A 65127-nucleotide genomic window follows, 5' to 3' on the forward strand; every position below is an offset into this window, starting at 1 on the left:
TACTCAAACATTATTACTTCTACAGCCAGTCAACCTTGAGAAATGTATGATTAGCAAATATACAAAATACTCATCAAACTTTGATTGTTTACCGTTCAGATTTTTTAATGTTTCTTATTTTTTATTATTGAACAGGACCCCCAGAATATCCTGCTGGCCTCTAATGACCCGGACCCCCAGAACCCCCCTGATGACTTCAAGGGAGCAGAGGAGTGTCTCCACGGGGAAGACATAACGTTGGCCTCCTCCCCTAAGGTCAGTCATCTTAGTAACTAGTGTAACAGCCTATCACACAGGCCACAACGCGGTGTCATTTACAGTAACAAAGGTCTCTGTCATTCCCAAGTGTAACCTACAGAGTGCTGCCTTCTGGCTGAGTCCTTTCAGTCTAACAGTACATGAAACACAAAGCAACGATTTTACGCATGGGTGATAATATGTTGCCAAAAATGTTGTTACTTAGAACCATACCAATTTATACTTTTTTTACTCAAGGGAAGCAAATGGATGATATTCATCCATCACCATCATAGCCAAAAAGCAAAGCTATATTATATTGTATATCGTACATAAATATGGTAGATAATTGTTAACTTGTAACGTTTATTTGCATCGCAAGATAAGTGCCTTCCTATTTGGATTAATATAGGCTCCTCGGGGCTTCCGCAGTTCGAGTTTGACTTCCTGTGGTGACCAGCAGATGTATGCCGTGATATGCATAGACATCTTATAGAAATATAATATAAGATGTCTATGGTGATATGTGCCATACCTATAAAGTTATTAATGGTCACTACGCCTCGAGTATTCTTCCTTTACAACCCGGCCGGCCGCCTGTATTGGGCAGAAGTTACCACAATAATATTTTTGGGTTTGAGGGAGGGTAATAGTAAGGGTTTGAGGGATTCCCAAATTTAAATAGCCAGAGCCAGAGCTGCTGCCTTCTGACTCATATTGAGGAAGCTCAACCAGGTCTTTTTCATGACAGACATAGCACAAAAACCCTTATATCAACAGTTTCACTCTGTGGTTTGTGTTGCCCCAGCAGAAGGGAATCAACCTATTAAACATATGAAGACAAAGCAAATGAACAAAAATACTTTCCTGTATTAAATCGAAAATAGGCTCCTACATTTCACAGCAGTTGTGAAATGAGAACTTACTCTAGCTATTACTCCTATTACTTAGATGCACTGTTGTAAATCATAGCTGGTCATTTTCAAGGAACACTGACTTTATTTTCTATGCTCAATACTTAAGTGAGGTTCAACAGGGGATTGCAAAGGTTCCAATTGCCCTTAGAAAAGGTTCAGTGAGTATTGTAGATTGGTACTTGAATAAACGCAATTATTCTCACATCCAACACACATGTCTTGCCTCTTTCTGCTCACAGTACCGTGTAAAACAGAGGTCTCCAACAGAATATTGGAGGATGACGATCCAGTCGTCAAATTAGACAACTATTCTGGCTTTGAGGCTAATAACCCATACTGAGGCAGCTGTAGTTAGGCATGTTTATCTCCAACCCTAACCCTAACCCTAACATATTGCAGTTGTTCTGCAGACTTGAAACCGGAGCCCTATCAATCATTTGAAAACTTTATGAATGCGACGCCATTAACGACAGTAACGGCAACATGCAGTCTGGGAAAAGTGAGGTTTGAACCCAACCAAGGTTTATTTGAGAAACAATTAGAATGACTAAGTGCAGCACAAAAAGCTATAGACGAGGGGATAGTGGAAGACGCTTGGGCTGAATGGTTTACGGAATCAGAATTTGATCGGTTGGAATCGATGGTAAGGAAGGTCGAGGCAAAATAGTTTTGTTTTTTACCTTGACTTTTTGACCAACAGGACACAAAGAGTGAGAGTGAATGGCTCTGACAAGTTCTGCTCATCAACGGGCTCCCCCCAAGGATGCGTGCTCTCCTTGGGGGGGAGACTTTATATCCTGTATATACAAATATCTGTCAGAGGAGGTGGGACAATAGGACCATAATTAAATATGCAGATGACTCACTTATTGTTATCCTGCTCAAAGTAACCGAAACTGGTCATGGCCAAGTCATCAACGACTTTGTTGAATGTTGCGAGGCGTATACCTTTCAACTTAATATAACAAAGACAAAGTACATGCTCATTGATTTTAGAAAGGAAAAATGGACACAGGAAAATACATTAATCCAAGGTCAAACTGTTCATTGTGTGAAATCATGTAAATACCTGGGGACAATTATAGATTCAAAACCAACCTTTGAAAGTAACTCCGAAGCTGTGTGTAAAAAGGGGCACCAGCACCTTTTCTGTATAAGGAAACTGAGCCGCTTCCACATAGACAAATCGATCATGACCCTTTTTTACCATGCTTTTATTGAATCCGTTTTATAATTTGCACTTAAGTTAAGTGGTTCAGCCGACTAATTGGTGAACCACAGCTCAACTTGGAGACCTTGTATGCAAGACAGCTACAGCGTATAACTGATTCAATTTTTTAAATGACCGTTCCCATCCATGCACACTGAGTTTCACCTTCTGCCCAGCTCTGGCCGCATGTTCACTGTGCCTAGGTGTAGAACAAAACAACACAAAAGTAGTTTTGTCACGCAGCCTCTACACTGAGGAATAAGTCACAGCTATATTTTGCACAGATTATTTATTATTACTTATTGCTGTTTTTATAGACTCATTGCTGTACTATTTATTCAGATTTTACCTCATATTAACAACATAAAGTTATTATGTCGTTTTTTACTGTTGTTTTAGTTCACTTCATATTTCATCTGAACCTGTAGAACTTGTGTAATTTTGCCGTTTTGTTCCACTGTCCTTAGTTGGATGACGTTTGATGTTCCGCCGGGGACGTTTTTTGATCCCGGCCCGCCACTGCCTTTAAGCCAAGAAAACATTAACACTCTGAGGGCAGATGTACCCCATTTACAAACACTAACAATCCTACTATCATTCACGTGAATGGGAAAAACGAGGTCATATGAACTGAAACAACCCCGTTTACCCCTCGTGTGAGAGTCTGGAGCAGCCGCCAGGGAAATTCATTTTGGCTCATTCAAGGTTTGAATTTGCATTTTAAAGACCTACCAACAGCTTCTAAATTCTGATTGCCTATCCTACCGAGACATGACTAAGCCCAGACAGTCCCCTAAACTCACTGAAGGGATACACGTTGTATGGCAATCGTCGTTTGAATTGTTACGTTACGCGCCAACAAATCAACCACACAGATGCTCAAGCCACAAGCGCAAGGAGACGTTGGAATTTATTAAAGGGGATATACTATGAAAACAACAGTTATCCTGGGATTAGGGTGTTGTTTTTGGTCTCTGGAGCTCCCACACGCATACAAACTTTGAAATAAGTCTGTACATGATTTGTGAGATATGCATTTCTGAAAGCAGGTACCACGCAGTGGCGTCACTAGGCTGTTTCATTCGGGGCTAAAGCCCCGGATATTATTTAATTACACCATGCTGTGGTTCAGTCTGACAGCTCATTGGTCAATGGGCAGCAGCTCATTTGCATTAAAACTACAGACACCAGAAACAGCGCATTCTGAAGCGACGTTATATGTCCATGACTGAAACAGAGGGGAATAGCGGTAGGCGAGATTTTTATTCCTAAAAGTTATTTCGAGCAAACATCTTAAAAAACATGTTTCCTGGAACTCATATACTGTACTATGTTTACTTGTTGGGAAAACACCATAATTTGTCGCAATTAACATAATGATAAAAATATAATTCACAAAGCCACAGTTTCCCAAAGTAGAATTTATAATTGTCAATAGCCCTCACATCAATTTGATGTCAGCAGTTGCAATTAGGAAACCCATTTCAATGAGGCATATTTTAATTGCCCCCCTTAATCCCTTTTTCCACTGGTTAATTTAAGTTATGTTATACGTTGCACTTCTGCATCTCAATGATTAGAATATTGTGGAGATATTAATAATTTCAATAATTCAATTTTTTCAAAACTTCAAACTCATATATAATAAAGATTCATTCCAACAAAAGTGAAATATTTCAAGCCTTAATTTGTATTAACCTTGATGGTAATGGCAATAACCATCGCAATAACCATCGTAATTACGTAATTTATGCATTTTGATGTAAACGACAACTTTTTTGAAAACGATGTGTGCACAATGTTATTTTTGAAAACGGAGGGAGGGAAATATTCGTTTCTATAAATACCCTGATACGTATAAACGTGGCCTGAGTCTTCAATATTTAACTTTTTCTCATTCTAATTTTCTGAGCTACTGAATGTGTGTGTGTGTGTGTGTGTGTGTGTGTGTGTGTGTGTGTGTGTGTGTGTGTGTGTGTGTGTGTGTGTGTGTGTGTGTGTGTGTGTGTGTGTGTGTGTGTGTGTGTGTTATACAAACTGCTTCTGTTTTTGTTTGTAGTGCTTATAACACTTTTTGTGTCAAAGATTGGAGCTCTGGAAAGTAGTTACTGATTCCTATGTGATAGTATATCAGCAACATTTTTCCCAGGAGCTTGCTTGTGCATTATGCATTGTACTATACTCTAACTGTATGCATAAAATCTATATTATAAACAAGCTTGCATTGATTCCTCTCAAGTGGGTCTACCTTGATTTTTGCACATTGAAGATTTTGTATTGAAGCATGTGTCAGCCAATCTTTTACGCCATCGCCCCGAGTGACATCTCCCCGGTGCATGGCTGGGAAAAGGTGGTCTTTGGGGTCGGCGGTGCGTGGGTGTGTGTGGGATCTGAATACCTTTGGGGCCTAGTTAGATTATAATCTGCCTGAAAACAATATCTAACAGACATTATGTGGGAAAACAACCGTATTAGGAATGCAAAAGTTTGTTTTGTATCAGTAATGTTTTCTTTTCCTCATTTGCTTCACTGAATCCTCTCTTTAATTAGAGCAGCATTCAGCCTCCTCCTGAAAAACCCTCATTTTGGAAACAACTAGGCCTAAACCAACCAACCAACTGCATCGTCTGTCCGATCAAAGAATACAATTATAGTTTAGAGGTCCATATCTATATATATAATTATGACATCCACTATTATTATAAATAATAAAGGTGGAGTCATTTACAGACTTGTAAGACCTAAGGGCAGACATTGCGTGGGGGTTTAGACCTCCGACCTTAACGTGGCAGTATGGTTCCAATCTTTTCTGGTGCTCCCTGCTGTATGATCGCCTATCAGTGTACGTGCGATTGATTGGACAGCTTTAGCAGACAGCTGATAGGGGAACATAACTAGACCGTTCCGCCAGAGGTCTCGGAGTCAGAGCCTATTTTCTTCCTTTTTGTTGCATCGGAGGCGGACCATGTGCTACGATTAGCCTTTTCCGCAGTAGACTGCTCCTGATGCAAACATGGAGCATATGAAGACAGACTAGAGGTGCAACATTTATAGGGACACAAGTTAGAACATGATGGGAATTCTTATAGGTAACTTGCTTTAGTTTTTAACTCGTCTCTCCTTTTACAATTTGTTTGCATAGATCGTTTAAAAAACACAGGTGTCTTACAGGCCCATTCAATATTTATATGTAAATGAAACGATTCATTGTTTACGTGGCAATCTTCTCTAAATAGAATGTGTCATATCTATGGCATTGATTCCTTTGCCGTAGGCTATGTGTTATTTAAAGCCGTCAAAATTATGGCTACGGCTTAGAAGTTTGCTAAATCTTTACTGAAATCGCACATATCACTGCGATATAACTAAGCAATAGCCTACGTAATGCCGCGGGTTCAACTGAGTCCGTTGTGTTTGTCTCCGTCGCATGCGAACAAGAGCTGCTCTGATTAGCAGGAGATACCAGATATCTTTCATCACTCATTCTCTCTCTTCAGTGAGGCACACCAAACACTCCCAAATATCATGAATATCTCTGGGGTCAAATATTAAGCTTTGGCATTTCCATGTCGAATGTAATGGAACTGTTTTTACACTTTGCAATGGTCAGATTAGACACCAAATTGCTATTTAAATAGCGTAATGTGCTTGTTTCTTTATGTTTAAATAAAAGGAATAGCACAAATGGCGACACCAAGAGGTGTTCTGCGGGACTTTGACGTCAAACACGCTAACGTTTGCTCACTTTGGGAGGTAGAAATGTTGTTCCAAAGTGCTTTCAAGGTTAGGCTTTTTTCTGTAGTGAGGCACCTCTTGGCCTCAATGATTGAGTAGCTCATGGGCATGCGCAATTTTTGCCCTTATGGCATGACATTGTAATCACTGTGTGATTTATTTATATTTATTGTATTTATTTTATTTGGTATTATCTTATGGATGCAGGATTGTTGGATACTTTATACTTTTTATTTTATTATTGCATACGTTAGATTCCATGGGCTGTTGTAACAAGTTAATTTCCCATGCATGGGATGAAATAAAGTTCTTATCTTATCTTATCGTATAAGGTTGTCACATAATTTAATTGATGTGAAAGTATGGACAATAATATATATAATGTATTTGCAAATCATTTTATTTTAATGTTCACATTTCAGTGGATGACATCCATGTATTGTAATATTGTCCAACAAATGATAACATTGTGAAGTCACTTAAATACAAAATAAATATATGTATAAATAGATAAACAATAAATAAATTCCCTGATAATCATTTAAATTACGTATAAATAAATAAATAAATTCATAAATAAATGCCCTGATAATCATTTAAATGATATATTATCAAAAGGTTACTTCAATTGACCTGCAATGAAGTCTTAAATACAAAATATCGTGTTAGAACATAGCCGATATATATTTATGTTCAATCTTGAAGACTATTGGAGCTCTAGCATTGGTTATTTAGACTCCTGAGGAATAAGAGTAATTTCCGAAATGATTCTGATGGGTTGAATTCTTTCACATCCATTGGACAGGTGCGGTTCTACATATATAAAAAAAGAAAGAAAAAAAAAAAGGATAAATTAGAATAAATACTTTGCTGAATTGTTGTCTGTTGTGCTTCAAAGAGCTAATACAAGTCTCAGTTTTCAACATAATCCCATGCAGTGATCTGGTTGTATTGCTACTAGAAGGAGTCATTGGAAGTCTGAAGGAACTCACCGTTTGGGGTCGTGAAAGGAGCTTGGTGTTTGTCCTTAGTTTAGTGAGCTCTGTGCTGTTGGACTCCAACTGGTGCCAAGTTGTGTTCAGTGCCTCTGCAAATACATCCCGACACTCACACTGTGGGGAAAAATAAAAGTATTTGTTCACTATAAATAAATACAATTTAAATTCAATATGCAAGATGAATAAGGACTGATTAGAAAGAAAATCCTAAAAGTCATGTTAATCAGGTAACTTACTGCGTGTCTAATCATTTTGTATGATGGCAAACTAATATTTCCAGTCTGGAAGAAAATAAAGTAACATTAGATATACAGTTAATTTGAATAAGCTGAAATTGCACATAATACTGACTGGAAAAAAGGCAAGCAGTTACAACAAACACAACGTCTTGTTGGTATCAACATGCCTGATATGGAGTTTGAGAGAAAGGACCGTGAAAACATTTACCGTTGTGTCAGTATATGTGTGTGAGTGATAAGTCTATAGGAAGTCAAAAGTTAATGGGTATAAAATTGTACTTACAAAGGACCAGTTTCCGAGTTCTGTTGGGAGTTTCAGCATGGACTTACGGAGCTCCTCTCTTATTTCATGTTCCTCCCCTCTGCAGCTCTGCATGAGGACAACAATGACAAGCATGAACTTGAACATACTGATGCGTGCTTCCTTTTCTATATTTGGTTCTCTGCTTTTCTCGCGGCAGTCCTGAGCGTTCATTCAGTGGTGAAAGATGCGAGACTATTTGTAACCATGAGAAAGGAGGAAGTTAATGATGTCACAGACATATCGGAAAAAAAAAAACCACTGGTTTGTCATTAAGAGATTTGTACATCCCGCGCATTCTTTTAGATGGCCAGACATTATTAGAAGGTAAAAATGTTATTTACAGTAGCGTGCCTATAGTCACTGAATAGGCGTGTTTGGAATGTTACATAAATGAGCCATGAAGATTCCTCCATTATAAATAAGAAGAAATAAAGAACAAAATTGTTTCAGACGTAGGACACTACTACTTAATGCTACTTATTAGTCGTGACCTCCATTTTTAATCAGTATATCAGATTCTGTACGTGCTTCACACACTGACATGCTATGACTCGCCTTAACTACTGGCCAATAATGTTGGTATAACTTCTATCGATAAACTGTTTCAAAACATTTCACAACTGCAGATTATTTTAAGGACATGAATCTCCTATGTTGTCTGGGATCAGCTTTGGGATTTTTCATGTACTCTCATTATCATTGCCCCCAACACCCACCCCCCCCCTCCCCAGCCCCTACACACACACACTTTGACTGTGGATGACATCATGATGTCATAGTTTCATTAATGAAGCAATGTCAGTTTCAATGAAACTCAAGAAGTTAATCTGTCTTCTGCTTTTTTTTTTTTTTTGAGATGTCTTCGAGAGATTTGCATTTGTAGGGGTTTCCGTAATTTTGCTAGAAATAGAATTTGGTTAGTTTTGACTTTTGCTTCACTGCTTCCCTGGAGAGTCTGGATTTTTTTTTTCAGAACTGCTGATTTGAATCTCGAGGAACAAGTTCATTCATTCTTAGATATCGTGCCCTCAAAATGTGAGCCATCATGGAATTCCCAAGACGTCCTTGTTATGTTTCTGCTCTTAACCAGTGGGGGCTTGGTTCTGAAGGCTTCTTGCAGGAGGCTCTGCAAGAACAGTTGAAACAAAAAACGTAACAAATAAAAAACTTAATGTTCAAATACAGAATAAGTACTGCTATTGCTACAGATTAATATTGGGTAGTCAAAGGAGCAAGAATAAAGAAATAATACAAACAAACCATAAATACAACCTAACAGCCAGCTGGTGCTACCCCTGGAACCCCATGTTCTCTCATTGGTCAAAGAGGGGCGGCCATGTTTTGAAAAACATAACCGCAGTGACATATACTGTGTATTGGGTCTATCATATTTTTTTAGAATGAAGAACATCTCTGGTACGGAGGTACTACCTGTAACTGCAAATTTCTATATGTGTTCAAATAGGTGTTGCAATATTTGAAAAATTGAACCGTTGGTTGACCCATCCGCTGTATAGTTGATCTCTTCTACTACACTAAAATGGAGGGCTTCTCTGTTATGGAGGCACCGCTTGGAGTTTCAATTTGTGTTTATGATCAAGTAGGGGCTGCCATATTTTGAGATATCTAACCGAAGCCCCTCGTACTATGCATTGGAGATTTTCTAGATTACCAAAGTGAGGAAAATCTTATCCAAGCCTCATGGGACGGTTGAGAGGACGGCTTCCAACAAAGTAATATCAGTCTTCTAGCCATTAGGGTCAGGGAGGCCAAAAAGTCAGCGTGCTGTGTTCGGTATTACACCAAAGAGAGCTGTTGATGCAGCTGGAGAAAAGAGCACCGGGAGCAGTCCCGATAAGGAATCAAAGATATTGGACCAGTAGTTGTGAAGAGAAGGGCAAGACCAAAGCATATTAATTATTGAGGCAGGACCTTGTTGACGCCTGTCACAAACGGGTCGATGTCAGGAGACATTTTAGAAAATCAGACTTTTATCCAGTGAGCGTGGTGTACAATTTTACACTGGATTAGGCTATGCTTGGCACATACAGATGAAGAGTGGACCCAGAGAAGAATATTATCCCATTGATCATCTTTTCTTTTCATATCTTTGCCTAAATCCGGCTCCCATGATGTTCTGACAGCCAACAATGAGGAACTCTAAAGTCTTTCTCTCATTTCCATATTAGACGGTACCTTTGGCATGTTAGGGTGGTAGTAACAAAGCATCAGTGGAGGTGTCTGCAGGCTGAGAGGGAAATCGGGAGTTTGTGTCCCGGGCCGTAGAATGCTACAAACCTGCATACTGTATATAAATTGGCTGAACTCATTTTAAGGTTAGTCTGAGTATGTGTATTTCACTTGACTAATTGCGTGCCCAAACACTGCTAGAACCAAAAAACCAACTCATAAAACATTGTACAGATATTGTTGTGAGGTATGCGAATAATTTGGCTCGACTGGCCTTGAAAGAGTGAGTTAATCATTGGAAATTTAGACTAATTGAATGTCCGTCGGAGGGGAGCATCACTTTTATATATCTGCTTCGTGCGATTTTGGTGACGCCACTTTTTTTACCATTTTTAGCGAACCTTAGCTGCAAATTAGAAATACGTTTTTACTTGTTCCATTATCACTTTGTTCTTCACGTCACTATTTTGCTTCTATGTGAAACTGAAGCAAATGATAATGGCCGCGATATGCTGCAAGATGCTTAAAAGTTGTCACTGATATGACAGGTCATATCATTGTCTGCCTTTAATAGGGAATGAGACATCTGGGACACGAGACCTACCAGTGTTACCGCCACGTTCAAGCCTATTATGGACATTTGGATATATTAGTGTTTGCATTTGGTTTGAGTCTCTGTGGTTTGTATTTGTCATCTTTAAAATGTAGTCATCGAAATGTTTGTGTGTGTGCGAGGGGGGGAGGTGGATGTGGTTACCTTAGTTATTTTCCACAATGGAGGTGTCAATTACCTCCAGTCTTTTTCAGATGTCATCAGTCGATTGATAAGAACTTTGAATAAGGTGCACCGCAAGTGATGAGGACACGGAGCACTGGTTCCTGTCGTCACAGTGGAATCGGCTACCTATTATTACGTTTAATAATCAGTTTGTTCCTGTAGTGGAAATAAGGTGTTAATTAAACACCAATGGTGAACGGAGGGACGCAACATTAAGCCATCAATTCCACTCAAAACACTATCAGCTTTTTGTGGTTTGGAGTAAATTTGTCAATTTTCCTGTGCTTGTCTTTTCATTGAGATGAGATGGATGAAGCGTAGGTGAATGCACAAGTCTTCGAGCGGATCCCCTGAGGTTGATCCTGGAGTTGGATGGGAGTTGATATGAAGTGGATGTTGACGCTTTCCTATCACTCGATTTGATTCTGATTTGGGGTCAAACAAGTCCGATGTCCCGAAGGGTGTGCATGCCAAAGGGCTGCTTCTGCTTTTCTGCAAAGTCAGACCTAATCATTTGTCAACTTATTTGTGGGTGACTTCTCGGCATCTCCGCTGAGAGGTGTGAAGATAAGGGGTAGGTGTGAATTAAAACTGAGTTTCTGTCAATCGATCCATCAGCAAGTAAGTAGCAAGTAAAATGTATTTATAAGGCAATTTATAAACAGTTCACTGGCCAAAGTACCGTACATGGTGCAAAAAGGCATATAAAAGAACACATACCACATAGACAGTACATGAAAAACATAAAAATAAACAACATATCACAAAAGGGGAGGAAAGGCCAGGGTTTTGAGCCTAGATATAAAAATGGTGACGGAAGGAGAGTCTCTAATTGAAGGCGGCAGCTCGTTCCAAAGGCGGGGGGCAGCCACAGCAAAAGCCCTGTCGCCCCTCTGTTTTAATCTAGTGCGTGGAACGTGCATGAGTCCCATGCTACATGATCTATGGGACCTGGGAGCTGAGTGGCGGAGTTTAAAAACCATAATTAGGGTTTTAAAATGAATTCTGTGCTGGACGGGCGACCAGTGGAGGGATGCTGGGGGTTATATGATCCCACACGGATCCAGTCAGCAGCCTTGCTGCGGAGTTCTGGACCAGCTGTAGGCGAGAGAGGAGTGATTGAGGGAGTCCTAGGTAAAGGGAGTGGCAGTAATCCAGCCGTGATGTAATGAAGGTGTGTATTACTTTTTCCAGATTGTGAAATGATAAATGGAGTTTCATCTCAGCAAAGACTGAGCTGGTAAAAAACTGCCCGAATTCAGCGGCAATTTGCTTGTCGAAGCAGAAATTCGAGTCAAAGATGACACCCAGGTTTCTGGTGTGGGGTTCGACGTAGGGGGAGAGAATACATGGGTCGGCGGCCGCGCGTGGGGCTTTAGAACAAAGGTCATCTGACTCGTCCCCGGGGAAGTTGACCTGAGGCTTGCTGCTCCGTACCTGTCTAGCCCCCCGGGCTGACCGCCCCCTGTCCTCGTCCCTCCCCTAGGCGTCACAGTTGGGCATCTAGTATTCCGATTTCCCAGGCCACATGCCCCCATGATATATCCTTCCAGCCACCCCGTCCTGAATCCTCCCCTTGTTGGGGGGTCTACTTTCACAGTCTGGCCCTGCCCTTCCTTCAGCTGCAGGTTTTCAAGTTGTTGGCTTTTAACGTACCAGTTTGTGGAACATTGGTTTTCATTCCTTGATCAAATCCAAACCCTACTTTCCTCTGAGTTAGTTCAGTTCAGTACTTTTCCAGGCCGTCTCAGTACTTTCCCAGACCCTCTGATGTTTGGGTCCTCTCCCTTTGTGTTCATCCTGCTACCCCGGCGCCGGAAACAAAATCTCCAGGATGTTGAGCCACAAACAAAATGTGGTCCTACGTATTGCCCTCAGTAAGTGCAAGAAGAGGAGTACATTATAGTATAAATGTATATAATTTTATTTTTTCTCATTTCTACCAATAAATAGATTAAGGGATCATAAATGCTTGAGGATGATACACATATTAATTTATAAAAAATGTGTTAAGTCATTTAAAACGTCTTAAATAAGTAGTCGAAAGTTAGGGGGGCGTCGCGGTTTCAGGGGCGATGATTTACAAGAACTCAAGAGACTCAATCAAGTGTGTCTGTGTGCGCATCTGGAACTCAAAGGGGGGGATGTGCAAACTGCACTGAAATAGTTTTGAGGTTGTTAGACAAACACGGAAGCTGGGTGTGTGTGACTTTCTGCCCTCCAACACTATGTGTCACTAATCGAGGAGACCCCCTATCCTTCCGCTTCTAGAGGCAATACCTACCCCTCACGCCTCTGGGGACAAAACGGAACACACGCAGGTTTCCCAGAAGAAACCTTCGACCCTCTTTATTAGGATTTACTCACTCATTCAACATACAAGCCTTCATTTCGTAGACAAGATAACTCTCACCAAATGCACATATCTGCATGCCATGCCATGTGATCATTAGGCAAATTTCCTTTGCATGCTAAAGATGACTCATTTCAAAACTCTATGCTAGATCACTTAGTCATATCGGAAACATTAAAACTCAAAGATAAGGTCATCAGGGCTCATTGATAGGGGATATTATAACCACTATAGCTATTTATAAATAACCATAATGTTGAAATTACCATAATCCATTACGAGGAAGCATTGCTTAATATGATTTATAGTTGCCTTATATGGTACAAATAATTTTTTTAAAAATATATAAAAATCATTGACTCATGCCCTGAGTCAATATTGCAAAATTGAAATGAAATTGATCCAAAATCGATTACATCGATTTTTTTACCCAGCCCTACTTAAAAATGACCACACCCCCCAACCAATAAACCAACCAACAAGATTTAAGAAAGAAAATAACAAGCTTTTATTTATGTTTGTAAACAGTACAGAAAAAACATTGTGACCCACTGTAGCAGTGAGTGGAAGCAGTGTTAATTTAACAAATGACTCACAAATTGTACACATGCACACTAAAGAATAATTGCAACAACTTTATAGCCACATATAGAGCTATCACTTCATTTAAACAGTCATTCACTAGCATAAGTATTTTAAAAATCAATTTTTAACGCTTATAAAACCCACAGTACCATGGAAGCTTGCTGTAACTATAGTAATTATAATCAAACAAATTAGGCATTAGGGACGAAAGAAAGTCTGTGATTTGCATTGTAAAGTCAAATCATTTGCCTTGGTTATATGTCATCAGGACTTTGCCTTACGTGGATGTAGAAGAGTGTAGTGAGTTTTCCCCCAATGCCGTGGGAGCTCAATTATGTTACTTTGCCATTAACGCATGGTGACGAACTCCTCCGAGGAGGTGGGGTGGATGGCGATTGTCCTGTCGAAGTCGGCCTTGGTGGCGCCCATCTTCACGGCCACAGCGAAGCCCTGCAGCATCTCGTCACAGCCCAGGCCCTGCATGTGCAGCCCCACCACCTAGCGAACACAGCAGAACCACACGTGCATTCTCAGTGAGCTGCACTCACTGAGAATTGTCCGATTCCTAGAATACATATACGTTAAAGAGCCATATATTAAACTGGCTCTTTAATAGATGCAGAAACAGGCATGATGTTCTCCCTTGGTCGAAGTTTAGAACAGCAATACACTGGTCCGGTGACAATCAATTCAGGTCAGATGCAAGTTAGTGATCTAGTCAATATCAGTTTTACATTGATCTTTTCAAAATACTTACTACTATTTGCGGAGCCATTCCAAGCTAAAACAAAGCCTTAGTGCAAGCCTATTGCCTGTGATTGGTGACGCAATCTAAAAACGTACCCCAAGGTTGCCCCACATCAGAAATAAAGCAAAACAATGAAACTGACCAATGGCATTTAATATGAGCGCTATGGTAAGGTGCCGGGCTAATGTAGACTGGGTATCCCCGCCCATTCTGCCGGCGATTTGAGTTCGCCGTGCGGAAGGGTCGGGAGAAGAGCAATACATTTCTTTCTGCTTCTGATTTAGTTTTGCGGGAGCCAATCACCAAGCTGGCTTTTCCCCCTGGCGTGCTATTGGCTGGTTTAACAAAAGGACGACAGGGAAGCGACGGCGAGCAGCCAATTGCGTACCGAGTCATTTGAACTACTACATACCCAGGCTTTCTTGGGAAAACCTGGCTCGACAGAGCCGCAACTCGCAATCAGAGTTAAATGGTACCACGAAGCTCACTTTAGATTCAATTAGTTGAACCAGGTTTTCCGCTTTAGGTTCAGTGCGCTTTCACTTGAAAGGGGCGTTTTTTGCGTCATTTTTCTCACCTTTACGATAGATCAAGCAGTCTATATGCGTATAAGTGAAAAGATTCTGCATATTGTCTATAAAATAATAACTATGCCAAATGCAGAATTGTTCGCCATTAATCCAAATAGAATGATGATGATTTAAAAATGCATAAGCAACGTCCATCCTGCCTTATTCTATCATTTAGGGAATTCACTTTAAACACATCCGATGTAAGAAATGCATCGCATGTTTTCAACCGCTGAGTGGTAGCGGCTGTAGCGTAGTGGATTAGCATAAGACCCGAACGCCAGCGACCGGGGTTCAAATTCGCCGGTCTATCATCATGCATTTTACCCCCATAGAAGTGGTGCCAGCACGGCCTTGAAAATATGGGTTCAAGTTTGAAATAAGCACAAAAATATAATTCCATAAGCTTTAGTGACAATGACCACAGACCAATAGCCAATGGCTATGACTCACAAAGAAAAACAGGAATGCTATTGGGTGTAAGCCAGGAAATGATGTCGCATAAACACACACAAACTCTTGCGCCGCTCACCTTTTCCTCGGGGCCCACACACACCAGCTTCATGACGCACTGGGACTTTCTGCTGGTCATGGAGTGGTACATCGGCGTGAAGGACGTTGTGTAAGTCTTCACGTTGTCCTTCCCTCGGCTCGTGACCGCCTCCTCTGTGAAACAAAACACACACACAGACACAAAAGGTCATTTGGGAGACACTTGTAAATCTCAACACATCTAATATAAGTAACACATCATCACTTATTGCACATATAGAGATGCTTGATATATTGCCCGTTCCGCTATACCATATACAAAGCGCATTTGCTCAAGGACCAGTCAGTATAACTGAGTAACAGGTGGCATTGACGTTTTAGATGTCCCCAAAATGAATGTTTGTTGTAGCGCCAACTGCTACGGAGGCTGCCCTTACCTGTCCCTTCACATCACAAGGGTGGCCTGTATTGTGTAAGGTGCCAATAGGACCTTCCAAGATGATGTCATCATCTGTGACAGCATAGAGTAGCGAAGTGTCAGGTAATGTGGTTCCTTAATAGATTTACGAATGGTATATAGTTATTTAGTCTGTAACTATAGGTCATAGCCTACAAGTAAAGGTTATAAGAAAAGTGTGCGTGTGTGTGTGTGTGTGTGTGTGTGTGTGTGTGTGTGTGTGTGTGTGTGTGTGTGTGTGTGTGTGTGTGTGTGTGTGTGTGTGTGTGTGTGTGTGTGTGTGTGTGGATACATCTATACAAGCAAGATTCCGAGCTGCCCTACTTCTTAACATTAGTAAAGGGTGAAATTAGATTTCACACTGATTGTTCAGATTTTTTTATAGAAAAGTCACCTGACATTTACTATAGGATTATACTAAGCGTATCAAAATACAATTTTGTTACAAAACGACACTTGCACGGCGCCGAGGTCGATTCCTGACTGCTCTAGACTGCGAATAAATCTGTTTAATCCATCAGAATCGGGACTCTTTTTCATTGGCCCCATATGTAACCTTCATTCATCTCGATAGCAGTCAACGCAACAAGCCAGTGTTTATTTACACTCTGATACGTCAAAAAATCTTACTTTTCATCACACGACTGTGTGTGTGCGGTTCAACCGCAAAGGTTTCGATTTTTCCCGATACTAGCTTTCTCTGAAAGAGTGATTTCCTATTTATAGAACAGGGAAGCGAGTTAAAAACGTCTCCAAAACATGGATGTATCAAAGAATACACACCCACTTCATAACCACGTCAAACCCAGTCACTATTTTAGACTCTGGTTAAAAAGTGTGTGAAGCAAGATTATAAACTAATCCTCTAAACACGTAGAATATTATTGTGAATGGACGGAGCTTAAACTCATCTTCATTGACCATATTAGGCACGTCCAAAGAGGGTGGAGCTTCCCCGACACATGTAGTATGTATACATAATATATACACCGCGGTGTGTGCGAATGCGTGGAGCTCTGTCCTGGCCAGAGGTTGATTTTGCTGTCCACGCCACAAAGGGGTACGCTTCTGGGACACATAGTATAATGCCAAGGTACATTTTATGTATAACATTGCTTATTATAAGGTTTCAACGGTACTACAATTTCATAGCTATGGTGATTACATGCCCCCCACCCCGCGCCTTCCTAGAACTGTAAGCCAAATTAATCATTCTAAAACTCTCAGGACTGTTTGTCCCTACTGGGCCACTGTATAAACATGCCGGTGCAACATAGTGGGCTCTATGGAAGAGGACCCATCCCTGTTTAGATATAAAGGGCTCATCCTCACACAAAGGAAACTCATCGATTTTTTGTTTCATGGGATTATACACTGATTTAAAGCCCGCTAACTAACATTACATTCCCCATCAGCTGCAAACCAAAACCAGGCGGCTCACCCTCGGTCAGGCCCACGGTCCCTATCGGCGGATGGGCGAACACGACGGTGGGAATGGTAGAGTAATCAACCTTGGAGTCAGCTTTGCCGTCAAACAGTCTGTGAGCCAGCTTCCTGCCGGCAGCGATTGCCACTGTCCATAAAAAATAAATAAATCAGATGACGTCAGAACATCAACCAACCAACCAAATCAAAGCACACGCCCACATGAAGACCACTGAACACACATTAGCCAGTGGCCGACCCAACAGATTTTGAAATCACTGAACTCGATCCGTAACCAAAGAATTTGATATGATCGGATAATAAACAAAAAAAGCCAGAATTCCCTAAGACAAAGAAGGCTTGTTTCAATTTGTTTTGTAAAATCCGGATCTTACCGGGTGTCAGCAGGGCCTTGCCACAGACGTCTCCCAGGCCGTAGATCCCAGGGCGGCTGGTGTTCTGGAACTCATCCACCACAATATGGCCCATCTTGTCCGTCTCAATTCCCTGTCAAATTTTTTAACAGACACACGTCACCGAGTTAGCCAAAATACTGATTCTCTCTTTAGGAGGTGAAGAAGCAGCATAATCAAAGGGTAAAAAATCATAAAGGAAAAAAAGGGGGGGGGGGAGCATAATAAGTGCATTATGTTCTGCATCAATAAATCACATTAAATCCTTGATGAATTTTTTTTAATTGTATTAATCTTGATCCAAGTAGATCTCTGGCATATGCCAATTCCAAAGTAGGTCATTTTAACAGTTTAGCTTTCAGGCTTAACACCTTTGGCCTATAATTTGATATCTACTGAGTTATACATTTTCAATCTTTCACATGGTTTAGACAAGGTTTCAACAAGAAAATTCCTTGTATTTTCACAATTATAAACAGATTTCTGAAATGCCTATCATGCAATATCGACTAAGATCATTTGAATTACTTCTACCGGTAATTATTTGTCCTAATTTGTATTGAAAATACGATCTAACAATTTACACAAGTACTACTATCTTATTATGCTTTTCTAGTCCATTGCCGAAAGGAGATGGTCGGTTTTGCATAAAGTGCACAATTCACATACAAGTAGCGGTAGTATAAATTGGTCGGTTTCATCAATTATAAAGTACGGGCATTGAGGGGAAACAGACTGGTTACCATCTGGCTAGTGTGGAGGCCAGTCGTGTTGGGTTCCCTGCCGATGGCCCATAAGAGGCAGTCGACCTCTTCAATGGTGCTGATCTCCTCCTCCCCGCTCTTCTTCTCAGGGTCCTTGGTGGTGAGCGTGACTTCAAGGCCGCCGGCCGATCTCCTCACCGACTTGACCTGCGTGTTCTTCCACAAGTCTATTCCAGAGTTTTCTATTTCTTTCGTGCAATTTGCACTTATCAAGCTGTCAAAGGTCCTTAACACCTGTGTGCACAGACGTGGAATGAGGAGAGAAAAGATGTGCGATTCGAGTAAAATAAGTATAAGTATTATTCAAATAAATAAATAATTTAAACATTTCAGCTCTCAGAATAAAAAAAGTTGTCACAAATTATGCATCCAGCCTAAATTTTCCATCCAATGTGACGTACCTCAACACCTTTTTGATGGACAAGGCTATGGGCAAACTTACCAGCAGCAATGTGAGCACTGCAACGCACACATTAGAGTCTCGTACACAACCTAGCTGAAGAGTATCCAAGATGTACACATTAGATAGGTTAATAACACGTTTCTTACCTCAGTCTGTCTAATTATGAGGGAGGTTTTAGACCCCAGGGTGGATAAAATCCCTGCCATCTCGACAGCAATGTATCCTGCGCCAACAACCACACTGCGTCTATAAGGGAAACATTTGATAGAACCAGGGAACAAAATCACGTGAAAGACTTTTGCGTCACACATGTAGACTTACCTTGGCAGCGTCTCTAACTGAAAAAAGCCATCGCTTGTGATGCCCAGACTTGCACCTGTTATATAAAAATAACAAAAACCATCTCAGCTACTTTAAAGTCACTCCATCTACTCTTGATTATGTTATTATCCGACATATTCCACATTCACACCACGATCAACTACTGCAAGCACAACTTCATTACCTGGAATTTGATCGTCGCTCAGTTCGGTAGGGCGCCCTCCGGTGGCGATAAGGATGTGTGACGCCGTGTACTTTTTACCGTTCACCTCGACGGTAGGCAAAGCATCATCTGTGAAGCTGGCATGGCCTTCAATCGTCTCTATTTCAGCCTTCAAGAGACAGGTGGTGATAAATCGTTACTTTGTGATCAAATGTTACTGACATGGGGAGTTGCACAGTATATTCTATTATGTCTCGCAGTGCTAGCCAAGACGTTTATGACATCACCCATCATGTGGTTATTGCGATTTAGGCACATGTGATTGAACCAACCTTATCAAGGTTATTGCGGTAAATGTCGTTCAGCCGACTGATATAAGCATCCCTTTTGGTCTTGAGGGTTCTGTAAAGAGAACAACAAATATATTTGTATCTTTATTATGGTAATTTTATTGCGTCTTACAGGGACACCCTACATATTGAAGTGTCCTCACTCAGTCATCACTAGAAGTTTTCTGCATCCATCCTGTGAAAGAAAATGTTTGTCACCATTTGCTGCTTAAAACCTGTACTTCCTTCTTCTCATAGAGGAAGTTGCTTCCTTGTTGAATAATTCACCAGTGTTTCCCTCAGTTACGCCACAGCACCGCACCTATTCTCCCGATCAACCATGACATGGCAAAGAACAACACACCCCGGATCAACTGCCTGATGAGATAGGGAACTCTGTACTCCAAAGAAGCCAAAAGAGGCCAGCGGGAGAGTGAAAAGCAACAACTGCATGCAAATCAGCTGTCCAACAGCCAGTACAAATGTGACGGCTCGAGGTTAAACTTACCCCCAGTTGAAATTTGAATGTCCGACTTCAAACCCGTAATCGGAGTGATCGTGGAGGTACTCTGCGTGGACGGCGGCGTTCCACATAACCTGTGGAACGAGATCATGTTAAGCGAGGCAAAACCATCAGCAAGCACTTGCCGCTGTAACACCAGTTTGTAGGCATAAGCCCTTCCTTCTCCTGAATACCATACTTCTCAATCCCATGTCGCTTTGGATAAAAGCTTCTGCTAAATTCTTAACTAGTTCAAATAGTTAAGTGTTGTAAAGTAATCCTTTAAGACTGATCGTACTGTCAATAAACAAGAGCCGTTATGTAGTACATGTATTAAGGTAGGCCTTCACATACGCCCCCTCTCTTGAGGTCAATACCAGGACAAAGTTTTCATGAAAACACTGAATAAGGATTGATTAAATACATTACCTTTTTTGGGACACAGCCAACATTGACCTTGAGAGGGGAAACAAATACCATTGGGATCAAAATACAACAATCCTGATCAAAGAAAGAAAGTGATAGTTTCATAAAAGGTTCTTTCTTGTCTCAGTATTTGTTGTCAAATTGTTATTAACTTATTTTTTTTAAGGCGATCCGCACAGATCACGCTGCATACAAAACATACATTTGCCCTGGTTCCTTGCCAGATTGTTTAAACAGAAACACACCTTACTGGGTGCCGGCGGTTGGGTATGAGGCAGGAATGCAGCAGCTAAAACAACCGAGACAGTGCAATGACAACTTATCCATGATAACTGTTGTTACTCACGCAGGTACCTCCGAGTTTGTGGCTCTCTATCACCGCGGTGGACGCTCCTAGTTCGGCGGCTCTCCGTGCGCCTGCCAGACCCCCAGAACCACCGCCGATCACGATCAAGTCGAACCGGGTCACCGAATCCGAAGCCATTCTTCGCGAGTTAACTGTATGTCTTCGTACAGATCAACGAAACTTTCAGTGGATTAAGGAACGGTCTTGCGTTCTGGCAATCTTGAGTTCGTTTTAACCAGGAAGCCAGCGCGCATTGTTTATACGGGTGGGAGGGTCAAATGAAAGCCAGTGTTGTGTCATTATGAAAAACAACACACGTGTGCAAATCCTAGAATCACGTTTGCCAAAAGTCATGGCGAACCTTACACGGGCTACAGTATGAGGATATCTCACAATAAAATCTTAAGCAAACCCGATTTGCATCATGGAGGGAATGCATTGTATATTGCAGTGACGTATATATTGCTATGGAAATGTAGTCACATGTAGAACTCAAATCTGGTAAGAAGTATAAGACACACTCAAGGTCATACTGTATCTGATTCTGCAGGCGTTAGTATGCAAACATGCATCCTACAGCGCACATCATATTGAGCATTAATGCAAGGTGCAATCAATGCAGGATTGTGTTGCATTGCCCAAAGTTGGAAAACCGGCTCACCTTTGTAACGCCAGAGACAGTGAAACTATGCCAGAGAGTCGTCTGTTTAGTCTAATAAATATCATAATTATATTTTCTTTACATTTCAGTTACATATGCTGCAAATTACGTGTTCATTACGGCGCGTGTTCTCACACACCAAGTCCACGGTGTGTGGCGTTCGGCAGAAGCTCTGACTACTTCCTGTGTCAAAGCAAGGAAAATGCCATTACTGCACTGTTGACGGAAATTCAAACATCAATTCCTAAACTAATACATACCCTGCCCTTCGTCGACCAAATATAATCAAATAGATACATATATAAAAAAATGGGCGTATGTACCTTATTATTTCTGTGTTAGTATAACGGGACGAGGGTTGTTAACGGGAGTTTGGCCAGGGGAGAGCGTTACGCTGGTGGCGTAATTTACGACGTTTACTTACGTTTTCTCCAACGAAACACTTCTGAGAATGGCTACACTTTACGCAAATTGTCACACACACACACACACCGTGAACAGTCAGCAGTAGAGCTCTATCCTGAATACATTTGGTTCCAATCTGAGGATTTTTGGAGGTTTATAAAAGATGGATTTATATCGATGAAGCTCCCGGTGTTTCGCACACCGGATTTCAGGTTGGTGTTAACATATAACGTAACACATTAGAGATAACGTTATGTCGGTTTTGATATTCATAACACTCGGTCGTAGCAAGGGCCTTCCTCTTTGTGGTGCTATTCTAGGTGTGTGGATGTTTCCTAGAGTATCCATTATATAGAGTTAATTACACGGTATTCTAACGCTTATTGTTATCGGATTCAATCCCGTACGTTGGTTAATTGTAAGACGTGTAAATCACATCGAAACAAAATCTTTGATTCTCGTTTGTGGTGAGAGGGGAGGGGCTTCAACAACCCCATTTTTTTTCCTGCAATGTTGTGTCGTCTCGATATCTGTATTTTAAACATATTATGGATAATAAAACTGTGTTATTGGTGTATGTTCACAGGGATCGGACGGGACCAGCAACACCACCCTGGAATATCTGCCTGTATATGGAGATGGATGTTTTGCATTGTAATTAATGAACCCTGTGTTATGGAGCAACCTGCAGACTGAACATAAACAGCTTATCATGAATCACGTCAAGTATCCGAAAGGGCCGGAATCTCTTTTGCATCGGCAGGACTCATTAGGTTTGAATGGTCTCTTGACTTCACCTAAAGTTTTGTATTGTGAGAAATGCGGATTTGCCTCTACACAGACTGAAGATTTTGAGAATCACATGCGGGAGCATGGTACTCCCTTTTACTGCTTTTACTGCAATCACGTCTCCTACAGTAAGAAGGAGCTGGAGATTCATTTGCTACAGCACAAGTTCCCGTTCAGATGCCAGTTCTGTGGACAAGGGTATATGAGGAGGGCGCACCTATTGAAACATATTGAGCGCTTGCACAGTAAAGATGCTGGCCCAGAGTTAAACCATGCTCAGACGACCTTACCAGAGACACTTTCTCTCTCGACTGCGTTTGCGCCTGGAGTTCATAGAACTAGCGTGCCCACTGTAAAGGTTAGAATACCAGTCCCTGTTGCGAGAAATGACCACGGCATCAAAGGCAGACAGCACAGCAGAAGGGTAGACTTGAACGTTATCCACGCCCCCAAACTGAGCTCAGAGCTAATGTCCCCAGGGAAAAACTTTGTTCAGCATAATATGGCTCTGACGGTCCCACTTCCAGAAGAAGTCTCCATCCCTGCCGGCTGCGTGGTGGAGCTGATTGAGGTGAAGACCGTCAACGGTACAAAGGAATTGAAGCTGAGACTTGTGTCTCAACAAGAACATAAATCTGTGCTGGACGACACAGTGTTACCACATTCCGCATCAGTGAACCCCTTGTCATCCGCTGTGAACCATCAACACCTCCTAAAGTTGGGTAATGCGGAGAAAAGCAGCGTTAACCGTAGAATATACACGGCAAAGGACGTTCATGTAGAACGACCGGCCACCTATCAGACTATTGCAGCCCAAACCGCCCTGAACACATTCCAGAGAGGCATGTCTGGAACAAAAAGAACACTGAAAGAGTCGCTGATCCGCAATGTGGATATCCCCTACGCTTTACCAACCAAGGTGCCCAGAATCACTGTTTATCCAACAAGGCAGGACGTGGATGCACCCATAACACAGACAGTCACACTGAAACCTCGCACAGAATACCCTACACCGGTCATCACTGGCAGGGTGGCCAAGGAGATCAGCAGCGCTGCCATTCAGGCAAGCAAGGGAACACTGTCGTCCTGTAAACCGACACACCGGGAAAACAACCCAGTTGTGGAATGTACCGCATTCCCCCCTGAGTTACAGGTGGCTGTGAAAGAGGAGCCCAACGATCTCGGTAACAAGACAACAGCTACTCCCGAGATAAAGGAAGAACCACTGAAGCGGAATGACCAAACAAGACGAAGCACAACGTCTCCTTCCATTTCCTCGAGCGTTTCCACTACTGCCCTAGCCAGCACAACCACGCAAATCTTCCCGGAGTGCAAAAGGGAAAATGTGGCCGTGGATTCGACTATACTGATGACCATGCTGAAGAGACCTGGAAGCATTCTGCTTGATCCTGAGTCCACCAAACAAACCAAGATGGAGGATCATTTATCTCCCCATAAGTCCTCCATTTGGTCAGCATCGGGGCCAGGTTGTAATAGGCGTTTTGAGGCCTTTCCCGTTATCTCATCCGTTTTTTCTTTAAGTCAACAGCAGGACGAGGTACAGAGTTCAATACGACCCTTGGTCAAGGAATTGCGTGGAATAGTTATGAGGAAGGAGAGCCCGTCAGTGCAGGTGTCTGCAGATCGCACTGAAATAAGAGGGGCAATTACTGAACCCAAAGAGGAGGTGGAGTCAACTATTCACTGTGTGCCAGAGGACAAAAAGGATAATGCTGGTACCGGAAAAGGATTACTAACCGAAGGGTCCTGTGATGTCACAAGTCCACCTTCGAAACATTGTTCTCAACAGACTCAAACACAAGCTAAGACATATTATGTCAAGGAAGAAACCTCCAGCACTAAAGGGAAAGACGGTAACCAAAATAATCAAATTCCCACCACCCAACGTGAGCCCTTGACTGCTCAACAGCAAGCCTGCATCAACAACACACCTAATATTTATCCTGTTGCTGGAGACAGTCAAGGTCACTTGCCACAATCTGCCTTCAGGAGGGAGGACAGCTCCTCAAAATTCCTCACCGTCTCTTTAGAAAGGATGCAGATGGACTTCTGGACAAAAAAGATCCCTAAGCTTTCAAAAACGAGGATTCCCTCTCCCGTGCGGGGGCTGTGCCACAAAGCTTTTCTTTACCCAGCCCCGTTGAGACTGGGCCAGCCGGTGATACGTCCGGGACCGAACCAACCGGTCGTAGTGCTGAACCACCCCAAACCCATAGTCCCCAAAAGGACTGAGGTGGACCACCTTTCAGAACCACTCGTCTCCACCGAGGTGCTTCCCAAGTGCCAGATCCTGAAGATGCGGTTGAGCAAAGTGATGGGAGAGAAGTACGAGGTCATTGGGTGCACTGTAGGGTTTTTTCCCTGAGGTTGTTTTTGCATAAAGCAATATGAATAACATACTGAAAGTTGAGCTACATTCAAATAATCCCAATTGTACAATAGCATCTGTGAAAGGAAAGTTGTATATTTACCAGTTGAACATTGTTTCTTTGGGCGTGGGAATATGGTATGTACATACATGTGTGTGTATATAGTGCAATGCTGTCTCCCTACCTTTGGTGATGGAATGTGGACCATCTATTGTGGTAGCTGTTTCAGTGACCCAAGTGTGGCTTGCTTTGGAACCACACTAATAATAGATTGTAGTAATTACTGATCTACCTGATTGTATTTGTAATTACTAATTACTGTCCGACTGTCCGTGTAGGCTTTTAGGTTGAAATGCGGTATTGATTCTCTGCCAATGCATGTGCGGCATAAGCTTAGTGCAATATGTCTTAAAATGTACAGTTTGTCTTGCGCTTGGTGTTGCTAGTCTACCCATCCATTATGCTGAGGCAACATTTACTGTTCACATTTCAAGAACACGGACAAGCAAACTGCTTGAACTGCTGTTCATACAAAATACAAAAACATTAAAATACTAGCTCTCTCCCTGACCAAACTATACTCTTTATGAGTATAGTCTACCGAGGAAAATCAACTCGTCAAAATATTGTTCGCTGTGATGATGCACAATACTCTTTTATAGAAGAAAAGGTGTATTTAATTTTTCCAACTTAATCTATTTATGCTTACGTATTTTCTTATCTCTAATGTAACTAATGGTATACCGTGATGAAAATATTTTCTAGTTTGATTTAGACGTTTAACATTATGCATATATATATATTTGAACTGCAGTATTATATCTTGCATTTTGTTTTTAAACATTTTTCTCAATATAAAGTGCTGCAGTGCAGACATCAGTCTGAGTTTAACATACTTTTATTGTTTTTCTTTAACAGCATTTCTTTGTTTGTTCCTTCTCAATGATAAATGGACAGATCAGAAAATTGTGTAACACTGTTGAACCACTACAACAACACAAGAAATGTAAAATACTTTTAAATTAATTGTCAATATTCATTTGACAGTCTTTCTTATCTGTTTTGCCATCATCTGCATTTTATTAACAAAATCTTTTTATTATTAACTTTTTTATTAATAAAACATATATTGTGAATTAAGTCGTCTGCTGTTCCTCAACACATACACCAGCCATGTAAACTGCGGGAACAGAACCTTAAGGGAATCAATTTTAAGCATTTAACCACCTTAATCATGTATATATTTTTGTGTCTTGACTAATTCCCCCACATAAAACTAAGTCAATTAAACTAATATCCGATGACTATGATACACCCATGCATGGCTTAAATTGTATTCAGCATCTCATGTAAATCATGCTTTTATTATATTACTACAAACGTTATTGTAGTTTCTCCATCTGGTTTTACTGTGGGGGAACCACAGGTTTCTAGTTGTTTCTGTAAATAATCACAAGCTCAGGAATCAAAAATGAGGCTGTGTCTACTCAGAGACATCAAACATTTAGATACACAAACCGGCCATTCCACCATGGGTTGGAATGCCCCGAAGCAGGCTTTGAAGTGTTAGCTGTACTGGAATGAACAGGAATGTAAGTATTGACAGGACAAACAGTTGCACTGATAAAATTGTGTGTATCATCACACCTGTGCGAGAGAGAATGCTACACAACTACTACACAAGAAGACAAGAACATGAACCTCTTTGTAGCTGGAGTGTGTTGGTGCTGGGGCCTGTTAACAGAGAGATAACAGCCACAACTGAATATCACCATGTAATTAAATGGTCACATACACATCGGAGTGCAAGTTTAACAGCACTCAAAGGAATATGATTCAATTAGAGAGAGGAATCCTCTCTCTCTAATGGGGAGACATAAATTTCCAAGGAGAATGTATACAAATTCCTTTTCAATTGACATAAAAAAGGTTTATATAGTTTGTATATGTAACACTGTTGTTTTTTATTGGTCGTCATGAAAAAAAACACAAGGGGTAACACTCAGAGTTCCCGTTGTCCGGTAATTACCAGGCTTTAACCGGAAAAAATGAAGAGGACCGAAAAATACTAAATGTCTCCGGTCTTCAGAATGACCGATTGCAAATAAAACATAAGGGGTAACACTGGTCTTTTTTACTGGTCGTCATGAATAAAAACATAAGGGTTAACACTGTTTTTTTTTATTGGTCGTCATGAAAAAAAACATAAGGGGTAACACTGTTGTCTTTGTCAAATAAAATATAAGGGTAACAGAGTGCACTCCGCTGCACCACTGAGGCGATGACATTGCACAATAATCAATCATCAATAAAGAGGATACACATGACATTTTAATATGTTTGTATTTCTATTATTTCCCTTATGTTTTTTTTCTTGACGACCAATAAAAAACGACAGTGTTACCCCTTATGTTTTTTTTCATGACGACCAATAAAAAACGACAGAGTTACCCCTCATGTTTTTTCCATGTTGACCAATAAAATACAGTGGTACCCATGTCTACGTTTTTGCGGGGTACCGAACCTGAGCTGTTTAGAGTGATAACCACCGAACTTATCAATGCACCAGGAGGACACTGAATAAAGGCAACACAATGGTTATACTTCACTTTATAATTCGCATGAAATAGAGATAAGAGTCTACCAACAGAGGACATCAACCGGACTTGAACCCCGGTCTCCAGGGGTTTAGGCAGCGTGCACTCCGCTGCACCACTGAGGCGATAACATTGCAAAATAATCAATCATAAATAAAGAGGATATATATGACATTTTAATGTATGTTTGTATTTCTATTATTTCCCTCATGTTTTTTTTCTTGACGACCAATAAAAAACAAGTGTTACCCCTTATGGTTTTTTTTATGACGACCAATAAAAAACGACAGTGTTACCCCTTATGTTTTTTTTCTTGACGATCGATAAAAAACGACAGTGTTACCCCTTATGTTTTTTTTAATGACGACCAATAAAAAACGACAGTGTTACCCCTTATGTTTTTTTTCATGACGACCGATAAAAAACGACAGTGTTACCCCTTATGTTTTTTTTCATGACGACCTATAAAAAACGACAGTGTTACCCCTTATGTTTTTTTTCATGACGACAAATAAAAAACAACAGTGTTACCCCTTATGTTTTTTTTCATGACGACAAATAAAAAACAACAGTGTTACCCCTTATGTTTTTTTTCATGACGACCAATAAAAAACGACAGTGTTACCCCCTTATGTTTTTTTTCATGACGGCCGATAAAAAAAGACAGTTACCCCTCATGTTTTTTCCATGTTGACCAATAAAATACAGTGGTACCCTAGTCTACGTTTTTGCGGGGTACCGAACCTGAGCTGTTTAGAGTGAAAACCACCGAACTTATCAATGCACCAGGAAGACACACACAATAGTCAACACAATGGTTATACTTGACTTTATAATTCGCATGAAATAGAGATAAGAGTCTACCAACAGAGGACATCAACCGGACTTGAACCCCGGTCTCCAGGGGTTTAGGCAGCGTGCACTCCATTGCACCACTGAGGCGATGACATTGCAAAATAATCAATCATAAATAAAGAGGATATATATGACATTTTAATGTATGTTTGTATTTCTATTATTTCCCTTATGTTTTTTTTCTTGACGACCAATAAAAAACAACAGTGTTACCCCTTATGTTTTTTTTCATGACAACCAATAAAAAACGACAGCGTTACCCCTTGTTTTTTTTCATGACGACCAATAAAAAACAACAGTGTTACCCCTTATGTTTTTTTTCATGACGACTGATAAAAAACGACAGTTTTACCCCTTATGTTTTTTTTCGTGACCACCGATAAAAAACAACAGTGTTACCCCTTATGTTTTTTTTCATGACGATCGATAAAAAACAACAGTGTTACCCCTTATGTTTTTTTTCATGACGACCAATAAAAAACGACAGTGTTACCCCTTATGTTTTTTTTCATGACGGCCGATAAAAAACGACAGTGTTACCCCTTATGTTTTTTTTCATGACGGCCGATAAAAAACGACAGTTACCCCTCATGTTTTTTCCATGTTGACCAATAAAATACAGTGGTACCCTTGTCTACGTTTTTGCATTTCTATTATTTCCCTGATGTTTTTTTTCTTGACGACCAATAAAAAACAACAGTGTTACCCCTTATGGGTTTTTTTATGACGACCAATAAAAAACGACAGTGTTACCCCTTATGTTTTTTTGCATGACGATCGATAAAAAACGACAGTGTTACCCCTTATGTTTTTTTTCATGACGACCAATAAAAAACGACAGTGTTACCCCTTATGTTTTTTTTCATGACGACCGATAAAAAACGACAGTGTTACCCCTTATGTTTTTTTTCATGACGACCTATAAAAAACGACAGTGTTACCCCTTATGTTTTTTTTCATGACGACAAATAAAAACAACAGTGTTACCCCTTATGTTTTTTTTCATGACGACCGATAAAAAACAACAGTGTTACCCCTTATGTTTTTTTTCATGACGACCAATAAAAAACGACAGTGTTACCCCTTATGTTTTTTTTCGTGACCACCGATAAAAACGACAGTGTTACCCCTTATGTTTTTTTCATGACGACCGATAAAAAACGACAGTGTTACCCCTTATGTTTTTTTTCATGACGACTGATAAAAAACGACAGTGTTACCCCTTATGTTTTTTTTCGTGACCACCGATAAAAAACAACAGTGTTACCCCTTATGTTTTTTTTCATGACGATCGATAAAAAACAACAGTGTTACCCCTTATGTTTTTTTTCATGACGACCAATAAAAAACGACAGTGTTACCCCTTATGTTTTTTTTTATGACGACCAATAAAAACGACAGTGTTACCCCTTATGTTTTTTTGCATGACGATCGATAAAAAACGACAGTGTTACCCCTTATGTTTTTTTTCATGACGACCAATAAAAAACGACAGTGTTACCCCTTATGTTTTTTTTCATGACGACCGATAAAAAACGACAGTGTTACCCCTTATGTTTTTTTTCATGACGACCTATAAAAAACGACAGTGTTACCCCTTATGTTTTTTTTCATGACGACAAATAAAAACAACAGTGTTACCCCTTATGTTTTTTTTCATGACGACCGATAAAAAACAACAGTGTTACCCCTTATGTTTTTTTTCATGACGACCAATAAAAAACGACAGTGTTACCCCTTATGTTTTTTTTCGTGACCACCGATAAAAAACGACAGTGTTACCCCTTATGTTTTTTTTCATGACGATCGATAAAAAACGACAGTGTTACCCCTTATGTTTTTTTTCATGACGACCAATAAAAAACGACAGTGTTACCCCTTATGTTTTTTTTCATGACGACCGATAAAAAACGACAGTGTTACCCCTTATGTTTTTTTTCATGACGACCTATAAAAAACGACAGTGTTACCCCTTATGTTTTTTTTCATGACGACAAATAAAAACAACAGTGTTACCCCTTATGTTTTTTTTCATGACGACCGATAAAAAACAACAGTGTTACCCCTTATGTTTTTTTTCATGACGACCAATAAAAAACGACAGTGTTACCCCTTATGTTTTTTTTCGTGACCACCGATAAAAAACGACAGTGTTACCCCTTATGTTTTTTTTCATGACGACAAATAAAAACAACAGTGTTACCCCTTATGTTTTTTTTCATGACGACCGATAAAAAACAACAGTGTTACCCCTTATGTTTTTTTTCATGACGACCAATAAAAAACGACAGTGTTACCCCTTATGTTTTTTTTCATGACGGCCGATAAAAAAAGACAGTTACCCCTCATGTTTTTTCCATGTTGACCAATAAAATACAGTGGTACCCTAGTCTACGTTTTTGCGGGGTACCGAACCTGAGCTGTTTAGAGTGAAAACCACCGAACTTATCAATGCACCAGGAAGACACACACAATAGTCAACACAATGGTTATACTTGACTTTATAATTCGCATGAAATAGAGATAAGAGTCTACCAACAGAGGACATCAACCGGACTTGAACCCCGGTCTCCAGGGGTTTAGGCAGCGTGCACTCCATTGCACCACTGAGGCGATGACATTGCAAAATAATCAATCATAAATAAAGAGGATATATATGACATTTTAATGTATGTTTGTATTTCTATTATTTCCCTTATGTTTTTTTTCTTGACGACCAATAAAAAACAACAGTGTTACCCCTTATGTTTTTTTTCATGACAACCAATAAAAAACTACAGCGTTACCCCTTGTTTTTTTTCATGACGACCAATAAAAAACAACAGTGTTACCCCTTATGTTTTTTTTCATGACGATCGTTAAAAAACGACATTGTTACCCCTTATTTTTTTTTCATGACGACCGATAAAAAACGACAGTGTTACCCCTTATGTTTTTTTCATGACGACCGATAAAAAACGACAGTGTTACCCCTTATGTTTTTTTTCATGACGACTGATAAAAAACGACAGTTTTACCCCTTATGTTTTTTTTCGTGACCACCGATAAAAAACAACAGTGTTACCCCTTATGTTTTTTTTCATGACGATCGATAAAAAACAACAGTGTTACCCCTTATGTTTTTTTTCATGACGACCAATAAAAAACGACAGTGTTACCCCTTATGTTTTTTTCATGACGGCCGATAAAAAACGACAGTGTTACCCCTTATGTTTTTTTTCATGACGGCCGATAAAAAACGACAGTTACCCCTCATGTTTTTTCCATGTTGACCAATAAAATACAGTGGTACCCTTGTCTACGTTTTTGCATTTCTATTATTTCCCTGATGTTTTTTTCTTGACGACCAATAAAAAACAACAGTGTTACCCCTTATGGGTTTTTTTATGACGACCAATAAAAAACGACAGTGTTACCCCTTATGTTTTTTTGCATGACGATCGATAAAAAACGACAGTGTTACCCCTTATGTTTTTTTTCATGACGACCAATAAAAAACGACAGTGTTACCCCTTATGTTTTTTTTCATGACGACCGATAAAAAACGACAGTGTTACCCCTTATGTTTTTTTTCATGACGACCTATAAAAAACGACAGTGTTACCCCTTATGTTTTTTTTCATGACGACAAATAAAAACAACAGTGTTACCCCTTATGTTTTTTTTCATGACGACCGATAAAAAACAACAGTGTTACCCCTTATGTTTTTTTTCATGACGACCAATAAAAACGACAGTGTTACCCCTTATGTTTTTTTTCGTGACCACCGATAAAAAACGACAGTGTTACCCCTTATGTTTTTTTCATGACGACCGATAAAAAACGACAGTGTTACCCCTTATGTTTTTTTTCATGACGACTGATAAAAAACGACAGTGTTACCCCTTATGTTTTTTTTCGTGACCACCGATAAAAAACAACAGTGTTACCCCTTATGTTTTTTTTCATGACGATCGATAAAAAACCAACAGTGTTACCCCTTATGTTTTTTTTCATGACGACCAATAAAAAACGACAGTGTTACCCCTTATGTTTTTTTTATGACGACCAATAAAAAACGACAGTGTTACCCCTTATGTTTTTTTGCATGACGATCGATAAAAAACGACAGTGTTACCCCTTATGTTTTTTTTCATGACGACCAATAAAAAACGACAGTGTTACCCCTTATGTTTTTTTTCATGACGACCGATAAAAAACGACAGTGTTACCCCTTATGTTTTTTTTCATGACGACCTATAAAAAACGACAGTGTTACCCCTTATGTTTTTTTTCATGACGACAAATAAAAACAACAGTGTTACCCCTTATGTTTTTTTTCATGACGACCGATAAAAAACAACAGTGTTACCCCTTATGTTTTTTTTCATGACGACCAATAAAAAACGACAGTGTTACCCCTTATGTTTTTTTTCGTGACCACCGATAAAAAACGACAGTGTTACCCCTTATGTTTTTTTCATGACGACCGATAAAAAACGACAGTGTTACCCCTTATGTTTTTTTTCATGACGACTGATAAAAAACGACAGTGTTACCCCTTATGTTTTTTTTCGTGACCACCGATAAAAAACAACAGTGTTACCCCTTATGTTTTTTTCATGACGATCGATAAAAAACAACAGTGTTACCCCTTATGTTTTTTTTCATGACGACCAATAAAAAACGACAGTGTTACCCCTTATGTTTTTTTTCATGACGACCGATAAAAACGACAGTGTTACCCCTTATGTTTTTTTTCATGACGGCCGATAATAAACGAGTTACCCCTCATGTTTTTTCCATGTTGACCAATAAAATACAGTGGTACCCTTGTCTACGTTTTTGCATTTCTATTATTTCCCTGATGTTTTTTTTCTTGACGACCAATAAAAAACAACAGTGTTACCCCTTATGGTTTTTTTTATGACGACCAATAAAAAACGACAGTGTTACCCCTTGTTTTTTTTCATGACGATCGATAAAAAACGACAGTGTTACCCCTTATGTTTTTTTTCATGACGACCAATAAAAAACGACAGTGTTACCCCTTATGTTTTTTTTCATGACGACCGATAAAAAACGACAGTGTTACCCCTTATGTTTTTTTTCATGACGACCTATAAAAAACGACAGTGTTACCCCTTATGTTTTTTTTCATGACGACAAATAAAAACAACAGTGTTACCCTTATGTTTTTTTTCATGACGACTGATAAAAAACGACAGTGTTACCCCTTATGTTTTTTTTCGTGACCACCGATAAAAAACAACAGTGTTACCCCTTATGTTTTTTTTTCATGACGATCGATAAAAAACAACAGTGTTACCCCTTATGTTTTTTTTCATGACGACCAATAAAAAACGACAGTGTTACCCCTTATGTTTTTTTTCATGACGACCGATAAAAAACGACAGTGTTACCCCTTATGTTTTTTTTCATGACGGCCGATAAAAAACGACAGTTACCCCTCATGTTTTTTCCATGTTGACCAATAAAATACAGTGGTACCCTTGTCTACGTTTTTGCATTTCTATTATTTCCCTGATGTTTTTTTTCTTGACGACCAATAAAAAACAACAGTGTTACCCCTTATGGTTTTTTTTATGACGACCAATAAAAAACAACAGTGTTACCCCTTATGTTTTTTTTCATGACGATCGATAAAAAACGACAGTGTTACCCCTTATGTTTTTTTTCATGACGACCAATAAAAAACGACAGTGTTACCCCTTATGTTTTTTTTCATGACGACCGATAAAAAACGACAGTGTTACCCCTTATGTTTTTTTTCATGACGACCTATAAAAAACGACAGTGTTACCCCTTATGTTTTTTTTCATGACGACAAATAAAAACAACAGTGTTACCCCTTATGTTTTTTTCATGACGACCGATAAAAAACAACAGTGTTACCCCTTATGTTTTTTTTCATGACGACCAATAAAAAACGACAGTGTTACCCCTTATGTTTTTTTTCGTGACCACCGATAAAAAACGACAGTGTTACCCCTTATGTTTTTTTTCATGACGACAAATAAAAACAACAGTGTTACCCCTTATGTTTTTTTTCATGACGACCGATAAAAAACAACAGTGTTACCCCTTATGTTTTTTTTCATGACGACCAATAAAAAACGACAGTGTTACCCCTTATGTTTTTTTCATGACGGCCGATAAAAAAAGACAGTTACCCCTCATGTTTTTTCCATGTTGACCAATAAAATACAGTGGTACCCTAGTCTACGTTTTTGCGGGGTACCGAACCTGAGCTGTTTAGAGTGAAAACCACCGAACTTATCAATGCACCAGGAAGACACACACAATAGTCAACACAATGGTTATACTTGACTTTATAATTCGCATGAAATAGAGATAAGAGTCTACCAACAGAGGACATCAACCGGACTTGAACCCCGGTCTCCAGGGGTTTAGGCAGCGTGCACTCCATTGCACCACTGAGGCGATGACATTGCAAAATAATCAATCATAAATAAAGAGGATATATATGACATTTTAATGTATGTTTGTATTTCTATTATTTCCCTTATGTTTTTTTTCTTGACGACCAATAAAAAACAACAGTGTTACCCCTTATGTTTTTTTTCATGACAACCAATAAAAAACTACAGCGTTACCCCTTGTTTTTTTTCATGACGACCAATAAAAAACAACAGTGTTACCCCTTATGTTTTTTTTCATGACGATCGTTAAAAAACGACATTGTTACCCCTTATTTTTTTTTCATGACGACCGATAAAAAACGACAGTGTTACCCCTTATGTTTTTTTCATGACGACCGATAAAAAACGACAGTGTTACCCCTTATGTTTTTTTTCATGACGACTGATAAAAAACGACAGTTTTACCCCTTATGTTTTTTTTCGTGACCACCGATAAAAAACAACAGTGTTACCCCTTATGTTTTTTTTCATGACGATCGATAAAAAACAACAGTGTTACCCCTTATGTTTTTTTTCATGACGACCAATAAAAAACGACAGTGTTACCCCTTATGTTTTTTTTCATGACGGCCGATAAAAAACGACAGTGTTACCCCTTATGTTTTTTTTCATGACGGCCGATAAAAAACGACAGTTACCCCTCATGTTTTTTCCATGTTGACCAATAAAATACAGTGGTACCCTTGTCTACGTTTTTGCATTTCTATTATTTCCCTGATGTTTTTTTCTTGACGACCAATAAAAAACAACAGTGTTACCCCTTATGGGTTTTTTTATGACGACCAATAAAAAACGACAGTGTTACCCCTTATGTTTTTTTGCATGACGATCGATAAAAAACGACAGTGTTACCCCTTATGTTTTTTTTCATGACGACCAATAAAAAACGACAGTGTTACCCCTTATGTTTTTTTTCATGACGACCGATAAAAAACGACAGTGTTACCCCTTATGTTTTTTTTCATGACGACCTATAAAAAACGACAGTGTTACCCCTTATGTTTTTTTCATGACGACAAATAAAAACAACAGTGTTACCCCTTATGTTTTTTTTCATGACGACCGATAAAAAACAACAGTGTTACCCCTTATGTTTTTTTTCATGACGACCAATAAAAAACGACAGTGTTACCCCTTATGTTTTTTTTCGTGACCACCGATAAAAAACGACAGTGTTACCCCTTATGTTTTTTTCATGACGACCGATAAAAAACGACAGTGTTACCCCTTATGTTTTTTTTCATGACGACTGATAAAAAACGACAGTGTTACCCCTTATGTTTTTTTTCGTGACCACCGATAAAAAACAACAGTGTTACCCCTTATGTTTTTTTTCATGACGATCGATAAAAAACAACAGTGTTACCCCTTATGTTTTTTTTCATGACGACCAATAAAAAACGACAGTGTTACCCCTTATGTTTTTTTTTATGACGACCAATAAAAAACGACAGTGTTACCCCTTATGTTTTTTTGCATGACGATCGATAAAAAACGACAGTGTTACCCCTTATGTTTTTTTTCATGACGACCAATAAAAAACGACAGTGTTACCCCTTATGTTTTTTTTCATGACGACCGATAAAAAACGACAGTGTTACCCCTTATGTTTTTTTCATGACGACCTATAAAAAACGACAGTGTTACCCCTTATGTTTTTTTTCATGACGACAAATAAAAACAACAGTGTTACCCCTTATGTTTTTTTTCATGACGACCGATAAAAAACAACAGTGTTACCCCTTATGTTTTTTTTCATGACGACCAATAAAAAACGACAGTGTTACCCCTTATGTTTTTTTTCGTGACCACCGATAAAAAACGACAGTGTTACCCCTTATGTTTTTTCATGACGACCGATAAAAAACGACAGTGTTACCCCTTATGTTTTTTTTCATGACGACTGATAAAAAACGACAGTGTTACCCCTTATGTTTTTTTTCGTGACCACCGATAAAAAACAACAGTGTTACCCCTTATGTTTTTTTTCATGACGATCGATAAAAAACAACAGTGTTACCCCTTATTTTTTTTTCATGACGACCAATAAAAAACGACAGTGTTACCCCTTATGTTTTTTTTCATGACGACCGATAAAAAACGACAGTGTTACCCCTTATGTTTTTTTCATGACGGCCGATAATAAACGAGTTACCCCTCATGTTTTTTCCATGTTGACCAATAAAATACAGTGGTACCCTTGTCTACGTTTTTGCATTTCTATTATTTCCCTGATGTTTTTTTCTTGACGACCAATAAAAAACAACAGTGTTACCCCTTATGGTTTTTTTTATGACGACCAATAAAAAACGACAGTGTTACCCCTTGTTTTTTTTCATGACGATCGATAAAAAACGACAGTGTTACCCCTTATGTTTTTTTTCATGACGACCAATAAAAAACGACAGTGTTACCCCTTATGTTTTTTTTCATGACGACCGATAAAAAACGACAGTGTTACCCCTTATGTTTTTTTCATGACGACCTATAAAAAACGACAGTGTTACCCCTTATGTTTTTTTTCATGACGACAAATAAAAACAACAGTGTTACCCTTATGTTTTTTTTCATGACGACTGATAAAAAACGACAGTGTTACCCCTTATGTTTTTTTCGTGACCACCGATAAAAAACAACAGTGTTACCCCTTATGTTTTTTTTCATGACGATCGATAAAAAACAACAGTGTTACCCCTTATGTTTTTTTTCATGACGACCAATAAAAAACGACAGTGTTACCCCTTATGTTTTTTTTCATGACGACCGATAAAAAACGACAGTGTTACCCCTTATGTTTTTTTTCATGACGGCCGATAAAAAACGACAGTTACCCCTCATGTTTTTTCCATGTTGACCAATAAAATACAGTGGTACCCTTGTCTACGTTTTTGCATTTCTATTATTTCCCTGATGTTTTTTTTCTTGACGACCAATAAAAAACAACAGTGTTACCCCTTATGGTTTTTTTTATGACGACCAATAAAAAACAACAGTGTTACCCCTTATGTTTTTTTTCATGACGATCGATAAAAAACGACAGTGTTACCCCTTATGTTTTTTTCATGACGACCAATAAAAAACGACAGTGTTACCCCTTATGTTTTTTTTCATGACGACCGATAAAAAACGACAGTGTTACCCCTTATGTTTTTTTTCATGACGACCTATAAAAAACGACAGTGTTACCCCTTATGTTTTTTTTCATGACGACAAATAAAAACAACAGTGTTACCCCTTATGTTTTTTTTCATGACGACCGATAAAAAACAACAGTGTTACCCCTTATGTTTTTTTTCATGACGACCAATAAAAAACGACAGTGTTACCCCTTATGTTTTTTTTCGTGACCACCGATAAAAAACGACAGTGTTACCCCTTATGTTTTTTTCATGACGACCGATAAAAAACGACAGTGTTACCCCTTATGTTTTTTTTCATGACGACTGATAAAAAACGACAGTGTTACCCCTTATGTTTTTTTTTCGTGACCACCGATAAAAAACGACAGTGTTACCCCTTATGTTTTTTTCATGACGACCGATAAAAAACGACAGTGTTACCCCTTATGTTTTTTTTCATGACGACTGATAAAAAACGACAGTGTTACCCCTTATGTTTTTTTTCGTGACCACCGATAAAAAACAACAGTGTTACCCCTTATGTTTTTTTTCATGACGATCGATAAAAAACAACAGTGTTACCCCTTATGTTTTTTTTCATGACGACCAATAAAAAAACGACAGTGTTACCCCTTATGTTTTTTTTTATGACGACCAATAAAAAACGACAGTGTTACCCCTTATGTTTTTTTGCATGACGATCGATAAAAAACGACAGTGTTACCCCTTATGTTTTTTTTCATGACGACCAATAAAAAACGACAGTGTTACCCCTTATGTTTTTTTTCATGACGACCGATAAAAAACGACAGTGTTACCCCTTATGTTTTTTTTCATGACGACCTATAAAAAACGACAGTGTTACCCCTTATGTTTTTTTTCATGACGACAAATAAAAACAACAGTGTTACCCCTTATGTTTTTTTTCATGACGACCGATAAAAAACAACAGTGTTACCCCTTATGTTTTTTTTCATGACGACCAATAAAAAACGACAGTGTTACCCCTTATGTTTTTTTTCGTGACCACCGATAAAAAACGACAGTGTTACCCCTTATGTTTTTTTCATGACGACCGATAAAAAACGACAGTGTTACCCCTTATGTTTTTTTTCATGACGACTGATAAAAAACGACAGTGTTACCCCTTATGTTTTTTTCGTGACCACCGATAAAAAACAACAGTGTTACCCCTTATGTTTTTTTTCATGACGATCGATAAAAAACAACAGTGTTACCCCTTATGTTTTTTTTCATGACGACCAATAAAAAACGACAGTGTTACCCCTTATGTTTTTTTTCATGACGACCGATAAAAAACGACAGTGTTACCCCTTATGTTTTTTTTCATGACGGCCGATAAAAAACGAGTTACCCCTCATGTTTTTTCCATGTTGACCAATAAAATACAGTGGTACCCTTGTCTACGTTTTTGCATTTCTATTATTTCCCTGATGTTTTTTTTCTTGACGACCAATAAAAAACAACAGTGTTACCCCTTACGGTTTTTTTATGACGACCAATAAAAAACGACAGTGTTACCCCTTATGTTTTTTTCATGACGATCGATAAAAAACGACAGTGTTACCCCTTATGTTTTTTTCATGACGACCAATAAAAAACGACAGTGTTACCCCTTATGTTTTTTTTCATGACGACCGATAAAAAACGACAGTGTTACCCCTTATGTTTTTTTTCATGACGACCTATAAAAAACGACAGTGTTACCCCTTGTTTTTTTTCATGACGACCGATAAAAAACGACAGTGTTACCCCTTATGTTTTTTTTCATGACGACCTATAAAAAACGACAGTGTTACCCCTTATGTTTTTTTTCATGACGACAAATAAAAACAACAGTGTTACCCTTATGTTTTTTTTCATGACGACTGATAAAAAACGACAGTGTTACCCCTTATGTTTTTTTTCGTGACCACCGATAAAAAACAACAGTGTTACCCCTTATGTTTTTTTTCATGACGATCGATAAAAAACAACAGTGTTACCCCTTATGTTTTTTTTCATGACGACCAATAAAAAACGACAGTGTTACCCCTTATGTTTTTTTTCATGACGACCGATAAAAAACGACAGTTACCCCTCATGTTTTTTCCATGTTGACCAATAAAATACAGTGGTACCCTTGTCTACGTTTTTGCATTTCTATTATTTCCCTGATGTTTTTTTTCTTGACGACCAATAAAAAACAACAGTGTTACCCCTTATGGTTTTTTTTATGACGACCAATAAAAAACGACAGTGTTACCCCTTATGTTTTTTTTCATGACGATCGATAAAAAACGACAGTGTTACCCCTTATCTTTTTTTTCATGACGACCAATAAAAAACGACAGTGTTACCCCTTATGTTTTTTTTCATGACGACCGATAAAAAACGACAGTGTTACCCCTTGTTTTTTTTCATGACGACCTATAAAAAACGACAGTGTTACCCCTTATGTTTTTTTTCATGACGACAAATAAAAACAACAGTGTTACCCCTTATGTTTTTTTTCATGACGACCGATAAAAAACAAGTGTTACCCCTTATGTTTTTTTTCATGACGACCAATAAAAAACGACAGTGTTACCCCTTATGTTTTTTTTCATGACGACCAATAAAAAACGACAGAGTTACCCCTCATGTTTTTTCCATGTTGACCAATAAAAAACAACAGTGGTACCCATGTCTACGTTTTTGCGGGGTACCGAACCTGAGCTGTTTAGAGTGATAACCACCGAACTTATCAATGCACCAGGAAGACACAGAAAAAAGACAACACAATGGTTATACTTGACTTTATAATTCGCATGAAATAGAGAGAAGAGTCTTCCAACAGAGGACATCAACCGGACTTGAACCCCGGTCTCCAGGGGTTTAGGCAGAGTGCACTCCACTGCACCACTGAGGCGATGACATTTCACAATAATCAATCATAAATAAAGAGGATATACATGACATTTTAATGTATGTTTGTATTTCTATTATTTCCCTTATGTTTTTTTTCTTGACGACCAATAGAAAACGAGTGTTACCCCTTATTTTTTTTTCATGACGACCGATGAAAAAACAACAGTGTTACCCCTTATGTTTTTGTTCATGACGACCGATAAAAAACGACAGTGTTACCCCTTATGTTTTTTTTCATTACGACCGATAAAAAACGACAGTGTTACCCCTTATGTTCTTTTTCATGACGACCGATAAAAAACGACGGTGTTACCCCTTATGTTTTTTTTCATGACGACCAATAAAAAACGACATTGTTACCCCTTATGTTTTTTTTCATGACGACCAATAAAAAACGACAGTGTTACCCCTTATGTTTTTTTTCATGACGACTAATAAAAAACGACAGTGTTACCCCTTGTTTTTTTTCATGACGATCGATAAAAAACAACAGTGTTACCCATTATGTTATTTTTCATGAGGACCAATAAAGTTCTAAACCAGTACACAACGTTTAAAACTGAGCAAAATCGATGCCAACGGACGGTTACAACGTCAATCAATAGTAAAGTATGTGATATGATGGTTGATTCTTCTATATTGAGTAAAACGTTCATGTTCCGCCATGTTCATGCGCGTCACTAGTAAACCATACGTCACCAACTGGGCAACTCTGTTATCCAAATCTGGCCCCAGTTGCCGAACGGAAGTAGAATCAGAAGAGCGTCGTGAGGCGTCGTCCACGAGAACTTTCCGACGGCACGAAAATGTTTTACCCAAAATTTCCAGGGATGTGAACGCACCATAAGATCCATTACATTTGGTCGCACGACAACTAAGTCGTGTGTGTTTCCTAACTTCCGGGGAAACACACAAAAACAGTAATCCGGTAGAGACCTTATTTATTATTATGCGGCAAGTAATGTGTCGAGGTGTCCCTAGGCAAGGCACCTCACCCTAACTGCTCCAGACAAGCTAGCTGTCGCCTTGCATGGTTTTCATCGCCGTCGGTGTGCATATGTTTGCATGAGTGGGTGAATGTTTGGCAATATTGTAATGCTTTGAGTGGCCACTGGTTAGAAAAGCGCTATCCATTTACAATATATGCTATTAGGTTTAGGTAAGAGTATGTTTTTTTTGTAGGAGTGGAGTGCTTCTGCCCTTCCGCCTCCTGGGCAGGTACACACCGCTGGACAGACGGGACTCTTATCACATCTTTACCGCATGATTCTGTGATTCAGAGCTGGAATATCTGTTGAATATCCAGTATCCAATATCCATTTCTTCAACAAAAGAATTACACTTTCTACCCCTCCTCAGCGACCAGGAGCCTACAAATAGAATCAAACGACGTGGGAAATATTGTAACGTGTAAGTAACAACAACTTTCAATATGCTGATAAAGTAATGTTTTGTATTGATTTGAACTTGAATAACAGGGCTTGGCTACCCCATGATGGAATTTCCCAAATAACATTATCTAGAGTTGTTTGGGTAGTCGACTCATCTAATGCTAGGTTACAAAGTGGAGGTTATGTTATATGCTGCAATTTCATTAGAATGAAATGACATAACGTGACTAAACATAACGTGAATTAAACTTGAATACATGAACGTGAACAAGATTTCTGCCTGAGTAACATCAGATCGATTTTCACGGGCAATGGTGGTGAAAACGACTCCCATGATCCCATTGTACTTCCAGACCTCATCAAAATACGTCTGATTTTATTATTTTGATTCAGCATATTTCACATATAAAAGGCTACCTAAATAGTAAATAATAGTGGGACTGAACCTTACAAAAATGAAAGGAACGTATTGGGTGGGAACAAGACTTGTAAGTAAGAAAATTGTAATAAGTTATTTACAGATTGCATGAGCAGAAATCATACAGGGTGCACATGGAATGCAACAGTTATGGCCTTGATACATCAAGAGTGAGAACAAATAAATCACAAGAGGGCAGTGCTATTGAAGTAGCCTGTTGATGTCCTCTCTAGTGATCAGGTTTGTTAAGATGCAGTTGGGTGGGGATTGGGTTGTTCGTGTAGTCAAGTTGATGAGTACTATTGGGAAAGTGGAATGAAATTTGATGATGTCTTCAACAGTGTCGAACAACTGAAAGGAAAAATGTCAATCTTAGGGTTAGGGTTGGATTTTAGTGTTGGCGCATTAGCACAAATAATAGTTAGGTTTTAGGGTTTGGCTTTGGTCTCAGGGTTTGGGAAGGGGTTTTAGGGTTAGAATGTGAGAAAGGACCAGTGCCCCTGGAGTCCAGCTTCCAGTAAAACCAAAGAGGACCTTGTATGGGGGATAATCCCAGGGCCCAGCCACTAGTATCGGGCGTAACTGAGCTGGCTGCCCACAGTCCCACAGGTTAGGGTTAGTTATAGGGTTAGAAATAAGGTTAGGGCTAGAGACAGGGTTACTGTCAGTAATAAGGTTAGGGTTATTAATAAGGTAAGCGTTCTTAATAGGGTTAGTGTTCGTGATAAGGTTAGGGTTATATATAGGTTTACTGTTAGTAATAAGTTAGGGGCTAGTAATAGGGTTAATAGGGATAGGGTTAGAGTTATTAATATTAGTTTTCATAATAAGCTTAGGGTTAGAAATAAGGTCAGGGTTAGTAAGAGGGTTAGTGTTAATAATAAGGTTAGGGTTAGTAATAGGGTTGATATAACATATTTATATATTTTCATCATTACTCACGTCGTTTTCCCTATGTCCTGTTCCCAGGGCATACTTGTTTTTGTGTTCAATAAACCGTATTTTGATGTTGTAGACTTTCTTCTCATGGTACACAGCCAGGACAAACGGTGCACTGTGGGTCCCCCTGGAGCAGTCCCTCACCAGGAACGCCCCGTCCTAACACAGTTCATATTCATGAATACCAGGCATTTGGAAGTGGAACAGATCTATGGCCTGATGTGTTTAAAGGGGACCTATTATGCCTTTCGACTTTTATGAACTATAAACGTTGTTATAATGATTGATAGTCATGTTTAACCATACACAAAAGACGATGTAGATTTTCGGGAAACTCTTCCTCTCATCTGGGCGCTTTCAGCCTTCTCTGTCAACGCTCGGTTTCGTCCTTCTCCGCCCCCTCGCCCCCCTCCTGCCAACCCAACTCTGTTGCGATTGGTTACCTTCCTTGAAGCACGCGCACGAGCAGATTTGACCAGGCATATGGGGGCGTGGCAGGAGTGCCTCTACGTAGATGACTTCCCGGAAATGTGAACAAGTGAATCGCAAACGTTGTCCCGATTGTTTAGCGCTCTGCACAGCCACCCCAGACTGTCGGCAGGGAATACGTTGAAATGCATGTACGTCATTATTTGACACTTTAGTATGGTTAAACATATCAATCATTATAACAACGTTTATAGGTCATAAAAGTCGAAAAAGCATAATAGGTCCCCGTTAACTTAATGGGTTTAACTGATATAAGACCTTGTTCACGAGGTGGAGGGCATGCTCTGCCTCGGCTCTGTCACACGCACCGGAATACCATTCATCTCCATGAAGGAGCTGTGAAAACAGGGAAATAACACATAGGTTACGAGGAGGGATAACCATATGCCATTACTTTATTATTTAAAAAAATAATGATTATAATACTGAAAATAAGGACAGGCCCTGACATTTTTGTATTGGTCTGGGGGTGTCGACGATACCCCGAGAAAGGTATGAGGTGGTAGTAGAACACTTAACACATCTTAAGATAGCTATAGGGGCTTAGATTTATGCTTAAACAAGCTTAAAAATGTTATGTGTATATAATTTTTTTATATATATATATATATATCAAATATATATATATAATTTTTCTCAAAATACAATATTTTGTTGTTATCATTTTAATGTTTTCATATTTGTATTTGAAGCAGCTTGATTTTAAGTAGCTTCAGAGAAACAAAATCCCCAAATAATGCTACTATTAAATATAGATATATTTTGATACAAATTAATTGGCAAATTCAAATGTTATAATTTTATGATACTTGAAATGAGGATGCTTTAAATTAAAATACCTTTTTAATTTATAATTGTAGCAACATTCTAAGCTGATTACATTTTCGGAAGTGCATTTTCTTCATGATAATCTGGTATTTACTGTCCAGAGATATCACCAACAAATATATGTGAATTCTGCGAAGGCTGTTTGTTTATCTACTTACCCCTCTTGGTGCGTTTGATGATCTGAAATAGAAAACAACCAGTCACAACAACGACCGACCAGCAGATGGCAGACTTGGTGCAGCTAAAAACAGGTGGTATTTGGAGAAATGTAAAGCCATGTAATCTGTCCTGAACTGATTAATGCGGGGAAGTAATATATGAACTCAGCCAAGGGATTAAGGACGGAAACTTTACCGTCGCCTGGAGGCTCTGTGAAGATTCAGTGCAGCGATGTGGTGAACCAGGTCCTTGGGTAGCATGGATCCAGAGGACCTGGATAAGAAGAACCGGACCATAGCCTAAAACCTTAGTCTGGTCCAAACCGGTTGGCAGAACATGGTGGAAACTCTTGTAAGGTAGACCGACAGGGTTACCTTTGTGGAACCTCTATGAGCTGTAGGAGAGAAGAGTGGAGAGGAAACACTTGCTTAACTGGGAACATGCAACCCACATTATATACATTCACGATGCCTCCCCCACACAGACATCACACACATGAACACACACATGAACACACACACACACACACACACACACACACACACACACACACACACACACACACACACACACACACACACACACACACACACACACACGTGCAAACACACACATGCACACACACACACACACACACACGTGCACTCACACAAGCAAACCTCCAGGCATATATCTTTTGCAAAAGACAGTAATGGTCCTTGCACTTAAAACATTGTGAGCATCTTATCCTAGCTATCTTTGTTTTATAGTTTTACTGGTTTAACCTAACAATTTAAACCTAACAACCTAACAACAGTGCTTGGAAATTGGTTCTATGAACATCCTGACTGTACCGACAGCGAAATACTGTTCCTCTTTCTTCTGACAAATGTACTGTCGCTTGGGATAAAAGCGTCTGCTAAACGCCCTAAATATTAATGTTAATATTGATATCACATGTTGTATGTTTACCTGCTCCTTTTGCTCCTCAGGCAGCGTGTGCTTGACTGTAAAACAAACACAAGTTCAACGTTTGGACTAAAAAGAGATAGCAGTCTGTCAAGAGAACACATTGGCACACAACATACCCGATGAGTGCAACAGAAATGAATATCTACCTTCCTCCATATGACCCAACGAGGTGTCCCTCCTGCCAGGCTTGAGGTCTCTGTTCACAGCCGGGGCTGCGTGGGGATTCACCAGAGGGTTAAACACAACTCCACGGGACAAGTGCATAATCCTCGCGTTCAACTCCTCTAGTATCTGCAGACCATGCACTATGTGAAGGAGAAGACGCAAACGTTGATCAGGCTTGGGACTCGTGGTCACTGGAGTAACGCTTCCAGGGGTTCCAAGGATGATGAATGAATGAGTATCTTCATGGCTACCGATGTTCCTGGTGGAGCATAAGCTTGGCTGAAGTGTGGAGGTATCAGGGTTGGTTTGGAGTTCCCTGCATTGATATTGAGGGGGTCTGCTAGTTTAGATATTTCTTTCAAAATGTTGAAAGACCCTATCCGAAGGAGGTCGGAGGACAATTTTTCAGTTGGGGCGGGACAATATTTCAATTGCTAAGGTATAGCTTAATTGACAGCAAGCTTGCCAGTCTTGATAATTGAATCTGTAAAAAACAAAAGCCTGTCAATCATTGAATGAATTACAGATGACTCAAGAGCAATGTGATCAGTCGAAATACCTGTCAGTTTAACAGCAGGGATGTGTCATGACTATGTAATACAGCCTTATACCAGAAGTCAGCTGAAATATAGGTTTTTGGTGCCAATATGTGAAAAATAACTACATTCAATAATTGTATTATTCCTTCTGGTCTAAATCAGTAATGGAACCTTTCATGTTGTGTGAACACTTCATTCACCTAATTTTCTAAACTGAAATGGACTGCAATACCTTGAGGCTTCTAGCACTGACGGACTGACCAACCGAATGGCTGCTGACTGACTGGACTCGCTCCTCCAGTACCTGCCTCTGCACCTCCTGGCTGCATCCTGCTTTGTGTCCCTCACACTGTGACCCCTGGGGGACGGTCTGCTCCCCCAGCATGGGGACGCTCAAGACATGCGCTCGCTGCTTGTAGCCTACTCATCATCGCTCCCAGCACAGCTGCTGTCTTCTGCACTGTTTTTTTTTTCTGTTGTTGCAATCTTTCCGCTCATTAGCTGGCCTGCTCTTGATATTCAGTTTGGAAACTTTCTTTCAAACCGGGACAGTATAACTATTCATTCAAGCTCGGTTCATTGAAGGGTCGTGTGAGGGACCGGCGTGGTCGCCCCGCCCCGTTGAGGATGTGGGCTTTTTAGACACTTTTTATCCCTCACAGGGTTTGATAGGTTTCTCTTGTTTTTTGATTTTGCCTTTTTGAGACAGGTTATTGTTATATACACGCAAAGATGAATAAATTGTATTTGAATGATGTATTCAATGTTTATCTTTGTTTCTCTCTACTGTTGTCCTCTGTAGCTCAGACTGTAAGCACTCAGGGTATCATATAATGTTTAGATTCAAGCCTCCACCAAATTATGCACATGGTGTTATTTACGGGGGGGGGATGGATCTAGCGTAGTGTGGCTCAGGGGGTTGACCCCAAGGCAGACAGTACTGTGTTCAAACTGCATGCATCTGCATTTTCGTGTGTTTGACCTACATGCATATATCAGGGGCTGCATTAGCTCGGGAGGTAGAGCGATCCCCGGCTCCTCCTAGCATAGTGTTGAGGTGTCTTTGCGCAAGGCACCTAACCCTAACTGTTCCCGACGAGCTGGCTGTCGCCTGGCATTAGTGACTCCGCCATTGGTGTGTGAATGTGTGCATAAATGGGTGAATGTCAGGCACTATTGTAAAGCGCTTTGGATAAAAGCGCTTTATAAATGCAGACCATTTACCATATCAGCTAAGAGGCTAAAAGGCCCTTCGGCCTCTAAATGACACGTATCTGTTAACTGTTGCTTTGGATGCAAGCATCTGCCGAAAGACTTGAAGTGAGAGAAGACGTTCCAAGGCGTTCCACTTGTTCCTACCGTCATTGTTTCTGACGACGCTTGTAGACCTGGCTGACAGGTGATTCATGCTGTCTGAGTTCCCCTCCCAGCCATCCGTCTCCAGGTATTTGGGCTCCTCCGTGGCTCTGCAGAGCGTCAGCCGCTGCCTGCTCCCCGTGCCTCTGGTTCTGCCCTCCTATGGCGGGCACGTTGAAAACCACCAAAGTCATCTCACAAGTCATGCTGACATCTATCAAAGACTACAACCAAGTTGGGGTTGTTACAAAGAATAGAAAGTTACAAAATAACACTGCAGAGCGCTACGTAGTCGTGGTCGTTTCATTTTTATTGGTGGACCTGCTGAAAGTTACTGCGAAACTTGGTAAGCACAGTCAGTTAGGCCCAATCCCATTTCTACCCCTTACCCCTTCCCCTTCCCCCTTCCCCTTCCCCCTTCAAAACAAGGGGGAGGGGTAAGGGGAAGGGGTAAGGGGTAGAAATGGGATTGGGCCTTAATATACTGTTGATGTCATCGAACCACAGTTTCAACTCTTCTCTGTTTTGGCACGGCAATGGAGGACAAGTTCCAGTACCACAGAGTCGCTCACCAGCTTCCACAAGTTCATCTGGACTCTGCAGCCTCTCCCTCTACCCCCCCCACTGCCCCTTATCGTTCCTTTCTCTCCTACACCCCTCTTCCACACTTCCTGACACCTTAAAAGTAGTACAATAGTAGCTATATTTGTAGTATACGGGAAATGGGTTAACTTAGCAATTGTAAGTGCTTGGCACTTATTTATATTAACATCCTTACTGTACCGACAGCGATCTATATTGTAGTTTCTCTTTCTTCTCACAAATGTAATTATTATAATGTCGCTTTGGATAAAAGCGTCTGCTAAATGCCCTAAAGGTAAATCATGTAGAAATCTGAACAAATCCCCCCAAAAATTCAAAGACCAACAAATCGAGTCATATCTAGATATTTATGTACAACCCTTAATCACAATAGTGCTATAAGATCCGGATTCAGTTAGGATCAGACCAGACCTCCAAGCACTGAATTCAGCTCTCGCCTTCACGCAAATTTCAGTTTCACGGTTGGTTATTTTGTGTACACAGTTTCAAAATGAACAGCAGAGAACATTGATTAGTGAGCTCGGCCAGTAGCAAGCAGAGCATGCTCTGCGTTCATATTCATGCTCACAAACTTTGTTAAAACAACCGCCATCAGCAATTGGTGCGTGGCATTGTGTCCACCCAACTATGGCGTCGTTGTTTCTGCAACTCACCGAAAGCAGTCGCACATCTGTCATACTTCTGTATCAAACTGAACTGTGTTATTTACCATTGTTCCCTAGGCTCCTACCCCAATACCTGCCAGGACGCTAATCAATCGTGCAATAGCTCCATAGCTATAGTTGATTATATAGAAATTGTAACCAAAGGTCAAGAGCTCTGCCATTGAGAAACAACAGTGGTAGATTTGATTTGACATGCTGTGCATCAAATTACCTCCTATGCTTAGTTATCCAACCTCCGTGAAAACATTCAGGACTTTCTCTCCTGAAACGACCTGACCCATGCTGAGACCCTGTTTAAAGAGGTATTTTCTTAGGTTTTCCTCACTTGCAGCAACACTGGCAACCATTTCTTCACTGCACGTTCCTTTTGTGTTCTTCACAGGTAATTATGCAGCAAAGGGAGAGGGAAAGTCCCCCAAAAAGTTGATTCCCCCACAAGAAATTTAGTTAAATCGCTCTTGCATCGGTGCCTATTACAGGAAAGCTCTTTGTGACACACACACACACACACACACACACACACACGCCCACACACACGCCCACACCCACACACACACACACACACACACACACACACGCGCACACATGACAGAACGCAGCATGTGCTTGGTTCTGTTTGTGAATATGAACACTATAACTCACCATGATCACAGCGGAGACCTGGATGGTCATATCACCGCCACCTGCATCTACCAGGGAGGTTCAAACAGAGAGAAGGAACATGGTCAGTCGACTATTCGGCACTCGGCTCAAGACTCAAAGAAGCATGGATTGGAGCAGTCAACTATTTAATTTACTTTGTTTATTTCTCCCTAAATTGTTTTTATCGTATCTTATTTTCTAAGTTGTCTCTGGAATTTAGTGCAACCAGTACTGAATTCAACCCGTATAAGTAAAGTAGAGTAGGCCTACAGTAGAGTTGAGCTAACTAAATAACACCTAATCATAATATATTTATTTTTCCTTCCTACCTTAAATATCTATTACTGCTAAAAATACATTATACATTTGTGCTATATTCATTGTTTATATATTTTTTGTTCTACCTATGTTAAACTAGGATGGGCTCATTGAGATTACAATTCTCTTTTGCAAGAATGACCTGGCTGAGGCAGCAGCATAAAAATGTCAAACAGGGTTACAGCATATAACAGACACTGGAAAATAGGAGAATAGTTTAGATTCCTGTGTTGAGAATAAAACCTTTAAAAACAAGAGCGAGAGAGAGAAGGGGATCTTACCTCTTTAAGTTGCAGGTATCTAAGATCCCCTTATTAATATCAAGCTGCACAGTGGAACCAAGTACCGTGTAAAAACTAGCACAGACTCTGAGACGTCACCACTTGTGGTGTCTATAGCTTTAATTCCTCACCTAGTGCGTCGTTGAAACCCAGCATCGCTTCCTGTGAGTTGGTGTTTAGAGGCATTGACGACACAACCCTGAATTGTTCGGTTTTTTTTTTGTGGAGGGCGGACAAATATAAATGTTGATATCTGGGGTTGGTTTTTATATTTTACTTACAAGTCGTAAGGATGTCCTCTGTTTTATGTACCTCAAAACCATAATATGCTTATATTACCAAGTAAGGCATAAGAGACTTTATTGAGTGTCAACCCTGCATATTTCTTTTCTTTCCTGATCAGCAGATTGACTTACAGATTGTCTCCCATTACAACCTGCATCAAAAGATCATATTCTGTGTGCAGTAAATCAGGTTCAATCCAGTTTGACAACACGACCCGTTGTGTGGCTCCTAATTTTATCCATGACTTTGTGACATTGCCACCTTTTCTCTCTGCTGTGTAAAGAGCGTTGAGACCTTTACAGTTTTCATAAGATCCCATCCCCATATAGAGACATTTATATTTCACCCCTGGATTCTATTTATGACACATTATTACATTCAAGGGTAAACTTTAAATGAAATAGATTGAAACCTTCATAGCATACACACGCACGCACGCGTGTGTGCGTCGTATGCTATCATACCCGGAGTCACAGTTCATTTGAAGGAACACACATACACATACGAACCCACACACATACACATACGAACACTTTGACTTTTTGAAAGGTCAACAAGGATTTCTGTCTGTCCTGGGTATCTGTAGTGGTTGCCACCCAACCAACATTTTGAAAATAACTTTTTGCCTCGATAATATCGAGGCAATGTCTTTTAGAAACAACTATATCGAGGCGATATAGTTGTTTAGACTATCTATCCATCTAAATATAAAGAAAAATTAAAAAAACAAAAGAAGATTGATTGACATTAATATTGTCATTAATACTGATGATATGATAATTGCAGTGCTGGATTATGTTATCATGAGCATTCCACACAGGGAAGTGATGAATGAGGTGATTAAAGTGTGAGGGTTTTGTGTCTTGGAACATAAGGTGTAAAGCGGTTACTCAGTGAGCATGGTGACGAGGAGCAGAGCTGCTCACATCCCTGTAGCTCCATGCAAAGGAAACATGTGGTTTGGTATGAGAGACCAGATACAGAATCAGATGGGTGACTCAAACCAAAGTGCAAAAACCCATTTGGGGAAAACCTCGTTTTACATTTTTTGCTTTATAAACATCGGAAAAAAAACAAAGTTTGACTTCAATGCAAGGCAGTTTTTGCAGTTCAAATACTCACACCACACAGATTCTATAACACACACACGCACACGCACACACGCTACTACTCTTGAAAGCAGGCAGCCGCTTCCTGTGTTCTGCAGAGGCAGAGCCCCACAAGGTCAGTTGCTCTCCTGTGGTTTCCTCTGCAACGCTATAGCCTGACTTCCTGTGGAAGATTAGCATCTTAGCCTCTCAGATTCTCACTGATTTTTATCTCTGAGCCGCGATCAACGCCAATTCCCCCCGCTCCCGAAAACCTCCACACCTCCCATCATCTACAGCCACCATCGGCCTGTCAATCTGACAGATGATCCCAACACCCCCATTCCTCTGTCCTGGAGCTGTCACCAAGAAATTATAGCCAATGCCTCTATGATGTGTGTGTGTGTGTGTGTGTGTGTGTGTGTGTGTGTGTGTGTGTGTGTGTGTGTGTGTGTGTGTGTGTGTGTGTGTGTGTGTGTGTGTGTGTGTGTGTGTGTGTGCGTTTGTGTGTGTGTGTGTGCGTTTGTGTGTGTGTGTCTATGTGTGTGTGTGTGTGTGTGTGAACATTTTTGTGTGTCTGTGTATTCAAACAAGGTAGTGTGTGTGTGGGTTTGTGTGTGTGCGTGTTGGTCTGTGTGAATGAGGTATTGTGTGTGTCTAGCGTATGCGTGTGCGTGTGCATGAGTGAGCATGAACGAGGCAGTGTGTGTGTGTGTATGTGTGTGAGAGGAGATAGATAGTGACACCGAGTGTGTATTGGTTTGTAAACTAATTAGTGACTTTTAAAGTCAATCTAATGTTGAAGAATGAGCGCAGACATAAATCAATGAGCTTATTGATTCAAACAGTTGTTACGTCCTCTGCCCATATCCAAGTACGGACAAAGAACTTCCATTGCCGGTTCTTCACTGCATCTTGCATTAACGGCAGATTCAACAGGAAGAAGACAGCCTACTGCTGTTAATAACCCACCCCTGTTATTAAAACAATTAAAACAGGATACTAGCCTCGGGAAACATAATTGATGGAATTGCTTTGCACCATTAACTTGTCGAGGAAATTTCAGTAATTTAACTTGATTCAAAGTAACACAAAGTTTCTGTTCATTCAGTTTCACAATATATGGCTTATACTGTGTGACAAATGAATACTGAGCTACCAAGGTTGAAACAGCCATCTACCCTGCATGCTGTCTTCAACGCCGCTCGCAACGACGTAACACAGAGTTGACGCCGGTTCTTTCCCAGCTGTCTCCACCTAGCTGAAGGTTATCTGGGCTCCACTTCTCATGACATGTTTGCTTGCATGCAACCCTAGCGGCCTTTTCCCTTTCAGATGAATAATTGTGTCGTGTCCCCAGCTAGATATAGAGGAGCAGGAGGGAGAGAGAGAGATAGGGGTGAGGAGGAGCAGGACAGATCAGTTGCAATGGAAGCTATGGGGCGGGGGGGGGGAGGGCTCTGTCCGATGGGTTATCGCTGATAAGAGTGTGGTCGAGTGGTGTGAATAATTAAAACGAGGGGAGATGCGAGATAGGAATCCGTAGACGCTGCAGTGGGATACGGCTGCGTCGGGGACGGTTGGAGGAGGAGGTGGTGGCTACACCAGCAGCGACATCAGTCACTCCCTCCGTCTGTCCCCGGGGCGTCCCAGGGAGCAGTGCGGTCAAGGTCGGGACGTAATGGATGGACCCTGCCGGTGTGTACGTATCGCAGTCAGCCCAGGACCCCCCGCAGAGGGGAATGTGCTGCACTCCAGCCCGGCAGGATGATCCGGTTCTGCTGGCGGATTTCAAAGTGTCGTTTTTGAGTTCTAAAAGCCCTTTTTTAATATATAATAAGAAGTAAGGCTTGCTTAATAGGCCTACTGAACTCCTCCTTCGGGCGTGTCATGTGCAACATGTGAAGGAATAAGATCGGGTGGTTTAGGTGTAGAACTGAGGGGGAATGGAAGCATAATGATTGACCCCAGCATGGTCTCTACGCCTCCGTGTCAAATTGTGCGCTGCCTGACAATAACACGATATTCCTCTCTAGCTCTGGCCTGGAGGCAATCTGAGGGATTATCATCTGGATAGCGGCCAGGCAGTTTCTTTTTTTATTAACTGCAAGGAAGTGTGTGTGACTGAAAAATACATAAAATAAACTAACTTGACAACTTTCAATTTTCATAAACTTGAGTGGCAACATTCAACAGTTGAAAACTTGGAACTGCAGAGTTACGATACGACACACGCAATCACTAATCTCTGTCCCAAACTGTTACTGTCACGCATTACTAATCACTCTCATTCGGATCTCCGCCCGTACGCTGTGATGTAGCGGAGCCGTTGTGTTCGCTACAGGGCTTCAGCACCACACGTGGGGCTACCTCGATGGCATGGAGCTCCGTATTTGGGTCGACTCACAGCGGGGGGAAATCCGTTGATTATTCCTTATTTATCCCAGTCACTGCTCCTGCTGGGAAGTGGAGTCCCTGGAAGATGTGAGTCAGAGAGAACAGAGCTCTGGCTAATGAGCCGCGAGCCGGCATGATGCCGATCGCTGCAGCTCGGTGGTGTCCTCTCTCTTGGCAAACTTTTGAATTATCAGCCGAGGCGCCTGATAGTGATTAAATCGCTAAACACAAATGCCATTATGGTAATGTTCACACAGAAACACAAACGGTTTTAGTGTTTCGTGAGGGCCAAATGGTGTGCGACTGCTATTCGTTGCTGAAGCTGAAAGGTGGTGGACATCTCGCTCAACGAACAAAGGGAGAACACAACAGATGGGTTAAGGGGATGTCGGATTTGAGTTCAGACTACTCTCTATGCTATCATACCCGGAGTCACAGTTCATCGGAAGGAAACTGGATGGGGTTGTTGTCGTGACGACATGCAACAGAAGTTTGTGATAGCGGCGACCGCTGAGGTGTCCTTGGCAAAATGCCAATGCGCCAGACTAGACTGGGAAGGCTCACGAGTTCAACGATGGGTCTGAACTCACTCACATGTTTCTTTGAGCTATTTAAAAAGTGTGTGTGTGTGTGTGTGTGTGTGTGTGTGTGTGTGTGTGTGTGTGTGTGTGTGTGTGTGTGTGTGTGTGTGTGTGTGTGTGTGTGTGTGTGTGTGTGTGTGTGTGTGTGCTGCATAAAGGCGGTGAACAGTTAAGGAAAGATAAAGTAACAATCAAACGTGCCAGGGGGAGAGCCCGGATGGGGCTATGTGTGAAGAGTAAAAGTGATTCAACAAGCAGCGACGGTTAACGCCTTTGTGAAACTATACATGTGGTGGAAAGACTGTGAAGGACTATTTTAAACGTATTATTTAAAGAGTCTGGTGTTAAGTCTGGATTTTAAGACAGAAAAACCAGAGCAACATCTTCACCCTATGGCTATGTACAATGAAATGTACTTGTGGGATTTATTTTTAATGCGAAAATACTTTAGGTTTGAAACAGAATCCAAAGCATACATGTTCAGAGTCCAGAGAGGATGGGATTTTTTGCAGAATGTGAGAGAAAACTGTACAATGTGAAGACTCACCTTGGTAGTTGGGTGTTAGTTTGTCATTCAGAAGACACTATGGTAAATGGTAAATGGCATGCATTAATATAGCGCTTTTCTTACCAGTAGCCACTCAAAGTGCTTTACAATTATTGCCTCGCATTCTCCGTGCACACACATATTCAAGGCAGTGTCAGCCATGCAAGGCAGTAGCCAACTCATTCGGGAACAGTTAGGAATCAGGTGTCTCGCTCAGGGACTCCTCTACGCTCTCCCACGAGGAGCGAGGGATCGAACTAGCAACTCTCCCGTGGCCAGTCGACCCGCTCTACCTCCTAAGCCACTGCCCGCCCACTAAGCAACCTCTAGTAACATGAGAACGTTTACAGGTAATAATTGCGCAGGTCGGCAATTATGCGGTTTGCTCAAGGGCTCCTGCCCTTGAGCAAACGTGGGCGGTCAACGATGTGCGGTCATTTATCTATGCCAGTACAATACACTACCGTAACCCCTGTGGCACCAATCACAAGCTATAGCCTTGCAGATACCATAATCATGAATGAATGGTTACGTTGAATTACTGGGACCCCCTCACTTGAAACATTGAAGCACCCAGTTCCCTCCTCCGTCTCCACCTGTGATCTGATCCCACGTACCACAAACACAGATGGAGCCAGGCGCCGTATCCCTACGCGTCCACGGGGTGTGGCCTCAGCCCCGGCTGGAGCTGTGATGTAGCATCCCCGGTACATCACTCCTGGATAGGACCCAAACCCATTAGGTTAGAGCAGAGCTCACCTCAGCAGCCCGGACCCCCATTCTGTTCAGAGCCCCCCCCCCCCCCCCCACCGCACACACACACACACACATGTGGGACAGTGTGTGTGTATTTGTGTTTGTGTATGTGTGTGTGTGTGTGTGTGTGTGTGTGTGTGTGTGTGTGTGTGTGTGTGTGTGTGTGTGTGTGTGTGTGTGTGTGTGTGTGTGTGTATATATGTTTGGGTGTGTGTGTGTGTATCTGTGTGTGTGTGTGTGTGTGCGGGGGGGGGGGGTTGTCTGTTATTTCACACCTTGCAGTTCCTTGATGTAGGATTGTGCAGAGAATCCGACTGAACCTGACCCAAAGGTTTAAATTAACTATTAACTTCTCCATCTATCTCCCTCACTGCTGCCTCTACCCATACTATTAAAAAAAAAAAACGGACTAAACTAAATCATTGAAGTACATGTAAAATAAGTACATGAACGACATTGCATTCGTGAATTACAACTGTGCACAGAAAACCTTCGTACATTTTAGCATTCATTCACCACTAGGTGGCGGCACTGATCACGTAAAATGAAATTCCTGGATAAGAGACTGAGAAAGAAACTTACATGTTTTGTTAGTTTCTCTGATTAAAAAATAAACAAAAACTATATTCATCCAAATAAAACAAACCAAGAAAACCTCTCTCTCTCTCTCTCTCTCTCTCTCTCTCTCTCTCTCTCTCTATCTCTCGCTCTCTCTCTCTCTCTCTCTCTCTCTCTCTCTCTCTCTCTCTCTCTCTCTCTCTCTCTCTCTCTCTCTCTCTCTCTCTCTGTCAGCCAGCTAAGAAGAATGGGTCAACCTCACGAGAGCTGGTGTGTGGTAGTTTAACTCCAGCGGTCCTGCTTTTGGTAAAGGTCACATCTCATACCGGTGGTGCTCACCCAAGTTCCCGACCACCGGCACCACAACCATCCCAGTGGTGCAATTTAAGCCCAATGTGGAACCAGACAGCGGGACCTGCATGACTCCATCCAGAGGTCAGTGACTAGGTGACCACAACGAGGGAGGATACTGATGCTTCCCGCCTGGTCTTCCTTGAATGCGCGGGTATGTATTCTCCCACACTGGCACATTCGGATGGAGCACTTCTTTGTTCTTAATGACTTTACGTCTATTTTTCGATAATTGCTTTTGCGGTGGCTGTAAATACTAGCGGATCAATCAGTTCACCTTGGTTGTGTTTTTAAATTAGAATGCCGTGCCAAACCTCTTCCTTTCACAGAGTTTTCCAATTTTCAGGTGGATAATGAAAAACCAGCATGCATCGTCTGGCGTTGTATTAATGATACGTCCGATAAGATGAGGATGTCTCCCCAATCTCTTCTTTGCCCAACACGTTTTGGTTTGTGTCGACAACTTCTTCCGAAAATAAACCTTTCCACGCACGCCTCGAAATATACAGAAACATTCCAGTGAGGGGGGTGGGGGGTGGGGGAAGGGGGGTATAGGCAACTCCAGCTCTTGCTAAGCCAAACATAAAAGTGTTAAAGCATCAAAGTATAGCGTCACAAGATAAATACATCCCACTGTGCCGCATTGATTGTTATGCAAATGTCTGGATACAATATACAGTGAAGAAAGTAACAAATTAAATTAGCTGGCTTAGTATTGGATAGATGAAAGGAAATTATTTCGCTACTTTTGCAACCAACATATTCCACTGGGAAATGTTACTCACCGGAAGAAGAGAAAGGGATGGGATATTGAAAAAAAAAAAAATCACACGAGGCTCCAGAGAGATTGGTTTTCTGCGTATGGAGGCCCTGAAATAGAAACGTTAGTGTACGGGAAACCAAAATATTATTGTACTCAAATGAGTCAAATGTAATTACACACTTGTTGATTTTAAGATGTAGAGCGGTCGTTATTCATGCTTTTGCGAGAGCTATATTTTTATATCAAAGCACTGTGAATCCTGCATCTCTCTTTGGATGAGTTTGTTGCTCGTAATTCCTTATGGGGAATAACAGCAGTAAACGTACTACGCCCTTGCTTCAACCATGCTTGTCAGTGTGGTTTTACGACAACACAGATCAGGACCCGGAGACATGGGAACCGAACATAGTTCCCTCACGGCACAACTTGAGGGACATTCTGATATCAAATTCAGGCAGAAATCTTAGCCTTATAAACTATGGGGCTTGAGGATTAAATGATTGAAGCTATGAATCTGTGTTCGATAGCAAACACTGTGGGCACCGCATGGCTCAGATCAGAGCTACAGAGTGGGACCAATGCCACACAAGGAAAAAAAAGACATTGTTTTTCCTCAGGGTGTGTCGTCTACTGGGGGTTTGTGGTCCGATGACAGTTTACATTGTCCCATCCCGCCCTCTCAGTTGATTCACAGAGAATTTGGTTCTCTGATCCAAGAATAAAAAACGATCCATCCCAGAGTGTGGCTCTCCTTCTGTCCATCTCCTCCCACCGTAGTCCCTTCTCCCTCCTCTCTTCTCCTCTCCACTCTCCTACTGTCTTCCGCCGTCTTCCCTCCTTCTGTCCGTCTAATTCCCCGCCGCCGCGCCTCTCTTCCCCCCCTCCCTCCTCCTCTCTCTCTCCTTCTGTCCATCTAATTCGCGGCCACCTCCCCTCTCCTATGCTCTCCTCTCCACTCCTCTCCTCTCTCCTCTCCTCCCCTTCCGTCTCCTCTCTCCTGCTGTCCATTTAACCCAGAGCGCCCTCACCTCCCTTCTCCTCCTCTCCATCCCTCGGGTTTTCCCCCTCTCCTCTCTGCAGCTTCACTCCTCTCCTCTCTTCCTGTGTATTCTCTCCATCATGATATCATAGTCGATGTCACATTATGAATGTGTTTCAGTTCAGTGGGCTTTTCCTAAAAAGCTGTGTGTTACGACGTGCACTGTGCGCCAAATCAGATCTCTAAGGTGGGGGCCAACCTTCGTTTGTCTGCAGAGGGCACGCCAGTAAATCCATTTCTCTGAAGATGCGGTTCACTGAATAACAAATCACGGGGACAGACGTGACTCTCTCTCTCTCTCGCTCTCCTGTTTGGAATCCTATTTGCCAAGGTTTAAGCAACACCTGAGCTTTGTTCTGGAAACACAGAGAGGACCAGTACAGGGACGGACTCATTCACGATGGGAGCATGAATTCAGCCCTTCAAAAGGAGGCTTCACTAACGCACTCACTCATTAACCCAATATTCGATATTCACCAACTCGGGTGCTTATTTATTAATTGACTTCCTCATTCGCTCACTTAAACACTCACTTGCTCACCCAATCATTCCCTTGGGTGAACATACCTCAGCGTTGCTTGCTCACTAAACTGTATAAACAAGGCATGAATATTTATGACCAAAGTAGAACAACAAGGACGACTAGCCAAATAGGGGCTACAGCCAGTAGAATAAACAGAGGATTGGTTTTTGATGGGGACAAGGCTTCATATTAGATCAGGTAGTAGTAGCGAATAAAACAAAAGTTTTCATTTAGCCATTTCTGGTGAATTTATTTCGCCTTTTTTTCATGTTTTGATTGATAAAGGTCCATTTGGTCAAAAGCCGCAAAAAGAGTGGCCATAACACCACTGTCCCACACCCACAAATGTAAACACAGAAATGTACGCACTCACTCACACAAACACAGGGGTATGCAGACATAAACACAAGGATGTCTCATAATCTTTGTTATAACACTCACGAAAACACAAATACATGACCAGACAAACACACTACACCAAAACAGAGAACTTACAGACTAAGTGGAGGGGATAGGAAGTTAAATACCTGAAGAAAACACTCTCTCAATATCTTATTTTAACGCACACACATATACCCACACCAACCCCCACACACACACACACACACACACACACACACACACACACACACACGCACACACACATACACATAGAAAGAGAGACACACACACACAGACACTGACACACACACACACACACAGACAGAGACACACACACACACGCACACACACAGACACTGACACACACACACACACACACACACACACACATAGACAGAGACACACACACACACACACGCACACACACACCCAGACACTGACACACACACACACACACATAGTCAGAGACACACACACACACACACACATAGACAGAGACACACACACACACACACATAGACAGAGACACACACACACACACACACACACACACAGACACTTACCCCCCCCCCACATACACACACAGACAGAGACACACACACACAGAGACACATACACACACATTTCCACGTTCCCCACGTAGCAGGAAGAGGCCCTGAGATGTGTAAGCGGGTATCAGATCAACATATTAAACAAGCCGTAGGCAGGAGAGGTTGTGCGCATGCACATCCACACACTTACACACACACACACACAGTCAATCACACACACACAACCACAAAGGCACAAACAGCGTTCTCTTCTGCAGTGCCTGTGGACAACCACAGCGTCCCCACGAGCAGGCAGGCAGTAGGCTGACTCAACAGTGTGTGAAATTAAGAGGGAAATAGAAATAGACAGACATTAAGCTTCTCTCATGCGCACTCCCCAGCACCGTCTCCCCAGCTGACGGCAGGCAGCGGCTAATGTACACCCCCCCCCCCCCCCCTCCACCGACTCCTTTCCCAGAGCCCCACACACACTGCTATCAGACACCACCAGCAGCAGCTCCGTCTGTGTTTCGGTTCCTACAAAGCTGCCTCGTTACACACTCACGCACACACACCACCCCCTCTTTAAAGTCCATCTAAACATGGTTCTGGAGAAGAAGCAAGTGTGTGTGTGTGTGTGAGTGTCAGTGTGAGTGTGAGTGTGAGTGTGTGTGTGTCTGTGTGAGTGTGTGTGTGAGTGTGAGTGTGTGTGTGTCTGTGTCTGTGTGAGTGTGTCTGTGTGAGTGTGAGTGAGTGTGAGTGTGAATGTGTGAGTGTGAATGTGTGTGTGTGTGTGTGTGTGTGTGTGTGTGTGTGTGTGAGCGTGTCAGTGTTTGTGTGACACTTGAAGTCACTGACTTTAGTTTTTTATTTCGCTTATTTACATTTCGCTTCAGTTACATATTTTTTTGTAAATGTTTGAGGTAGAATTTACATTTGTATTCGGCAGTCAGACTGGAGCAGAGATCACACAAATGCATCTGATGGATTACAGAGTTACACTTTATTTAAGAAAATCTAGCTCATTCGCTTGTACAAATAAACGAGAAACATACACCACTTACTTGGCAAATAGATTATGAGGATAAAGAAGAACAAAACGTTACCTAATGCAGTGAAAACCAAAACAAACGGTTGTCAAACCCTGCCATTAACATCTTCCTCCCTACAGCTCCTTGATATGTTAATATGGGTCTTGTGTTTAGAATCTGAAACTAAACCCTTTCTGCTCAGTGTCTTTCTGTCAAGGCAAAAGGAGGGGTCCTATTTCCATACGAAACGCCTCGGCTAGAATGAGAGTACGGCTAGAATGAGTGCTATTAAGGAAATTCTGAACAGTAGCCTAATGATAAAAAGGCAGTTTCCAAGGTGATATGCAAAGTAGTCGCATTGACTCTGGGGGCTGGGAGAGAGAGAGAGAGACCCTTCGTGAGTTCATCTCCTGGTACAAGTATACTTAACCGCAACTTTGTCATTGTACAGCTACAAATATACTTTACCACAACAAATGCAATTCTACTAGCATTTCACTATAGTCTCAAAGCGGAGTTCTAAACTCTTGATATTTTCATTATGGAATCATAGTTATATTTTGGATGAATGTTTTTCATTTGTTTTTACAAAAATAGAACAATAACAAAAATAGATGGCTACACCATCATCAATGGAGTAATAACCTCATTACAAATTAAACGGAATCACACATGACCAAAGTAACAAAACACACACTATTGTTAAAAATGTATTTCCAATAAATCCATAGATTTCTATAACGTAAGAATAGGTAAGGAATGATATATTGACTAAGATTCACTTAAATTATAGTACACATTATACATTATAATGTTATAGATAATATATGTAGAGTGAAAGAGAGAGAGAGAGAGAGAGAGAGAGAGAGAGAGAGAGAGAGAGAGAGAGAGAGAGAGAGAGAGAGAGAGAGAGAGATGATTGCAGATCACTCTTCAATTGCTTAAATTTAGTGTTCTTTTTCTTAGCCAATAAAAGGTTAGGTTAAAAGTTCTGTGAGTTAGTTGCCAGTCCTGTCCTACCTAAACGTTATTCAGTTTACCTTATGGCATGGTGCGAACACTGTGGGAGTGCAGGGCCAAAGAACCGGTGCAGCGCTATAAATCACTGTGATGACCACTATATTACAGTAAGGTGGCCCGGGGAGAACAACGCTACTGGCACCCCCTCTCCCCAACCCTCTGGTAGGTCGGTAGGAGAGAGGGAGAGAAAGGAGAGGGGAGGAGGGAGGGAGAGAGAGAGAGGAGCTCAAGACAGGATTAAGAAAAGTGGACCCCAGTTGGAGTCCTAACAAAGTTTTCCTTCACCTTAATTCTCCAAAATGTATGTCAATATGTTTTGGGAAATTGTGAAAAGTGTGAAATTATAAGTTCAGTGTTTCATTCTAGCTCATGAACAAAGATGTGACCCGACAACGATGGCCGTGTATAACATGGGAACACACATGATGTCCACATTAGTGAGTTACAAACTACAGCAAAGGCCAGAGGAAGCGGTCCATCAAGGTACCGAGCCTCCTCAGCACCCTGACAGATCCAGGTCAGAACTAAACAGGTTGCCATGGAGACCTGCTGGTCTGCCCACCTGGAGAGGTGTTGATAACAACGCAGCTAAAATAAAAGAACGCAACAGAACGTCAGAAACCACATTTCTACAAAATATACACAATATGCATTCTATGAATGAAATTGAAAGTCAGAAAGTAGATCATTATTGACGGTAGAGGTTAATATTGGGACTATACAAAGATCATAAAGATTATGAATCAATATTACTAAAAGCATATCCTTACATGCCGGTAGCATGAGGTATCTTGAAAGAACTAAATGAAAGTCCAATTAGAAAAGCTACATTTCTACACACACGTACCTATCCAAGACCATGTGGGCAGGGTTGCCTCAATAAAATGTTCAAAGATAGATATATTTAACAGAATGTACATAGAGAAAGGTTGTTGGACAATGTAGCATTCATTTTTAAAGCCCACAATACTCAAGTACAAAGGTACCTCCAACAAGAAAAAGTTGTCTTGTTCCACTGAGCACTCAAGGAAAGAAATGCTAAAATAAAAACATAATAATATATTTGCTAACTCTTAACTCTAAAGTTTTCTCTCACATGCCACTGCCTCAGTCAGGAAATCTATAAATTCAGAACATTTTAGAGTCTATGTTTTCATAAATGTACCCTCCTTTTTCCAATGGTATAAACAAAGCAAATATTTTGAATCCCACACACTCGCACACTTCACAATGTGTGCGTGACAACCTCGAACACTGAATCGTTTACATGGTTGAATGGGTCAACCTCAACATATTCAGTTTGCAATCAACGAAAACAACGCCTCTCCTTCATACCAAATAGCCAGCAAGGGGCTTGCGTCTTTCTTGCTTCGCTCATCCTCTCTCAATCTGAATCTCAAAGGAGTCTTTCTCGCTTTCAATTTAATTTTAATTGGCTAACAAAAGGCTCAAGGAAAACAATTTGTGTGGAGACTCTTTAGTTGGATATTGACCACCCTGGGGGGGGGGGGGGGGGGGTGCAGTGACCTCTGGCCCACTGCACCATGTTACGCAGCCTAGATCAACGTTCTTCTCCTCTCACTGTGAGAGGCTCACCTCTCTCTGGGGAACACACACAACTTTTAACAGTCAGTCAGTCAGTCAGTCTGTCTGTCTCTCTCTCTGTGTGGCAGAGAGCGAAGCTGGTGATGGTTTCGCACCATATCCGTAAAAGAGAACATTTGATCCGTGAGATTGAAGCAGAGTGAAGCCAAGGCTGCTGCTCATCCTCTTGGAAACAGAAAGCATGTAAAGTATTAGTATAACCACACAGGGCTGCTGACTGTGTGAGGGTCTGCATTGGAGTAAAGAGAGCTCTCTCTCTATACCCCATATACGCCAGACTGCCACATGCCCAGTGTCGTTGGTAGCATACCTGCATATGTCATATGAGTACATGCAGCTTGTTATGACCTGTGCCTGGTATGCTCGCCACGGCGACCGTACAGAAATCCCTGGCGTGCGACTGGAAATACAAGGACCATCTCAACATGCTGGACTTTGTTTTACAGAATGGATGACCTCGACCTGGAAAGACCGGCCATTTGAATCAGTGTTCATATTTGATACGGTTTTGTTTTTCCTGATTTTCTTTTATCGAAAGGATTGTAACTTCACAGAATTGCGACTTACAAAAGGGCCTTGGATTTGATTAGAATATGGAAAAGATAAAAATGGGGTGTGCTTTTAATAAATAAGTAAATAATAAAAAAATAAAGTTTATTATTTTGCAACCGTTATAAATGGTCAAAGCGATCCACTTTGACCACTCTTATCTCAATAATGTGATAACCATGATGAAAGACACTGTTTAGAATGCACTTTTAAACAGCAGAGACGTACAGTATCAAGTCAATATTAACAAAGGACAAATGTAATGTCATTTGGTATTTTTCCTCAGAAAAGCTAAATCTTCATTG

The 65127-nt window shown here is 40.8% G+C and overlaps 3 protein-coding genes and 2 long non-coding RNA genes across 7 annotated transcripts in view; 2 read left to right on the top strand and 3 right to left on the bottom strand.

The window, feature by feature from the left end:
* The window catches only part of LOC130390990 (uncharacterized), a 6029-nt gene extending 3322 nt beyond the window's left edge, over positions 1–2707 (top strand). Inside the window, exon 5 of the long non-coding RNA XR_008896838.1 lies at positions 136–2707. This is a non-coding gene — a long non-coding RNA (uncharacterized LOC130390990). The remainder of the gene's footprint in view (positions 1–135) is intronic.
* A 3753-nt stretch (positions 2708–6460) lies between these two features.
* Positions 6461–7692, bottom strand: LOC130390698 (uncharacterized). Its single transcript, XR_008896799.1, has 4 exons — positions 7620–7692; positions 7334–7378; positions 7092–7211; positions 6461–6912 (listed from the first exon to the last, which is right to left on the bottom strand). It is a non-coding gene; the product is annotated as an uncharacterized LOC130390698 (long non-coding RNA).
* Positions 7693–13433: 5741 nt separating this feature from the next.
* Positions 13434–21750, bottom strand: gsr (glutathione reductase). 2 transcript variants are annotated; one of them, XM_056600239.1, is made up of 13 exons: positions 21566–21750; positions 20905–21064; positions 20562–20588; positions 20139–20227; positions 19634–19703; positions 19323–19470; positions 19139–19193; positions 18964–19063; positions 18394–18648; positions 17633–17744; positions 17254–17385; positions 15396–15529; positions 13434–14044 (listed from the first exon to the last, which is right to left on the bottom strand). In XM_056600239.1, the coding sequence occupies exons 1-13, from the start codon at positions 21628–21630 to the stop codon at positions 13895–13897; spliced, it is 1497 nt and encodes a 498-aa protein (XP_056456214.1). In that variant the 5' UTR covers positions 21631–21750; the 3' UTR covers positions 13434–13894. The 2 variants fall into 2 exon arrangements, with proteins under 2 accessions (XP_056456214.1, XP_056456215.1); XM_056600240.1 differs by lacking the exon at positions 21566–21750 and having other exon boundaries at positions 20905–21181.
* On the top strand, positions 21639–27440 carry LOC130390352 (uncharacterized). The gene is made up of 2 exons (XM_056600238.1): positions 21639–22182; positions 22557–27440. Exon 2 carries the CDS (start codon positions 22632–22634, stop codon positions 25143–25145), a length of 2514 nt encoding a protein of 837 aa, XP_056456213.1. The 5' UTR covers positions 21639–22182; positions 22557–22631; the 3' UTR covers positions 25146–27440.
* A 13824-nt stretch (positions 27441–41264) lies between these two features.
* Positions 41265–50939, bottom strand: LOC130390901 (B-cell linker protein). Of its 2 annotated transcripts, none has more exons than XM_056601082.1 (11): positions 50819–50939; positions 50220–50266; positions 48313–48469; positions 46396–46461; positions 46250–46284; positions 45673–45692; positions 45494–45571; positions 45298–45319; positions 44570–44647; positions 43826–43981; positions 41265–43234 (listed from the first exon to the last, which is right to left on the bottom strand). In XM_056601082.1, the coding sequence occupies exons 2-11, from the start codon at positions 50247–50249 to the stop codon at positions 43085–43087; spliced, it is 792 nt and encodes a 263-aa protein (XP_056457057.1). In that variant the 5' UTR covers positions 50250–50266; positions 50819–50939; the 3' UTR covers positions 41265–43084. The 2 variants fall into 2 exon arrangements, with proteins under 2 accessions (XP_056457057.1, XP_056457056.1); XM_056601081.1 differs by having other exon boundaries at positions 46396–46554.
* Between the last annotated feature and the right edge of the window lie 14188 nt (positions 50940–65127).

Source organism: Gadus chalcogrammus, chromosome 10 (genome assembly GCF_026213295.1).
Source record: "Gadus chalcogrammus isolate NIFS_2021 chromosome 10, NIFS_Gcha_1.0, whole genome shotgun sequence".
In the NCBI taxonomy this organism is placed as follows: Eukaryota; Metazoa; Chordata; class Actinopteri; order Gadiformes; family Gadidae; genus Gadus; species Gadus chalcogrammus.

Coding starts and splice junctions, on each gene's coding strand:
- LOC130390901 (XM_056601081.1), bottom strand. CDS start 50,249: ATGACCATCCAGGTCTCCGCTGTGATCATG. Junction 45,693..46,249: donor CTGAGGAGCAAAAGGAGCAG/GTAAACATACAA, acceptor TCTCTCCTACAG/CTCATAGAGGTTCCACAAAG. Junction 45,572..45,672: donor CTCATAGAGGTTCCACAAAG/GTAACCCTGTCG, acceptor CTTCTTATCCAG/GTCCTCTGGATCCATGCTAC.
- LOC130390352 (XM_056600238.1), top strand. CDS start 22,632: ATGAACCCTGTGTTATGGAGCAACCTGCAGACTGAACATAAACAGCTT.
- gsr (XM_056600239.1), bottom strand. CDS start 21,630: ATGATATTTATTAGACTAAACAGACGACTCTCTGGCATAGTTTCACTG. Junction 20,228..20,561: donor TTGGCTGTGTCCCAAAAAAG/GTAATGTATTTA, acceptor CTCGTTCCACAG/GTTATGTGGAACGCCGCCGT. Junction 17,745..18,393: donor GCCTCCACACTAGCCAGATG/GTAACCAGTCTG, acceptor AAAATTTGACAG/GGAATTGAGACGGACAAGAT.